A 70,126-nucleotide genomic window follows, 5' to 3' on the forward strand; every position below is an offset into this window, starting at 1 on the left:
TCTGAATAGTCTGAGTGACGGCTGGCTTCTGTCTCTCATGGCAACAAGTCATTATGAGTCACGGTTCTATAAAAAGGAGTCAAAAAAAAGGGTAGTTATAATAATAATAAAATAAAGTGTTTTGCTTCTCCTGAGTTTGGTTAATGAGCAGAGCAAGCGACACTTTGCTGGTACGGGAGGACGTGAGCAGCATCTTTCATCTGTGTCACCGGGGCCACGGGCGTTTCGTTTTCCTAAATGCCACATGCGTACGGGTTTGCATCACGTGACTGGCTCGTACCTGAGACGCGGGACCCCATCAGGACCGTTTAAAGGTCCATCTTTAACGTGTGAGCGGTGTAAGGTGCAGATGTGACCATACTCCACCGGCCTATACTCAACCATCATGCTGACAAGTGAGACTCTGTCACTGAGAAATATTTTTAGAATTAGAACTGCTGTGAGTGTGTGTGTGTGTGTGTGTGTGTGTGTCCTTGACAGCAAACGTCACTGTTCTCCTGCCTCCGTTGTGTGGAGGGTCAGCTCATTAGTGTCACCAGGAGCTGATGGACCACGGTGGACACCGCTGGCCAAAACCTCCTGTGGTGCAGGAAAACTTCACACGTTCAATGAAGGGTGTAAAGTAAGTTGGCCAAATTAACCAAACCACCGAGTTGATCTAAGATGCAATTTTACAGAAAATCCCTGCTGTGTTTTACCTAAAAACGTTTTCCTGAAACAGTGACAGTGAGGTGTGCAGAGAAAGAGACTCTGTTTTCCATCTGAAGACTTTTACTTGCAGGACATTGTTCGTTACTTTACAGAACCCAGTTCTTCTAGAACATCTCTAAACATCGACAGCTACATTATCACCACTTTCTCCTTTTAATCAGGATTATTGGTGTGTTTTACACTTTTAGCCAGCCCCTCCCTGAACAATGTCGCATCTCTGAGGAGAATAAATCATATGGACGTTTATTATATTTCATCCAGATTGAAAGTCATGGCATAGGCAACAGGGATGCAATGTCCTAATATTGATTACTGATTGACAAACGATGTGAAGGGGACCGTTAAAGTCATTTTCGCCACGCTTGTCTGCGCATGCGTAATAGCAGAAGTCACATTTTGGGCATGAACGGCAGGTGTCTTTCCAGACAGTGTGAAGAGTGACAGTCATGGCATAGGCGACAGCGATGAAATATCCTAATCTTGATTACTGATTGACGAATGGTATGAAGGGGACCGTTAAAGTCATTTTCGCGCATGCGTAATAGCAGAAGTCACATTTTGGGCATGAACGGCGGGGTGAAAGTCGGGCGTAAAACGGGGTGTGTGAACAGTTAACTTGCAGAGCGTGGGGTAATAAACCGCCGCGCACCACCACGCACGGCGACTGTCGCTTTAAACGCGCCCTGCGCGCAACAACTAAAAAAAAAAAAAAAAAGAACCGCGCACAGGGCGGAGACGCGCACCGCACCGCACCGCTCCTGCTCCCGCTCCCGCAGCCGCTCGCCGCGACATGGAGCAGAAGGACACGGAGATGAACGACAGGGGGGTCCCCTCCTCCGGCAGCGGAGTTGTCGTCCAGGTGCGCGAGAAGAAGGGACCGCTGCGCGCCGCCATCCCGTACATGCCGTTCCCGGTGGCGGTCGTCTGCCTGTTCCTCAACACCTTCGTGCCCGGCCTGGGTGAGTTCGGCTTTGTGGGTAATTGCGTGGTCGCGGACCGTTATAAACTTTATTATCTGGGGCGAAATAAACAGGGAAGGCGCCTTGTGAAACTTTAAAATAAAAAAACATTTTTTAAAAACCACCACTTCCAAGCCCGTTCCAAGCGCTCGTTCGTGGACTGGAACGTTAGAAATATTCCCGCGGCAGCTTGCGGAGACAGAAGCGTGGGCAGGCGGCGTGGCTGTTGTATTTGAGGTCATCCGTCCACCCACGTCTCCCCGTCCTCCTGCTTTTCTTTCGCCTAAAAAGGGACTCTCGCCAAAAGCAGTCGCAGAAAAGAGGAAGATGTGAATCGGTCCGCTTCCGTAACCATAAATATGAGCTAAAGGAAACCAAGAAAAAATCCATATTTAATCTTCGGGATTGGACCGATGGGTAATAAATGAAGGACTCGTCACTGTGTGTGACCGGGCAGGTGGCCTCTGGGGAAGGTCAGGACATGATGAGCCAGGGACGTGACACCTTATGAGCCGGGGTGTATCCGTGGGTCGTGGCCACGAAACTGAAGAACAAGGCGAACAGGAGTGTGACCTTCGTGGTGTGCGGGGTGCGTGGCTCCATGTCTGCGCCCCGTGGGCATCCCCGTGTGGGTGGTGCATTTCGCCTGAGCCGGTGTTACTGGGGTGCAGCGGGCCGTCCCAGGTGCAGATATTTTAATCTGTCATACGGTCTTCCGTATGACAGACAGCCGGAGATGCTTTTCATCCCTGCGAAGTTCTTCACACGCACCTTTATTCTCCACCGCTTTGACTTGTACAGTGGACCTATTGTGCCATTTCCTATTGGTGTTCCAGTTTCCATGACAGCAGATGCCACTGGAAGCCCCGGCGCTGCCTTCGGTGCATCTAAACAGGGCTGATAAGTCGCTTTTCGCCATGAAAAGCCCGGCGTTTCTTTGTCCAAATGAACCGCTTGATTCTGGGAACCTTTAATGGTAAAACTCGCTGTGCCTTTAACCATCTGCACGTGCCGGAGAACCGTCACCATGCCCGTGCTGCAGAGTCCCGAGAGCAGAGGCCGCAGCTGGGCCTCGTCCCACCAATTAAAAAATGGTGTTGTCTTATCAATTAATGCACCGGCCGGGAAAGACCGTCCAGTTTCGTCCGGACAGGGACCGTCCCTCATCCTTGACCCCCTTGTGATCCCAGGAATTTGGTCTTTCCTCAGTAGGATACTCGAGATGGACGAGGTGTGGTGGCTGGAGCGGAGCGTACTTTAGATGGAGCGACGTCCCCTCCTTTCTAATTAAAATAATAATAATTCGCAGACGTGAAAACGGCGCTGTACTGTTGGCAGCGGGATGATTAATGGCCCGGGCCGCCCGGCCTTCCTTCGAACTCTGCCAGCTGCTTTGCAGACGCAGCGCATCTCCATTACTGAAAATGAGCGAAGATTATCGCTGTGCAGAGTCGAACCAGAGTCGTCTGTTGCTCCGCCCGTTATTCTGGAATCAAATCTTCCAGAATCATCATATCGCTGCCGATTGGATTCTGTCACGATTATCTGCATGGCAGGAGGACGTAATTTGTGAAATGGCAGCCGTGTTCATGCATAACACAGTTAATCTGGCTGATGAAGTACGCAATAATAATAACAATATTGAATGTATTTGCTTTTGCTAGAAAGTATAATCCACTCCACAGAATGGGAAATTATCATTTATTTGTTGACAAAAATCCATGCAAAATATTCCAAATCTGACACATGGGTAATAAATTAGACGTGTTTGGCTGTTTGAGTTATCGGCGTGAACTTGTCCTCGAACCCTCCCAGCAGGTGGGCGACTGGCCTGAGTTTGAATCCCGGCTCCAGCTCTGTGTGGCCGAAGTTTACATGCTCTTGCTGTGCTGGAGTTTCCCCTGGGTTCTCCAGTTTCTTCCCACCACCCAAAGGCATCCAATCCAAAGGCATGGATTGGATAATATAACATCCCAGCAATGTTAAGCAATAACATAACATCCCAGCAATGTTAAGTAGTAATTTAACATCCCAGCAATGTTAAGTAGTAACATAACATCCCAGCAATGTTAAGTAATAATATAACATCCCAGCCATGTTAAGTAGTAATATAACATCCCAGCAATGTTAAGTAGTAATTTAACATCCCAGCAATGTTAAGTAGTAATATAACATCCCAGCAATGTTAAGCAATAATATAACATCCCAGCAATGTTAAGTAGTAATTTAACATCCCAGCAATGTTAAGTAGTAACATAACATCCCAGCCATGTTAAGTAGTAATATAACATCCCAGCAATGTTAAGTAATAATATAACATCCCAGCAATGTTAAGTAATAATATAACATCCCAGCAATGTTAAGTAGTAATATAACATCCCAGCAATGTTAAGTAATAATATAACATCCCAGCAATGTTAAGTAGTAATATAACATCCCAGCAATGTTAAGTAATAATATAACATCCCAGCAATGTTAAGTAGTAATATAACATCCCAGCAATGTTAAGTAGTAATATAACATCCCAGCAATGTTAAGTAGTAATATAACATCCCAGCAATGTTAAGTAGTAATATAACATCCCAGCAATGTTAAGTAATAATATAACATCCCAGCAATGTTAAGTAATAATATAACATCCCAGCAATGTTAAGTAATAATATAACATCCCAGCAATGTTAAGTAATAATATAACATCCCAGCAATGTTAAGTAGTAATTTAACATCCCAGCAATGTTAAGTAGTAATTTAACATCCCAGCAATGTTAACATCCCTGCTGAATTGGAACATGTCTTCTGTAAAAAAAATGGCCGCAACAATGCCCATAAATCTGTCAGCTTCTGCTCCCTTGGATCATCCCTGTTTTATGGGAATGCTCTCCTTGACCTTAAACAAGGCAGTCACATGACTACAACTGTCTGGAGAAAAACAAATATGTCGTACCGCGGCCGACTGCAATTGAGTCGTGTCAGTTGATCCAGCCGTAAAACAGACATTTATTGGCCCGCAAGACGATGCGGCGTGAAATCCGAGAGGGCGGGAACCATGCTGCCATGGCAATGGCACGTGATGGTTTCTTTTACGTGTCTAATGGCCTGCAGTTAGTGTTATGAAAACCTTTATCCTCCACGCAGCGTAACAACCAGCGTTTCTTGGTGCCGATGGCCGTGCCTGAATTACACTTCGGGATTGCAAATCAGGCTTTTCTAAACCCTTTTAGATGTTTTTTTGTTCCTAGTGTTAGGCGGCCCTCCCACGTACATTCATGAATGAAGAGTTCTAAAGCGCCGTGCGCTGTCTAACTCTCCCGCGGTCGTATTTGCATTACGAAACAGGGACTGTAGTGATGTTTGACCTTCCTGAAAAGAGTCGGGGGGTAAAAAGCCGCACGTTATGAGGCGCATTATCAAGGAGAGATGAGGAGAGGCCGAAAAATCGCTTTCTTTACAAGCGTTTAAAAAAAAGAAATTCCGAAACCTCCCACGTTTTTCCAGCGGGGAATTGAACGCGAACGCCGGAGAAAATTACAGTCATCGAGGAGCTGATGTGCAGGACGTGGACTCCTCCCCGAGGGGGAGGGGCAGCCGGTGGTGTATGCGCGTGATAGAGGGATGGTGGGAGGAGCTTAAGGACGCTGTTGACCCCTGACCTGACGGGTACCGGCGGAGTCCGTTCGAGCAGGATGAGTGCAGTTTGGTTTACTTTCCACTCCCCACTTCTCCCTGTTTATAAAAGAGGCCGTGGGGGGAGGACTCTCTCTCGTCCGGTTCATACCATTAACGTGGGATAAAACATTCTGACAGTGGGCGGAAGAAGAAGGCGGCGTAAAAGCATGACAGGCCACTTTCTAGATTAGAAACGTAGAAAAGGAAAGCCTGTGCGGATGCTGTGTGGTTAAGGACCTGGACAAGTGCCATCTCGGTAAATGTCACCCTCGGTCACCCAGCTGACACCCCCACATGAACGCCTTCCTTCTCGCAGCTGTTCCGAATCCTAACGGTCCCCTCGATTCTCCTTTCGGCGTAGCCCCGCCCACATCACGCTGTTCCTTTCCTTGACAGGCACGTTCGTGTCGGCGTTCACGGTGCTGTGCGGCGCGAGGACGGACCTGCCCGACCGGCACGTCTGCTGCGTGTTCTGGCTGAACGTGGCGGCCGCGTTCATTCAGATCCTGACCGCCATCGTGATGGTGGGCTGGATCATGAGTATATTCTGGGGGATGGACATGGTCATTCTCGCAAGTAAGTGTCACCCGGTCCCTTTAAGAAAAATGGCATGACAGAAGATATTCAGCATATATCTAATACTAATACATACTAATGATGGCTGAATGTATTTAGTCATTTATTCTGTTACCGTACATAGATTACTTTTAGATTTCATATAAACTCATTTTTTTGTGGTTTTTTTGCAATACTGTATAAAATACCAAAATGAATTTACCAGAAGCATATTATATTATATACATTTTTTTGTCATATATTAATCTGAGAAACTCCTGGACTTAAATATAAAATTTTATAAATTACAGAAGATGCATTCTTAATGTTAACCGCATTCTAAATTATAGACTGAGTTAGAGGAAGGATCACCGCCTAGCACCAACCCATCATGAACTGGACCTTAAATCATTTAATTAATAACAAAGTCACAGTTATTTAATTGCACATAAAGCATTTTACAAATTGATTCACGATGAAGGTCATGATATCTGTCGCTGTAGATAAAATCTATAACCCAAATGTGAAATTTTTCAAGCATTGAGCAAGACGCCCGTTTTTTGGTGACAGGTCGTGACCCGGTTTGGCCCATGTGTCTGCCTAATTGAACACGTTTAATATGGATCCTCGAATATGAGGAGACGGTGGTTGGTGGAGACCTCTGAGTGTTAACAATTATGCTGGTGGTGAATAGCCAAGGGGAAGCGGCTTGATATTAATTGCCGCTGTGTGGGTAGGTTGGGCCGCTCCCAGGGGACACTTTCTCTCGCCCGCTTTGGGTTTTATTCACATATTCCGTTTATTCATATTCCGCTGTTGCTGAAAATATATACCATGACCGCTCTGTTCCCGAGCGTATTACGTATTATCCACTGTTCACCTCCTCTTTTTTCTCCCCCCCGCCTTTCGCAATGGACCAACCCGGGCGCAAGTATCTGAAGGTAAGGGATCGTCCGTGACCTTTGACCGTCCGCCTCTCCCACGCATGCGAGTGGCGCTTCACAGCTTTGCCCCCGGCACGCCGTCTCCGCCATGCATCTCGGGCAAATGCGCCTCCCACCGCCGTCCATCTGTCAGTCTCGGGGTCCCCCTTCTTCTCCTCCCACCGTGGCCGGCGCCTCCCGTGACTCCCTTTACCTGGCGGGGGGATCCGGCCGCGTGGATTTGTCAGCGGTGGCCGCGTTTGTTGCTTCGCAGTAATTAGCCGCACTCGTCCGCTACGTCTAATGTCTTTTTTGGCACGCTGGCTTGTAATGAAGTCATCGTCCAGCTGCCAGCGAGCGCCGCGGCTAATCAGCCCCTCGGGTTTTACTGACTGCCAGATCCAGGCCAGTTCGGGGTGGCAGAGTCGGTTCACTGCACTGCTCTAGATGTGAAACAGAAAATGTCCCCGCAATGTCTCTGCCAAACCTCAGTGGGACATTTTTGACATGTACAGGAAATTGCAGATCTGGGAACGTCCCCGTTTGGTCCCCATAACATCTATAGAACATCTCAGTTGGTTATGTACCCATAATATTACGATACGTACATCGATGGGACTTTTCAGTAAAATAACAATAATGTGTCAGCAGAGGCCATCACTACCCAGCATGCACTTGTGAAGTGTGATGGGCTTGCTGAAGGACATTTACATTTACAGAATTTACCAGACGCCCTTATCCAGAGCAACTTACAATCAGCAGTTACAGGGACAGTCCTCCCTGGAGACACTCAGGGACAAGTGTCTTGCTCAGGACACGATGGTAGTAAGTGGGATTTGAACCCGGGTCTTCTGGTTCATAGGCAAGTGTGTTACCCACTAGGCTACTACCACCCTGATTGGGTTTGGTTTGCCACCTAATTGTCACATTTGGTTATTTGTCCTCCCCTCTGACGCCAGGTCACATTAATATTGCCATAAATTTCCTAAAAAACGAACCAGTTGTTACACTAAACATTACCGTAATGTCCCTCAGATTTTATTTTATTTGCTTACTTGTCACTATTCATGGCTGCTTGCATTGCGATCATTGCGATCGTCTAACCTTTGACCTCCTGACTTCATCCTAAAAGGCTACAGGGATCAAGGCACCCCCCATCAACTCTGAGGAGGAGCAAGACGGTCGCCGCCGATGTACAGTGTTGTTGGGAGCTGCCCGGGCGCTGGGGACCAGGAAACGGGAGACGAGCCTCGCCGACGCCACACCTCTGGTCCTTCACACCCCCATCTGCCGAGCGGCTGGCCCACCAAGCAACGCAGGGGCATTCGTGCCGATGACCCCCCCCTCCCTCCCAAACCCGGTGATCTCGTATTACATGGTGACTGTAAATGTGCTGAATTTCTCTCCTGCAAGGGCAATATTGTATTATACCGCCTTTTCCTCGCCTCTTTTCTTGATGAGAACCGTCTCGTATTTTTCTTACCGATCGGTCGCGAGTTGTACTTCAGTATGTGAACGTTTAGCCTCGCGGAACGTGGCGATTGCATGATTACCACTGTACATAAAAAAAAATATTCTGGCCCACTTAGCACGCGCTCCAAGTGAGAACACACGCAGTTTCTCCATGATTATTTATTCAGCATTGCTATTATTGTGGAACAATATTGTGTTCGGTGACTTTTACTGGGCCCGTTGCCATAGATACCACCCAGTTTAATCAAAGGTTTACTCGCAGTCATGGGATTAAATTATGTAATTAGCCAGAGTTATTTTACCTTGATTGAAATGAGGGGGACCTGGGGGGGTTTGGATCTGCTGCCGAAGGAACTTGTCTGAGACGAAACATTAGCTAATGTGGAGAAATATTCCCGACGGAACGGCTGCTGGGGCTGTGCCGTGCGCATTTTCTGCAGTATTCCCGATATAAAAGCTCCCGATAACATACAGTACAGGCCAAAAGTTTGGACACATCTTCTCATTCAACGTGTTTTCTTTATTTTCATGACCATTTACGTTGGTAGAATCTCACTGAAGGCACCAAAACTATGAATGAACACATGTGGAGTTCTGTACTTAACAAAAAAAAGGTGAAATAAGTGAAAACATGTTTTATATTCTAGTTTCTTTGCTCTGATTCCTGCTTTGCACACTCTTGGCATTCTCTCGATGAGCTTCAAGAGGTCGTCACCTGAAATGCTTCTCCAACAGTCTTGAAGGAGTTCCCAGAGGTGTTTAGCACTTGTTGGGGTCCAGCTCACCCCAAACCATCTGGACTTGGTTCAGGTCCGGTGACTGTGGAGGTCAGGTCTCCACTTTTTGTTAAGTACATAACTCCACATGTGTATAATTCATAGTTTTGATGCCTTCAGTGAGAATCTACCAACTTAAATGGTCATGAAAATAAAGTAAACACAGGTGTGTCCAGACTTTTGGCCTGTACTGTACGTTGCTACCTATTGCAATCTTTCAGTGTACCATTAATTGCACATTAATTAGAAGTGTCACAAATGTTAAATCATTGCCACATCAGGTTGGACATTTTCACACGGGGAAGAAAGAAAAATTTGCAGTTGTCCAAAAAAACTTTGCCTTAAACAATGCGGCATTGTTGTTGAGCGCCACCGCCCCTTTTGTGATAGAGTGGGCACACAACATGCCGGACGAAACAGGCATTTTTGACAGGATGATTAAAAAGGGATCAGATGCTTAAGGACTGCCAAATCGACACAGAACAGGAGAGAGGTGGCATCACGCTCAATAAAAATGGGACATTTGTAACACATTCGGCTTCTGCATTTGCCTTCTGTGTGTTTCAGCGGTGTTAAAAATAGAATAAATTTGCATCTGTAGCCCCAGTGTGGTCAGAGGTGGGACATTCTTCACTCCAGAACTTGTAGAGATACTCAATGCCACTTCTTTACTTGGGTTAAAATATGAAAAACGATGGCCTGTAAATCATACTAGCCTTACAAAGGACGAATTCAACTGTGTGTTGCCAGATTGGAAGGTTTCCTGTGTTTGATTCTACGTTTTGCGGGTAAAAAAAGTAAAAAAAGTCGGACGACACCGGTTTCCATGAATGAAAAGTTGAGCCCGATTACAGAATCCAACCCAACAAATACAGCTTTTTGAAAGCTCGCCTTTCTTTGCGCAATGCTACGAGCGCTACACTAAGAGGGAGGGGAAATGTGCAGGTTTGAAACATACTCGCCAGAGGCTAGCCTCTATTTCACCTCCTCAGCATCCGTTTTCACGTCTCTCTCGCGATGATTAAAACGCATCACCTGACGAAGGTGGCCGAGAATTGCAAATCAAATTAACGTTTCATTTATAAAATGTACTTTTAATAAAGCAAATTTACAACATGCAAAACACAGAGAGTTATACAGAAAGGATAGGTACTATAGACCGGAACTTTTTCATGCGCCGACGATCATTTACCGCCCGCCCCGTCCCGACCACACCTCAACTGAAATGCTAGAAATTGAGCCCGAACCCGACTGCTTGAGCCAAGATTTCTGGGTGGTTTCGTTAATATAATTGTAAAGGACTTGAAAGATGAAATAATATCTTTATTCATGGTGATGCTTGTAGACCTGAACACGTCTTACTTCTGCCGTGCATCATGTGCAACAACGGATACAACAACCGGATGGACTTTTACACCTGAAATCGGTCTAGACGGCATGCATGGTCTCTACTTCAGTGAAAGCGCCACGTTACTTTCTCCTCGAAAACTTTCCACGGCAAACGGCGGAAATCTGGTCAGATGCTAATGTTCCGAGTCTAATTTTTGCTCCACTTCAGGGTCTTCCAACCACGACCCAGATATAGAGGACAATTTTTTTCAGAGGTCAGACTTTACTGGGCCAGGAGACTAAAGTCTGGGCTGGACGCTGACGGGCGTGTCACTGGGGAATATAACAATGTTATATTTAGAAGGAAGAATTTTCGGGAAAAACAAAGGGAATATTCACTGTTCATATTTAATCTCATCACTAACATTGATTGTACTGCATTGTTTATTTCATCTGCATCTGTGTGTATAATACTGCAAATCATATTAGATCGATGTTATTATTTCCTTTGCTCCAGCCGTCTCCAGCCCCTGGTGTCTACTGTCCAGAATAAAAAGCCCATTGTGCTTTGTCCTCTTTGTTGCTCTTTAAAGAGACACAGACGCTCCCCATCTCAACAAACGTGGACGCTAGCCGCGCCCCGCAGCTCTCCATCTGGGTGGTAATGTAAAAGCAGCGGAGGTTCCCACGTCTTCATTTACGTCTTTTATACGTAAATGTCAGCCCTGCACCAACACCCACTGCGGCTGGTTTACACTCCGCCGCCTCGGCACTGCCGGTGGTCCAATAAACTGACGTCTTCTTCTTTGCCAGTTATTTCCAAGTAGAAATTGCACCGGAGCCGCGCGGTGAGATACGTTTTACATTTACGCCCCCCTGGAGACGCTCGGGGTTAAGTGTCTCGTTCAGGGACACAATGGTAGTAAGTGGGGTTTGAACCTGGGTCTCCTGGTTCTGAAGGCTACTAAAAGCCTAGATACAGTGAAACCGTTTTTTATGTTGCTGCACCGTGCAGGCTCCGCTCGGGGACGCCCGTCATGTGTGTCCCAGCCTGCGGCTGCTCTGTGTCCCACTGACACGGCCGAGTAAACAAAGTGTCCGGCTCCACCATCCAGGCCGCTTACTGGGAACCGGCTATTTCCAGCGCTCGGCTCAAATAACTTTGCCCGGGATTGTTTGGGCGCAAAAGTAACAACGTCTGCCGTGAGATATGGGTCCGCGGCAGAGGCCCGGAGTATCGGTAACGGCGTACGGGGAAGACCCACAATCTGATCCGCCCGCCTAAATATAGCCTGGGGACACAGACGAACGCTTCCAGGCACCCGGGGCCCGAACGCTCACGAGCCGGGCGGGCTCCAGCTCCCCTCGCCCTGGCCCCCGCTCAGGCTCCCGGCCAGCACAACCACTCGGGCCAAGCTTTACTAAATATGGAAGTCTTTATTTCTTTATAAAATCACTGTATAAGGCCATTTATATTCGCCGGCTGACTGGTTCCCTCTTCTGTTGATACTCCTGCGACCTTTTAAAGGGCGTGGGATTATTAAGTTATGGTGCTATGGCCTTGCAATACCACTAGGTGGCTGTACAGGAGGACTGAGAGCGCAAGAGAGGGAAAGCAAGAGAACTTTTTGCAACATTCACACAAAGCTGCATATTTAATAAATATTCGAATATGCTAATGGGGAAGTATAAAAGAGTTGGCTTTTATGACAGCACGGTCTCAAAACCTGACATGATCACAGCACGCGAGAGAGAATGTGCGAAAGACAGCGGTGACAACATGGCATTCTGACAAATTTTATAATAATAAAATAATAATAATGAATCCAGCCTTTTTAATGTGTTCTAGCTTTTAGTATTCTACAATAAGCACGGTGGGACAATGGTAACTGAGGTCCCCTCGATGAAGCCACCATCCCCACACACTGCTCCCCAGGCGCCAGTCATGGCTGCCCACTGCTCACCAAGGGTGATGGGACAAAAATGCAGAGGACACGCTTCAACGTGTCACCGTGTGCTGTGACGCACTGAATAACCTGTTGTTGATTTTTGTCATTGTTGAAAGTGGCGAATGAATAAAGAGCAGAAAAAAGGGACGTTTTGAGACATCGTTCAGATTTTATTGTACAGCCAAGCATGATACACTGCAGTATGCACACGGCGTGATTTACATAAGCAGATCTGAGCAACTATGACCCGGAGCCCAGTGCACCACCCATCTATATTTACAGTGAACCGCTACATGGAAGGTTTAAGCCAACTGCAGAAATGTTCAGGAAACAAAAAAAACAAACAACTAAAGAAAGAAGAGCGTGCAGCTACACTTAGTGTTCTTGTGCAAAATGGCACAAAACGAAATAAATATGACAAAGACTCGAGGGGTTAAGCGGTGCTGGGAGAGCCGCCATTTTTTCCCCGTCTAGTTTGTTCGATGTAATCGCGGCACCGGGGCAGCAGGGGGCAGCCTGACCGCACGCTTGTTGCTTTATTCACTGTGCCTGGACGCGCCTTCGCGGTAATCGACACCCTGTTTATTTTTGTCCTCGTTCGGTGAAGCCGCTGCATCGCCTGCTTCCACCAGGCAAGGTCAGAGGTCACAACTAAACAAGTGCCACGTTTATCTTTACTTATTGATGATTATCGGCATTTGGACTATTGCTCTGCAGCTAAAGCAAAAAAAACACTGATTAAACTAGAACTGGTGATCGGTAGGTTACCTTTTGACCTCGGCGGACTCTGTTTGTGGACAGGCTCGGCCTGTTCACTCTGTGGCACGTGTTCTGAATGTCTAGGAGCATGCAGGAATGGTGCGATTTGCATGGCAAATGTCCATGTAAAGCGGGGACCACGTGCCTCGCACCGGGCGCCGGAGACCCGGAGTCCTTAAGGGACGGGATATGGCGACTTTAGGGTGAACCACGGCATGCAAAGCCCCATGTTTAAACCGCCGTTGCATTACTTTACATGGTAAACACAATCAGGAAAATGTAAATGCGGCGCACGTCGCGTGGAAAACCGTGGCGGCCGCTGGAATTACATTTGAGGGCGTAATGGCTCTTTGAGTCTGAATGGACATGAGAAAGTTCAATAGTTCTTTCTTTTAAATCTCAGTAGTTCATTTCTTGACCCCTGCTGACCTTTTCGGGACCAGTCGCTTGATGCTACACTCTCATCCAGCTATGAAACTATGACCAAATCCGTACAATATCACGACATCACGGAGAACTTCCTACTGAGAAGTTATTCTACGTTAAGATATTAAAAGGTAAAAGGGGAAGTACATTATAAAACACGTTAGCCTACTTTTTGCCTGTATTGTATTGAACTTTGATACTTTAAGGCTATGTGACCTGTATTATGTATGGAAGGCAACGTTATCCGAATGAAGTGCCCCGCGCTGCTAGGTAGCAAGTATATAAAAAATGAATTAAGAACCTTTTTCTTTTTTTTTGGGCCCCTAATTTGGCCAGACCACCGTACTGCACAGCGCCTGTATGTAGTCGTCACGTTCCAACCCGCCGCCATTCTGCTATTTCTTGTTTCCTGGTCATGGCTAGCTTTTCTAAAATGGGCTGGGAGGTCCTGTAGTGCGCGCCGACACGCGTCCCCCGCTCAGAGGGGCTTCGATGACACCATTTGGTGGATAATGTCTATGAGGTGGTCCAGGCCGTACAGATAGCCGTCCTCGCGGTTGCCCTCCACCCAGGCCGCTCTGTGGTCCAGCGTCTGGCCCTCTGGCAGGGGCGTGGTCTTCCCAAAGTCTATCATCCACACTTTGGCCCGCTCCCGCTTGTCGTGGACGAATAGAAGGGAACTGCCGATTACCTAAAAATATCATATACATATAATAGTGAATGTAAAGAAGATTTTTTTTTAAAAAACGTGCCATAGCTGCACCAGGTAACTAAATAAACATGCTGCTCATAATCTGTGTAAATGGTTGCATTGACGTTTTGGCGCATTGTATTCATGCACGTCAGCCTTCCAGATAAGATTCGCGATGGAAAAACACGTCCACGGTCAGGGAAGGAAGCGCGTTGCTGCGCTTACTGAGGGTCGTGTACGGATGTGCCGCTTACCTCGTGCGTTTTAAAGAACGGCGACCCTTCCAGAGTCGCCCGGATGTCGTTTAGTCTGTTCAGATAGGAGTTCTGTAGGGGGGGGTAAAGGAGATGCCGGTGAAGCAACAGTCACTGTACGCGCGCGATAAACATGCAACGTCTTGTACAGTCCTGCGGGAAAAACTAACCAAAAAAAACAAGGTAATGAGGAAGTGCGTCCAACCGCAGGGTGTCTGAAGGCCAACGCCGGGCCGAAGATAAACACAGTCAAGGCCAACATCACGCTGGAAATGTCTGCCTCATAAGCATCAAGATAAAGGGCCGTCACCGAAGGCCTGGTGTTGTTCCGGTGGTTGCCCTTCCCCGGAGAGGGGCGTGTCGCGAGGCGATTCGATTATCAATGCGCCGATTGTCGGTCCAGTCTACGTTGCTTCATGTTACAGAGTTAAGGCCCCGTTCACACCGTCATCTGGACCTTTTTTCAAAAAGTCAAATAAACACTGCGTGCAACGTTTTTGATGTTCAGGTGGCGTTAATTTGGAACGTCCGTGTGGACGAGGCCGATCTACATGGAGCGGCGCTGTCACTACTTTATACATTTACATTTACAGCATTTACCAGGCGCCCTTATCCAGAGCGACTTACAATCAGTAGGTACAGGGACAGTCCCCCCCTGGAGACACTCAGGGTTAAGTGTCCTGCTCAGGGACACGATGGTAGTAAGTGGGGTTCGAAAATCACCAAGCAACGTCATTATGATGCACTGATGCATAATCGTCCACGTCTGCATCGCGATGCATCGATTACGACATTCATTTCAACACCCCTAAAGAGGAGGCCCTGAAAACAAAGGTCTCTGCGCTCACACTCACCAAGATGTTCACGTTTCCTTTGACGAAGTCGTGGAAGGCTTCTGTCACTTGCTGCCGGCTCTTGGTCTTTTTAAAGTCCCTGTTCACCGTGCCGTCTTCCTTCTGCGTGAGTACAGGGAGGAGCCGTTTTATGTGTGCACTGTGGAAGGTGGAGGTTCCAAACATTTTTTGAGGTCTGGTTGGAGATAAGACGTCTGGTTGGAATAAATGACACTTGCCATACCAGGTCCTTGCCACAAGTGTCAAGTGAATCATAAACCCTGGCCTCAAGAAAGTATTATTTAATAGTCTTACTTAATATTTAAAGTACTGTCTTTTATCAAAAGAACATAATTAAAAAAAATTATATCTGCCCTATGCTTCTGATTGGCTGAGATCCTGTATGGCACAAATCCATCCATCATACAAAAATGCCGCGTTCATCACAACCCGGAAACACAGGAAAAACCCTGACACGGTTTCACTGTCAAATACAGTATGTTAATGAGCGTGTTTCAACCCTCCTCCCATCCCCGATGATCTGTTATTATATTGGACGGTTGACGGATGTCTCATAGCTCGCACATGATGCCTGGAGGCGAGCGTGTCTGCCATGCAAGGAGCACAGGAGCGGCAACCAATCCTTGCTTCTTGCTTGCTTTAATGCAAGCAATGCAGTGGGTCATTTGCATAAATCAGCATGGAAACTAACGTTATTGTCTGCCGCTTAGATTTTTTTTTTTAATAGTCTGTCCCAGGGTGAATGGGAATCGTCTCTGTGGGCCATGAGAAATGGGGAAGAATAGTGAGTTTGAAAACCACTGCTCTAAAGGGACATGGTTCACTTGTCCTTTTAATCCCGTCACCTGTCTATGCATACACACACCGCGGCATCTTTGGATTGTCCGAAAAAGGTAATGTTTCCCATACAGTGCCATCACCCGGGGCAACCTCAGATGGTCTTTGCTATTGATGCAGGACATATCTATCCAGCTGGAGGGTTCATTAGCGGGAATTAAATCAGCCGGCGGTAATTTGTGTTTCTTTCCGTGATGCGTCACTTCGCCGATCTCGGTATGGCCGCTATGAACGAGGCTACCCCACCGACCCCCTTCCCCGTCACCAACCGATGTCGAGATCAATGGAAATGCCACGGGCAGGCCCCGACGTGACAAAAACACCCCGGTCGCGGGGAAATCCGGCTCGGTTGCCACGAGCAACCGGCCCATCCTGCAATCGGAGCCGGCCGCCCCGCTCCCTGGGCAAGCCGCGGCAAGGCTCCGCGAATTTTAGTTAACTCCGCGTTGCCAACAGGCCTCGATATTTTCGAGTAGAGGCAGGTCTCCTGCTGCTGAGCCTGTCGGTTTTGACATTTAAGGCGATTTGTCGTTTAAAGGTTAAAAAAAGCTGTAAATGGCGAACATTAACTTGCGGAAAAAAAGAACTGATCGGCATTTTATCTCCCATCTCTTCCAGTGAACCAACGAAATATTTATACGTTGCCCATGGTAACAGCGCTTTTGATTCTGTGGCGCTCGGTGTATTGCAGGAACTGTCAAGGTATGATAACTAGAGAAGATGAAAAATCCCTCACGGTACGGTTCAAAAGTCCGAATTTTAACATAAATCACTGTATTTTTTTAAATAATACAGAATAAATATGCTGTATAAGTGTTTTCCTGACTATGAACGTACATACATCCATGCACCGTTAATGGATTCCAGTGTGTCGATGCTCTATAACTGTGTTGCTGATTTATTTTTTGACATATTACTACGCCCAGAAGGTCAAAACCACCCTGCGTCAAAAATCCATGACAGGAAGCATGACAGGCACATTTACACAGGGACATTGACCCCCTCTCACTTTAATGCCCTCGATGCGAAAGCCGAGCGTCGCCGTCGAGCTGATGGTCTCCCGCCACTGCATGTAGCGCGGCTTGGTCACGGCCTTCTGCTCGTGCTCCTCCTCGGTGGGCGCGTCGCGGTCCACCTCGATCATTTTCAGGTACATGTCGTTACGCAAGCTGGGCTTCTTCCTAGCCTTGGTCAGCTCTTCTTCCAGGTATGTCCTGAGGTCAAGGAGAAAAGAGTAGGGGTCAGCTGCCAAGGCCTTGAAGGTCCCCTATCTTGAAAATGGGACTTTGTGAGATGATTGAACATTAATACGAGTTCCCTGAGCCTGTCTACGGTCCTGCAGTGGCTAGAAATGGCGATAGGTGTAAAGAGTGCTCAGAGAGCAGCAGCTCAGATGGTCCGACCTGGAATTTGTCCCCTTATGACGTCATAAGGGGAAATGTTACCTCCCGTTTCACTCTTTTTCGGCCCAGAGAAACTTCCTGTCTGCACTAAAGATTGTGGGACTGGCTGAAATTGGCTGTAATTCTGCACCATGGCAGAAGGAGACTTCAGATACAGTATTAGGGGACGCTAAGACTGATGTAAAAGCAAAAAATAAAAATTAATGTCAGGGGACCTTTAAGTCCTGCATTCTTTTGTTCGAGAACTTGCTGATATCCTGGCCGTCTGGACATCACAGTGATGTTCCAACTGGACTTACACGAGCGGACATCACCAGAGACAGCGGGGGAGAGAGATGGAGCCCAGACGGCCATCTGTCAAGGGCCTGCTGCAAACGTGGCAGCCTTTCAAGCACTGGTCGTCAGGACCAGTGCTTCGTCAGGTTCTCCAGGGGTCGACAGACGGACCGTTTGTCAGCGGGGCTGCAGGAAAATGACACCAGCTCCACTTTTCTGGAACTTTTGCTAAATCTAGACGGCCAATTGCGATGCTGGTCTCCTATAGAGCAACAAAGGGTAAAGGGTCCTGCTGGAGGGTCCAAATGGTAGATTCAAACGTTCTTTCTTTCTTTCTGAAATGAAAGAGCTGGTGAGTGAGATCAGCCAGCTGGCTGCCAGTGTGCAGGAAGAAGAGAAGAAATGGGAGAGAGAGAGAGAGAGCATAAGAGATGTGCATTGCGCTTGCCCTCTTTGTCCCGAGTGTTTAGGAGACTGTTAAAACAGGAAAGGGACCCGAAAAGACTTTCAAGGCTGCGGGGTGTGGCTGCCAGCGACCTGACAGTTTTTGAATGGAGAAGAAAGTAGTCCAGGAAGCCAAAGCCAACGGTCTGGTGGAGCAGCCAAGAGGACGCAGAAGAAATGAGAAGAAGCGAGATGGCGCAGGTGTACCTGATGCCCATCTTGCAGTCCATGACACAGGGCAGCTCAAACTCCGCCAGCAGGTCGTCCATCTGGTTGTACTTCTCCCCGTCCTTCTCCACGTCGCCGTGGTAGGCCGGCACGTAGGGCCGAAGCACGTCCTTCATCAGCCAGTCCAGGCAGCGCTGCTCGCAGTCACAGTGCTTCTTCAAGATGCGGCCGTTGGCCTCCGTCTTGAAGCTGCCTGCGGATGTGGACAGAAGTTGAGGCATCGGTCCCTCTGAGACAACCGTGAGCTCCTGCAGGGTCCCGTACGGGTCCATACATTCATCCATCATTCATCCAGCGGTAAAGTCATCAGTCAAGTATTAAAAATAGCTCTCGCGCTATGTCCGTAAAACAAGGTCCATTCTCTCCAAACGCCCAGCCAGGGACAGGTTTAAGGCCTACCTGCGTGTCCGGCCAGTTGGATCCAAGGGTACTTCTTCTTGAAGGACATCAGGAATGGGGACCACTGCACCATGTTCTTGATCTTCTTCCATGATTTGTGCTGAACGTAGACAAAAACAGCGGGGAGAAAACATTGAGCATCGGGACGCTGAGTCTTTTGCGCGTTTTGAATGTTCGTGACTGTTTGATCCTCCTGCGGTCACTTTGTCACACTCAATCAGTCACCTGGAACCATGTTTTTCGTGGCCATCGGCTTTACCTAAATACCAACCATGATTTGAAACCACCACGGGGCAGACAACACTGCTTTGCATGCTTATTTGCATGCTTCCATTGCCCATGCCACGTTGGTTTACTCAGGCGGCGTTCAGACGGCAATTACCTTATCTACGAATCTTCCCGCCCGCTAATTCCTGCCAGACAAATGTGTGCCGGGATTTTCAACAACGACATAAAAATGGTGGGAATTATAATAAATGATCAATACATACAAAGACATGAAAAATATCATGTCTGTGGTAGTAGCCTAGCGGGTAACATACTCGCCTATGAACCAGAAGACCCGGGTTCAAACCCCACTTACTACCATTGTGTCCCTGAGCAAGACACTTAACCCTGAGTGTCTCCAGGGGGGGACTGTCCCTGTAACTACTGATTGTAAGTCGCTCTGGATAAGGGCGTCTGGTAAACGCTGTAAATGTAAAAAGCTGTTTTATTGGGTTTGAGATACATATTTGGCCATAAGAATACTTTCATCTGCTTTTATTTTTCTGCCCCCTTCCACCGCCTGTGCTGGCCGCGCCTTTTTTTCCCCTCTGTTGTCCGGAGCGGATGTGGGGTTTCCCTTGGTGACCACAACACGCTCCAAAACGGGGGAAAGCCTCATTTTTCATGCACCAGCACGCCCGGCCAAGACCGCTCGACTCGAAAGGCCCCTGCAGGGGCGGCGGTTGCAGGGTGACCCTCTCAAACAACAGCCAGAACCATGGAAACGAGTGCAAAGGAAACGGACGAGACTAATGCAATGTCGTTAACGGTAAACAAGTCTCAGTTGTCAGTTGGCGTTAAAAAATTAATATTAACGTTTACAGCATTTACCAACATTTACGACCTTTATCCAGAGCATCTCAGGGTTAAGTGTCTTGCTCAGGGACACGATGGTAATAAGTGGGATTTGAACCTGGGTCTTCTGGTTCATAGGCGAGTGTGTTACCCGCTAGGCTACTAACACCCTATTAATATAGTGGGATGCACGTCAAACGTTCGATGCACCACAACGCAGTGGCGGTAATAAATGTTAACCTGGCCGGTGCACAGATTATCATTAGCCATTCAGCTGTTAGCATTTAGCCGGTAGGAGCTAGCGGCCAAGGCTAATGATAAAGGAATAACTCCCTCCCTTCTGCGGTGTTAATAGGCCGTGTTAATTTAACAGCGTGATACAAGAATCTGCGTCCAAAAGTCGTAAATTGTGGTACTGAAAACGATTTTGGGTCTCGGTTTGAAGTTGCGGCGTCGTGACGTGGTATTTCATGCATCACAAACTGAACATTTCTGTTCTGGGGTGACCAGAAAATCCGGCGGCGCTCAAGGCGTCTTCCTGTCTGCTTTTCTTTTTTTTTGCACTAAAAAAAATCATTAAAAGGCCCATAAAAGGCGTTGTTGGTGACCGCTGGGCTAGTCACGTGAGGTTAGGACCGTCCCCTCCATCTTCACATTACGACGGGTGCGAATGTCAGTGATGAAACGGCCCAGGGGGGTCCGTCTCGTAATGCCGATGCGTACGTGCCTTCCACCGATCGTTTCCCGACTCTTTCAGGAGTCCCGACCCCCTAATCGTCCCCCGGGGGCCCGTCCCTCCTCAGACGTGGTGGAAACTCAGCGAACCGGGCAGGGCGCCCGGGGGACAGCTGGAGGGCGGGCGAGCCCCGGACACCAGATACGCATCGCTGGCGACGGGCCTGAAAACGCAGGCTTCCCCCGACTGGCGGTTTATCCGACATCTTCCCCGCGCCGCTACGAGACGAGGAGCCGGAACCTTCCGCAGACACGCCCCGAAACCCGGGTACCTTTGTGCGCCGATATGTATGGCGTTCTGACAAAAAGCAGAGAGCGCGTTAAGATAGCGTCTAAAAGCCGATTAGAAGAACAAAAAAAAACGAATAAACGTGCCGTTCGAGGGAACGTTTCTTTCAGAGGAAAAACGCATCTGCGGAGCCAGAGAGGGCTGAGATGTTTTGGGAAAACAAACGGAACAAGTTTGGGTCGCGGAAAGCAAAGGTCGGGGCCGAAGTGACCGTGACCCGCTGTGAGAAATCGGCACCGAGGACACGAGAGTCCTTCCGGCCTTCAGCGCTTCACAAAAAGGTCACAAACAAAAGACCCCCCCCCCCCCCCCGCCTCCAAAAAAAAAAAAAAAAGCACAGACGGGAATTCAGGTTTCTGGTACCAATTAGAAACGGAGCGTGCCGCGGCAGATGTGAGCAGCCCGGCAGCATCTGAGGAGCATTACGGCCGCTCAGGCCGAGGAGCACGACCCCGTGGGCGAACGGAACGCGTTACCTGCAGCTCTTTCAGCCCCGAGTTGACGGACGTGATGAAGAAGCAAAGGACGGGGAGCAGGAAACTCCAGGCGCGGCCGAGAAGCCATAGCATGATGCCCGCTGTCAGCGCGCCGGGCCCGAGTGCGGCACCTAAGATCTCTGGACAAGGCAGGGCCACGGGATTCGCTCATTTGTTTCTATCCAAAACATTTATTTACACTCGAAATCAACCGATGCAAATGCCTGGCCGGGACCTTCGATGCTCGAGAGAGGAGCCATGTCGGCCGCGTCTGCGCCCAGCGCCATGCCGCGGCCATGCAAATACCGGGACTCCTCAACCTCACACAAATCACGGGGCACGAGATCCTGGTCACGTTTCTGGCGGCCCCGTCGTGTTGGCCAGGGATGGATCGAACCTGATCGGGTAGATCGCAGGCTACAAAACCAACGTCTCTGGACTTAATACGTTGACTTAATTCCGGCATGCAGTGCCAGAGGCGTTTACAGCATTTACCAGGCGCCCTTATCCAGAGCGACTTACAACCAGTACAGGGACAGTCCCCCCCTGGAGACACTCAGGGTTAAGTGTCTTGCTCAGGGACACGATGGTAGTAAGCTGCATGGTCTTCGCCCATGTAGCTTCGGCGTCTCGAAAGCCATTTACAGGAGGGGGTACGACATTGGCAGAATGGTAGCTGTCAATCATCTCAACAGGCTCCGCCCCCTTTTAAACTATGTTCGTAGAAGCATCATGAAAGTTCATCATCTGAGCGACAAAAGTAATTAGACGCTAACTAACAAGGTCTGGATGGCTCCTCTCCTGCACGCAGATAACCAGCAAACGCTTCTTGTTTCTATTTCTGCGTTTCTTTGCAGAAGTAAACATTACATAAAATGCGACAGTGGTGACCACGCCCTGCGCGCTATGGAAAACGAGCCCTCCAAGTTCGGCCGGGCTTATTAGTCGTTGCGAATATCAAATGTCTGTGCAGGCAAAGCCTGTTTGGCCTTGTTATTGCGCTCCCACGGCCATTTACATGCACTCGTCCATTTGCATGAGTGAGCAAGAGAGATTAAGCTGCATAAGAGGCAGGTTTGGTGCGAATCAAAAAAAAAAGAGTTCTCAGAGAACCTCAAAAGAATCACGTTATATGAAAGCGAGGCGGTGGGGAGAGTCCATTCAACGAGGAAAAACGACTCAGTTCTGTTGGACAATAGAGATTCTTAAAAAAAAAAAAAAAAAAAAACCCATTGTGCAAAACAGCGCTAACCTGGAAACCACAATACTTTCCTACTACGACCTCGGCCGCAGTGCACCATGGGAGGAAAAAGGAGAAAAAAATAAATGCTCTGCACTATTTCTTGCCACGCCCCGGGTTCCCCTCCGAGTAGCGGCCCGTCTACCGTCCCGCGATCGATCGCAGGGCACCGGGGCGCCAGAGTGCGAGACGTGACCGCTCCTGCCTTCACAGGAAGGGGCTCCGCCGCATTGTTCTGATAAAGGGACCGGGTTCTATATCGAGCGGGAGGAAAGGGATGCCGCTCGTCTGCAGCGACTCCTCGACCTCGCCGCCGCTGGTAGAAGTTTCCACTGAGCACAAAAGAGAGAGAGAGAGAGAGAAAAAAAGGGAGGAAGTGGTTTCAAGCCCTCGAGAGGAACCTCTCACTGCGAGACAGGAAAGTGATGGGGCTCGGCGGCAGTATTTTCCACATCTGCAACACGCACACACACAAACACAAATAGAAAACACAACGCTGCTCTTGACTGGCCAATGAGGGGCAGCGCTTTCGCCTTAAACCGCTACCGCCTTCGTTCTAGGGTCGGCTTGTCAGAGCGGCCATCTTCACCCCCGGGGTGAAGAGTCCTCCTCCTCGGAACAACTAGAAACCCGACATATTCTAGCACACCCACCACAACCAAGGAGGCCATGATGATTAGCGTGGTCTATTAGCGATGAAATGGCAGGCAGGCCTCCTTTTATTTCAATGTCATGGTCCTTTGTTGGAGATGACCCCAAGATAGACCTTTGCCAATGTAAGCCGCCGAGTCATCAAGTTCTCCTCATTGACGGCGACCACGCCGCCGCTGACCTCGCTCGGCTGCGGGTTCCGGGTCCGGATTGGCCCCCGACCCAGGTGGTCCTCGGCCTTGACCGGGCGTGCATGGTGTGGTTGGGGCCTTCTGCGGTGTCTATCACACGAGAGCTCGAGACACCATTTAACGTGAAGCTGTGTCATGAAGATCCAGCGTCATCAAAGTGCTGGAATGCTGCACAGTAGAGCTGTAAATATTGCCTCAACTTTGGGCCTATGGTACCTGTCCTATCCGTATGATTTGCCGCTTTGTTTCGGGTGGTTGGTAAAAGCGTTTTGCATGTTGATCATTTTTTTAAATGATTGTTTATTGTTTGTTTATTTATTCGCATTTTGTCGCATGCTGAGGAGGTGAAATTATGCTAAAACCCGATCATTTCCTCGCATATTTCGTTTCCTTCGTAGTCTAGCGGTCGTAATCTGCGAAGAAAGCCGGGCTTTTAAAAGCTGCACTTGCCGGGTTGCGTTGGTCGGGCCTAAAACGTTTACAGCTCCGCTGCACAGTGCCATGGCGACCTCTGAGACGTAAGGGCTGTTTTTAGCGAGGCATGTTCGGCTTCCTTCCGAGTCTGAAGATAAGACCAGCTGCATCCACGTGGCGCGTAAAACCGACAGACCAGACAGCACAATATGCAGATGGCATGAATGCCAGAACCTCGAGGGTCGGATGAGGAGAACCCGTGCGAAGTCATTTAGCCCCCAACACCACAGCCTTTCTGCAAATTTGACCAACAAGCACCCCGGTGTTACGGTTACACCACTGCACCAACCGAAATCAAGCTACTATTGGAATTGAGATTTTTTTGCCTTCAACAAAACCGTTTAAATGCAAAAAATTTTATTGGTTAAAATTCAGTTTAGAGGTCATTTAATCACAATTTCCAATAATCATATGTTTTTTGCACCTCCAGCACCATGATATGCTGTCGCACCGATCCACACCCACACATAGCCATTGTCCCATTTTAACCTGCAGCGTTTCCCCTACAATTATGCATGAAACGCATGAGCGTAACGGTCGGGTGACGTTGAAATTGATGAGGGGTGGCCTAGCGGTTTAGGAAGCGGCCCCGTAATCAGAAGGTTGCCGGTTTGAATCCCGATCCGCCGAGGTGCCACTGAGCAAAGCACCGTCCCCACACACTGCTCCCCGGGCGCCTGTCATGGCCGCCCACTGCTCACCAAGCGTGATGGGTTAAACGCAGAGGACACATTTCACTGTGTGCACCGTGTGCTGTGCTGCTGTGTATCACAAGTGACAATCACTTCACTTCCAAAGAAGATACTAGTGCTGGGTGGGCGCGAAGATGACGTCAACGTCGCATTCTTCTATCTAGAGGACCAGTAAGTTTTTTTTATGAATAAAAAGTAGAAGCGGGGAATAAAAACACCAAACTAGCGCACTTCCTGACTCATGCGTACGAAACGAGCGGCTGCGCCGGCGTAACACACGGCCCCAGCTGTTCAGGCCCTGACGTCAGCTGGTCTCTAAGCAACGGTCGACCACAGGGGTGTTTCATTTTCCACTGCTCTCGGGTCCCGGGCCGGGTGGGGGGGTTGTCTCGGGCTCGGCCGTTCGCCCCGCAGGTGGGGAAGGAGGCGGCTGGGAGCGACCGCCACGTGAGCTGGAACATTTTCGCACGGCGCATTTTCATTGAAAACGATCGGTATGCGTTGAAGCGTTGCAGAGGGAGAAGAAGACGTGTGGCGTAAACATGACTTTTTTTTCTTTTTTTTGGTTTTTTGCCCTCCCACTCTTCCTCCCCTCCTACACAAACCTCCCGGCTTCCTACGCCGAGTGGGACATGAGAATGCGAAGCGTGCCGCTCGTGTCTCAGCATGCACTTCGCCCGGCTGAGACGTTTGCACGCAGTTGGGAGACCGACGAAAACGCGGAACTCTGGGAAGGTTTTCTGGACCGAACTGATGTCCCGGCTGCTCCGCAGTTAGGACTGTCCACCTAAAACATAAAACGAACCTATAACCCTGCCGGTGTCTTTTTTCAGTCATTATAATTTGCACTTATTTTACCTTCCGACCGTGTTTCTTTTAAAATCTGACGGTTGTGGAGTTCACATAAAGCACACAAAACAGGAAATACAAGCTGTGGAAATGACACCCAATTATCCACTTAAGAAATAATGACCCTCTATGGAGGGCGGCCTGCTTCAGCCACGCAATGGCCATTGGAGACGCTGTTGCTATGGTTACAAACTATACAAATCCTACAACAGCGATCGGCAAATATCGGTTCATGCCGCGTTGAGGAAGCGACAGTGAACGAAAGGGACAGGAGAACTTTTTATGAACATGCGCAAGAGTTTGAATGTTAAGAAAACTTTCATTACATAATAAAAATAATCATTGAAATGTATTTATTTATTTATTTTTTTCATGTTATTAAAATGTTTTTTCGTATTTCCTCCAGACACAAAGCACGACGTTGTTGCGGGGTCAGTCCCGGGCAGAACATGCGTGCTTGTTGACAACATTTGACTTCCTTACAAGTGGCAACCACACGTTTGCACCAATATTACAGGCGACGCCGTGTGCTGACACACACACACACACACACACACACACACACACACAAACAAGGGCTCTTCTATCACCCGACGCAGGAAGAGGAGTCACCACTGAGAATACCACCCATCAGTAGGTAAAAGGATGCACAGCAAACGTTTAGCATCTCCCTCGGAGGACGCCGGTTTTAGTAACACAGCATTTACCAGGCGCCCCCCTTATCCAGCGCGAATTACGGTCAGTAGTTACAGGGACAGTCCCCCCCCTGGAGACACTCAGGGTTAAGTGTCTTGCTCAGGGACAAGATGGTAGTAAGTGGGGTTCGAACCTGGGTCTTCTGGTTCATAGGCGAGTGTGTTACCCACTAGGCTACTACCACCCTACAATCAGTAGTAACAGGGACAGTCCCCCCCTGGAGACACTCAGGGTTAAGTGTCTTGCTCAGGGACACGATGGTAGTAAGTGGGGTTTGAACCTGGGTCTTCTGGTTCATAGGCGAGTGTCTTACCCACTAGGCTACTACCACCCTACACATTTATCGTTCCATTATTAGACATGACAGTGGGCTTCTTGTCTCCGCATGGAGTAATGGGGGACACCGAGATCTTTCTGCGGGGACTGAGGAGTTTCTCCTTGCATGGTGGGGCGTGCATAAACCACATCCCTTAAAACCTCAGGCCAGGTAAGGTGAGAAGAAACCTTGAGCGGGCCTGTAAAGACGAACCTTCACTGGTCTCACAATGCGATTTGATAGCAATTATCAATGCCTCGATTATCGATGCATCACGGCGCTGTACTCAGATCAGGCCGCCACGGTCGCAACCGGCACTACTTTTCAACCCGAAAATCGCCAAGCAACGTCATTATGACATAACTGTGATGACAACGATAATAAATCTATGAATCCTGCGCTGCATCCATGCAGAATCGCCCACGCCTGCATCATGATGCGTCGAATATGAGACAGTGTGCAACATGACGACGTGCCCTGCGTGTTTTTCTCTTTACTAATGCTAACCTTTATGGAATTCATATGCTTTGGAAGAGTTAATAATGCAAAATTCATGACATCATAAACGTGCATAATCGCAATATTTAGAATTCATTTAGCCGAAACCCAGAATTCTCCATTTTCTGCGACAACGGCGTCATGCTGTTTGCACGCGGAGGACTTACTGGCCAGCGCGGCCACTCGTTCACCTGCCGATGGAGAAAGCCGCGCCACGCGATCGTGCTCTACATGACCGCATGAAAACACAGACGTAAAAAAAAAAACTAAAATGTCAAAAGGCTCCTCCACTACGCAGGTCGGGCCCGTGCAAATCGCGCTTATCGCTGTTTGGTTATCCCCGAGGGTGCTCCCTGAAAGAGCATCTGGGTAAATATTTATTTTAAAAAATTGCTGCAGGTCCCTGGGACGAAACACCTCGGGACAGAAGAAGATGAAGAAGAAGAAGAAAGTGAAGTGGATTGTCACTTGTGATACACAGCAGCACAGCACACGGTGCACACGGTGAAATGTGTCCTCTGCATTTAACCCATCACCCAGCAGCCATGACAGGCGCCCGGGGAGCAGTGTGTGGGGACGGTGCTTTGCTCAGTGGCACCTTGGCGGGTCGGGATTCGAACCGGCAACCTTCTGATTACGGGGCCGCTTCCTTAACCACTAGGCGACCCCTTTGTCAACTGGAACCCGGGGCTGAATGTCAACCGAGAGCTTACTGCCGCAAATGAGACTCGCACGGGGCAGGTTTGCCAAATTTATCCCGCTCGGAGCTCTGAACGCACCTTCTCTACGGAGGCTGGTTTTCAATCTGAACCGAATGCAGAAGAAACGTGTTCATGAGATGATCCGCTCCAAAAAAACACAAACAAGGGCTCTTCTATCACCCGACGCAGGAAGAGGAGTCACCACTGAGAATACCACCCATCAGTAGGTAAAAGGATGCACAGCAAACGTTTAGCATCTCCCTCGGAGGACGCCGGTTTTAGTAACACAGCATTTACCAGGCGCCCCCCTTATCCAGCGCGAATTACGGTCAGTAGTTACAGGGACAGTCCCCCCCCTGGAGACACTCAGGGTTAAGTGTCTTGCTCAGGGACAAGATGGTAGTAAGTGGGGTTCGAACCTGGGTCTTCTGGTTCATAGGCGAGTGTGTTACCCACTACGGGTCAAATGGTCAAAACGAGGAACTTACGGCTCTCTGGGTCTGAAGCGACAGCGGCGACAGTCCCTCCACCCGCTCCGGGTCGCTGGAGTTGTCGTCCTCCGACTCGTCCCAGGACGAGGAGAAGCCGGCGGAGGAGGCGGAGGACGAGGAGAGCTTCCTCGGCGTGGGGCTGGACCCGGGCTCGGGCGTCTCGCCGCCGACCTCCATGCCGTGGTCCGTGACGATGACGGCGGGGATGGAGGCTCCCGTCTCCGGGACTCCCGCCTTTGTCGCCGAGCTCTCGGTCCCGGCCAAGCTGCTGCCGACTCCGTGGAGAGTAATGGACCGCGTCCCCGCCACAGTCCGTTCCGTATTCAGGTCAGCTGCGCCGTCCCCCGCCGTCGCTCCTCTGCCATTGTGGAGCTGATGAGGGACACCGGGAGGGCGGTCCGTCCTCGGGGACGCCGGGACTCTCTCTGGGCTGGGCTTGTCCTCCGTGGAGGAGGGGCCGGCCTTCCGGGGAGCCCGGGGGCTCCGCTGGATCTCGGCGTTTTGCACCTGCGTGCGGAGGTCCGATATCTGCGCCTCGAACAGCCCCACCTTCTTGTTCACCTCCACGTTCTGCAGCTCGCGGTGGATCTGTCCGATCTGCGCCGTCCGCCGGGCGTCCCCGTCGGGTCCCTCCTCGTCGCCGGGGCCGCTCAGGCGCCGCACCCGGCTGCCCACGTTGACCCCCAGCGTGTCGGGGCTGCGGCAGGGGGAGCGGGACCTGGGGCCGCCGGAGCCGGGGAGCGGGGGGAAGACGAAGGCGGCGCCGGGGCTGCCGGGGCTCAGGCTCCCCGGGGTCACCAGGAGCGGGCAGTAGGTGGAGCGGTCCGGCACCGGCAGCACGGGACGCCCGGGCCTCCCGGTCCGAGGGCTGCTCTCGCCTTTCAGGTTGTTGCTGCTCATTATAATCAGAGTGTTCAGGGCACAAGCAGCCATAGTACCAGGCCGGCTGCACTCTGCTGGATCTGGGGTCCCGACACCATGTTATGGGCCGGTTGTCTTTTCACAGCCTAGAGGAAGTCGAGAAAAGAAGTTGCAAGTATAAAAGTATACTGTAAAATAAAAAATAAAAATGTAGTTAAAAGAAAATGTAGTCGTGTTTAATATGGTGACCATTCATTTCTTCGGAAAGGTGCTGGGAGGGTTATTATTTAAGTTATTTTAAAAAGAAATTGCTGGAGAGGACGCAATGACTTTTCACGCCCCTTCAGTTACAGTGTGCGCCGTTACGTTACACTGAAAGACAAACGATGTCAAAGGTCAACAACCTGCAATATGTTGTTCATACTACATTAATTCGAAAAAAGTCATATATCATATTGCAGATTGTCCGTCCTTGAACAATATACTGTGGGTAACAGTCTGATACAATATCCATACGTTTATTTTTTTATATTTTAATAAAGCACATATATGCTATTTTCCCAATTACTTAAAAATATATATACAGTACCGGCCAGAAGTTTGGACACCTTCTCATTCAACGTGTTTACTTTATCTTCATGACCATTTACGTTGGTAGATTCTCACTGAAGGCATCAAAACTATGAATGAACACATGTGGAGTTCTGTACTTAACCAAAAGCGGAGACCTGGCCTCCACAGTCACCGGACCTGAACCCAATCCAGATGGTTTGGGGTGAGCTGGACCAACAAGTGCTAAACACCTCTGGGAACTCCTTCAAGACTGTTGGAGAAGCATTTCAGGTGACGACCTCTTGAAGCTCATCGAGAGAATGCCAAGAGTGTGCAAAGCAGTAATCACAGCAAAGAAACTAGAATATAAAACATGTTTTCACTTATTTCACCTTTTTTTGTTAAGTACAGAACGCCACATGTGTTCATTCATAGTTTTGATGCCTTCAGTGAGAATCTACCAACGTAAATGCTCATGAAGATAAAGAAAAAACATGTTGAATGAGAAGGTGTCCAAACCACAGGCCTGTACTGTATATATAAATATGTAGTAATTTATGATCTAACAAAAGTTGAGAGGACCTTTTATTCTACAGTTACACTGATATCATGATGCTATTGTTGACAACTAAAGTGAGTATTGGCATCATTTTCATATCTTTGTTATAGAATCATACCGCAGGCCTGTCCGGGAGTCCCACCCATATTTCTTTCTCCCAACAGCAAGAAACGCAGATGAATTGCAATTACTGCTCGCGGTCCGAGTTAGTCCCACCCTGTGCAGCCTGCCGCTGCGGCCGCTGCTCTTCCCGAAGTATCGAAGATACGGTGACGCCTGCAATTTGCATGCTTTTCTTTGCATGCTTGATAAAAAAAGAAAAAAGAAACTCGTTTTTTTTTTTCCTGGCTGAAAAGCACTTCCAAGGCTCCCCCGAAACTTGGCCATGACCTTTTATGTCTTTGCCGCAGTGAGACAGTAAAAAAGGGAATTAACTGCATAAAGTCCTGGGGGGGGGTCGTCTCACATACCAAGCCATTCTGTACGAAGAATGTGGAGCGGCATGAAAAGAAAAGCCAGATTTTTTTTTTTTTTTGCGCTTTAGGGGAAAATCTAAGTGTGTTTAACAGCAGGGGGACAGGGGAGATGTCACACTGACTCATGTCTGATGGAGACACGTCTCCCGTTCTCCGGCTGCGAATGTCACGCTTAAAAGGCCGCATTCGGCTCAGTTGCACTCTGTGGCGCGATGTAAATCTTTCCCAAGTCGCCTTGTAGAACCGTTTCTGCGAGAGCAAGGCCCATAAACCCGCTCCGGCCCTCGCCCGGGTCTGCCGGGGTCCCCGGCGTCTTCAAAAAAAATGTAAAAAGCCACTTTGCCGAACGCCACACGTTTGCACAGGAATATCTCCAGTTGCCAGATTCCCCTCTCTCTCTGTCTCTGTCTCTGTCCCTCATGTCTATGGCGATGCTGTGAGGAGTTCAACAAAAGGGGGTGCAGGGAAAGCATGGGTGGAGAATGAAGAAAGCACGTGTGACTTGCTCAGCCCGCACCCTGATGCAACAAAACACAGCAGGGTAAAATAAAGAGAGAAAATCTAATAATAATCATCATAATAATAATGATCACTTTATAAAGACCTACTTCCGAAAGCAAGTTCAAGTTGAAAGTGCTTTAACTTCTAAACGTTGTAAATGCTTTTCGTCTTACGATGTTATGCAACGGTGATGCCGTCGTCCCTTCTCTCGTGTGAAGTGTCCGAGCGAGTCGCGCATCTCACCTGGCGCGCAGCGTCGCGGTCCCCGTCGCGGTCCCCGCCGCCGTCGAGCGTCCCGGAGCGGCGCGGACATGCGCGCGTCGTGCCGACGAATCGCCGCGAACTCGGGGCTGGAACTCGCGACCCCGCCTTCGGCCGCGCCAGAAGCAGGAAGGAAGTTGACGGTGACGGTGGAGTCGCGTCGCGGCGCGACGTGGGGCCGTCGTTTGTTTAGGCGGCTGGAAATGAACCGGCGATTAATCGACGACGGCGTTTCATTATATCTCCACATGGTGAAGGCGAGACTAAATGCAAAGTAATGTGGAGCAATAGATCGGCACAAATGTCTGAAATTTTCATTGCATAACGTCATTTTCCGCTTTATGATCATGTTGTAAGGCAATAATGACTTGTCAAGATTGCCACCAAAAGCACAGAAAAGAAACACTTGCGATGCCAAATGCATGTAATTGGTTAAAGAATCTCATAATAACATGCATGCAATCGATTATATGCACATAATGTATAATCGTGACGTGTATTTTTACAAACGTTGCATTTAGTGTACGTTGTAGTGGAAGAAAGAAAAAAATGCTTTGTAATATTACAATGTGCAGTATAGGGGTGGATGAACAGATCAACACAAACGTGCTAATTTCTTTCTATAACTTACTGCAAGACAGTGTTTTTTACGGGACCGACTTATCAGGGCGATAAGGGTCAATCAAATGCAATCTCATGGTTATAAATATTCATATGAGCTCACCGAGCCATTAATAAAGCTCAGGGAAGAGTGACACCTGGATGGAAAAATGCTGTGCTGGTGGCCTGTCTGATTTGAATGAGCCTGCCTGCAAGATAGGTGGTATGAAAATGAAATTTCCATCCCCTCTGATTGAAGCAGGGAGAGGAGCATGGTTTCCTCAAAGTTGACATGATTATTGGCCTCACAGCCGCAGCGTACGAACCGCTGGCGTGTGTCACCATAAAACAGGACACTTTATGGGATGGGTAAATCAACACAGAATCAGAGTGGTATGAATATTGACTCTCTTTAATTTGACTCGCTCAGTCTAAATATTAGCAGTGATGCCTCTGAGCAGGACAGTGTGCAAATAAATAAAAACAATAATAATAAAAACGTCTGTAAGTTTATATGCCAAGATGTCATCGGCAGGAGCCACATGCCATTTGTAGTACAGAGGAATATTTTCAAGGCTGAGAGTTAAAACAATACTGTGTAAAACACCACATGTTCAGATAATAATAAATACACTGGATTCTACCGAAGCTTGTTAACAAATAAAGTTTTGTGTTTGATTCACTTGTTAAATATTAAAAATGTGTCTAAAGAAAAAAAAAACATTTTAATGAGAAAACCTGTTTTTTATGGGAATCTTTTGAATTCTCCACTTTTTTGGCGCGCCTATTGCACCACCTGTTGTTAATAGCTAGTAGTGCTGATCCCGGGTCACTTTAATTTCATATCATTAAAAAAACAGAATGTGCACATATTAAAAAAAAAAAATTAAGTTTATTTCAAGTTTATAATAAGAAGCTGCATTCAATTTTTCTGAACAGTGACGTTGCCAGTGACGCACACATTTCACCCATTTCGGTGCGATCTTATTAACCCAAATCTGAAATTGAAAATATGCGTTGTTTGGATTGCTCAGGCTGAAATATTTGAAATATGTGTCTCCAGAATATCTTGTATTTATTTATTTAATATTTCTTTAAGAATAACATACACGAAATTAGTATGTTTAGTTACTTAGTATTATGTCGTGTTGTGTGGAACGTCATCTCTGTGCGCCATATAAATGGTTTATATGACCATATTTTTATTAACAGTTAATAGTTACAGTAATGGTAACAGCAGCATCGAAACAGCAAGCCGAGTTCCCAAAATGACTTCCCTTTTCCATGCCAGGCCACACTCGACTTTTCATTGGCCGAACGCTTGGAGACGATATCGGTACGTCCAATCAGCGCCGAGGGATTTGCCGCCGCCCTCGGCCAATCCAGCCAATGGGGAGCGTTTGAGGGCGGGTCCGGCAATCACAGGCTGAAGTTGGTAAACAGCCCCTGACCTCATGGTGCAGGACGGAGACTGAGGGAAACGGAGCGGCGTGCTGCAGCGAGTCCGGCCCTCTGCTAATTCCGCGGGTGAGAGAATAATAATAACAATTAAAAAAATAATCGTTGTTATAAATATATATATATATATATAAAAGGCGTCAATTTTCTGCGAACAGACGCGCTCACCCTGGCCTGGTGCTAGCCGGAGTTAGCCAGCTAGCAGCCCGTGTGGCGCACACAACCCTCGAGTCGGGCTTGGCAGTCACGCCGCGGGGCGACTTTTTATTTGCGGTCCGGTCGAGTCTGAAGTGGGCCGCGGCGGGTTCGCGGGCGACCCATTCATTGCGGGAACGCCGTGACGTTCGCCACGTAGGTCGCGCCACCCGCCTCAAAGCAGGAAAAAGAGTAATCCAATCCCGATCCGATAAATCAATGCGTCTTATCGAATAATCAGCGCGGCGTTTCGTCACGCGCATATCCGTTCGTTCTCCGTCTGGACGTTTTTGCAATTGCTCCTCGCTCAAGTTGTATTTTTCTGTGATTTGCAGGAAGGGCAAAGTGTGCTCGTAATGCCCTTGACACCTTTTTTCTGCAGTTTTTTTTTGGTGTGCGTGTGAGCTGTAATAACAGCCCCCACCGATATGGACAGATATGGAACCACGTGTCTTAATCTGTTGATTCTCTCTAAACAGGAAAGGGAAGGAAGGGAGGGGGCGTTTCGTTGCGCCGTTTCCTATGATTGGCTTATTGCCCCATAACTGTTTTTGACCCCGCCTGCACGGAGGCGTGTGTAAATTGTACATTTACAGCATTTACCAGACGCCCTTATCCAGAGCGACTTACAATCAGTAAAGACAGGGACAGCCCGAGACACTCAGGGTTTAGTGTCTTGCTCAGGGACACAATGGTAGTAAGTGGGGTTTGAACCTGGGTCTTCTGGTTCATAGGCGAGTGTGTTACCTGCTAGGCTACTACCACCCTGCGCCCCACCCTCAGCCATCAACGCTGACGCATGACCCCCCCAACCCCGGCGGGCCACCGACCTTTCGGAGACGTCCGGCTCGCCTCCTTTCTGGAGACTGAGGAGCAAAATAAAGAGAGTGTGCATCATGTGGTCACCTTGGAAACAAGAAACACAAACACGCCTTGGTTGCGTAATTATTTGAAAAATCAGATGTGTGCGTAATTTTTTCTCCATGTTGATGCAGCATAAGGCCGTAGCACTGAAGTTCGCACCCTGCGATGGTGCCCTTCAGGTTGTGCGGCTGCCACGCCCCTCTGCAAATGAAGACATTAACGTAGTTTGGCGAGCATGCAGTTTCTCTCGATGCGGTGACGATGGCAGCCAAGTCGTTTTTTTTATTTTTATTGCTTGGCGGCGTGAAGTTCTGCTAAAGAGGAAAAGCATTGTTAAAGTAGCGCTGGCTGATATGACCTAATAATGAGCTCCATTAAACAAAATGCCAAAACTGAATAAAATGAAACCAGTACAGCTTCATTTATTGCCATAAACTCATATAACAAATCTGTGGATAATTCGTAGTGAAGCAATACGCTCATGCGAGGTCTGCATGAACACGGCCTCCCTTATTCAGGTCACGTGACGCGAACGCGTCAGTGATCTGGCAACGCCCAACTGGGATGACGTACGCACAGAAACGCGCTCCGCTGGCCGCCCGCTCCGCGTTCTCATTCGTCCTGAGGCAGCAGAGGTTGTCCGTGCCGGAGCTGGAGGATACAGAAGGTGGGATTATTCCTGTCCAAGCCTGCAAATCGGCTAGGGAGATTTGTCTGGACCAGGGAAGTCTCTCTCTCTCTCCTTCTCTCTCTCTCTCTGTGTGTGTGTGTGTGTGTGTGTGCGCGCGCGTGCGTTCACTTCTCCGTCTGCAATAAAAAGAAAGTTGTCGGCATGTTCCGATATAATGAATATATATCATGCTGGGACTGGGAAAATGTCTTCTTTGTTTGTACGTCATACTAAGTTAATTTCCTCAGTGCCTCGGTTCTCCAACTGTGGTACTCGTCCCTCTAATGGCCGGTGGTCTCTGACATTTATTATTGTCATAATAAGCTTTGTAGCCGAAACTTAAGACACATCTATTTCTGGTGACATTTGGCATTTAAAGGTGTCATATTTCAGTTTTATTTATTTAATCTAAAGTCGGTTTCTATTTAGCCCCCTTAATTCTGTGAAGCACTTTGGTCAAGCTAGGTTGTTAAAACGTGCAATATAAATAATAATGTTTGACTGATATTCACAGATGATGTTATTTTTAATTTCCTCACCTGCCATTTTGACAATTGGTGGTAAATTAATACGTTTCAGAAACTCTCAAATGATTATAAAATGTACTATACAGAATTGCTTCCTACAACGCGTCTTCACTTGCGCGTTCAGTGCTTGGTTTGCGGCCGAAGAATTTCCGCTTTGTGATCACTTTTTTGATCCTGAGCGAGGAACGGGCCCGAGGAGCTCCGTTCGCATCACGTCCGAATTGTTGGAATAACGTACGCACGCTTTTCTTTTACTGTTCTGTGCAGGTCGGAGTGAATGGCGAGTTCGTGATGGCCAACACACACTTTGCAGGGAAATCTCGTAAACAATAATGCAAGGAAGTTGCCGGGGGTAGTGGGCGGGGCAGTGGGCGTGGCTTGTGAGTAGTTTTCTGGACGTCTCGCCGCTCGCCAGGAAAACACGCTTGACCTTTGCGGGAATGTCTTGGCAGGGGCGAGGCGTGACAGCAGCTGTGTCGGTCTGGCCATTGCCAGGGCTCACTTTAGATCCGTGGTGACCCTGCCGCTGCAGCGGCTTCAGGCCGTCGGCATCCGTGTTTCCGAGGCCGGGTCGCTTCGTGCGTGCCCCGTCCCCGACCTCTGACCTTTACCTCACTCGTCTCTTCCCCACAGGTGAGAAGCAGAGCTGTCATGGCAGCCGATGTGAAGATGCTGATGCGAGGGTTGGCCAAGCTGAGCCAGGCCATGGTCCAGACTCAGGCCAGCGCCCTGCGCGGCGGCGGTGGGGCTCAGGGCGTGGCCCAGGCCATGCAGATGACCGCCGAGCAGGGCCTCAGTGCTGCCATGCAGAAGATGCAGGTGGGTCAAAATACAAAACCGCCATTCAAAAACATAGCTGCATGATTATCGTCGGGGACGTTTTGGCTTTGGACATCGTGGTTTACCAGGAAAGTGGGGTCATCCACAGGCCAAAATGCCGTTCTGAGATTCCTGTGTGGTCCGTGATAAGACCAGGTTTGAAGCGTGGCCTTCGTGCACGCATGCAGCTCCCCAAACTGCGTTGTGCTCTATCATTCATGCTCGTTTATGCATTTAAAACATGCGTACGACGTGAATGTGGACATTTTCCGTACCGTTTTACAGTTATATAAGCACCATAAACTCGTACTGACCCCAGATACAGGTTTGAACCCGCGCCAGTGTTGGAAGCCGTCTGCATCGCATGCCGAAGATGAGTGTTGTTGCTCTCGCTCCTGTTTGCTGTGTTTCTTCTGGTAGCAGCAACACACTCGCCTCTGAACCAGAAGAGCCCGAAGTCGCAGGTTCAAACCCCACTTACCGTGTCTGAAAAGTGACATTTTATTCTCTCTTGATGTCACAAGCCTTTGTCTTCATGTTTTCTGTGGGTTTGGGGTGTCCGGTTGCACCTGCTGTTTGTGCCTGGTGACCCCGACAGCAGATTAGTTCGCTCTCCATTCAGATCTCCTCATGGGACATTTCAGGGGGGTTCCATCGATGGTTGCTCAGGCTTCAGACGCGATTAAAGGGCCAGCATGAGTATCAGCACCATGCACATGCATGAATATTAACTTTTTGTTGTGTTTTTTTTGGGGGGGTGTGCTTGATTTCTAGGAGTTTGGTGGCCAGCAGCAGAACGCCCAGGACTTTGACGTTGAAATGGACTCTAAGTACGACTTCACTGGCACGGACGCGAGCCTCGAGGACTCCGAGCACGGTGGCGTGGACCCCAAGGCCGAAGAGTCTCTGGGGCATGCTGGGATGGGTGTGGGTGGGGCCGGGACCCAGCCTCCCGGGAGGTCCCGGCTGTTCGAAGGCTACCGAGACCCCGGCAGGCAGTTCTCTTGGCCGGTCCGTTCCTATCACCAGGACCATTCCTCTGTGGGTGGGCTCACCGCAGAGGACATCCAGAAAGCCAGGGAGGCCAAAAGGACAGAGTCCAAACCGCACAAACAAATGGTACGTCCCTCCCTCCATGACTAACCAGATATTAATGGAGCTTCCTTCTTTAGCCTTCGAACAAACGGTCCAAATCTGTTCCTCCTGCAGCTACATGTGTGCAGGTCTCTCTTTAGAATCTTGTCATCAACGTCCTTAAATGTCCTATAGGGCGGAAATGAAGTCTCCTTATGCCACAGAATGAAGTCTACAAGTCATGCAACATTAACGTATTCCCGTCCGACCTGTGGTGCAGCGGGCGTGATCCACCTTTTCTGTGTTCCAGCTCAGTGAGAGGGCGAGAGAGCGGAAAGTTCCTGTCACGCGCCTGGGAAGACTGGCAAATTTCGGAGGTAAGTTGCGGAACTTAAGCAAAAAAAAACACGAACAATAAGATTTTCTTTTCACAATCGTCCTGTAAAAAATAAACAAAGCATTGTTTCAGCCAAAGTTCTTTCATTATTAAAATGTATACAATTAGGGGGGGGGGGGGAATGGAAAGTTTTACCATTTAAAATAAACGTTTAGGTTGTTTCTGCCATTACTGAAATATGGGTTTTTGGTTTTGAACTCGATCTCGTTAATATTATGCATCGAACTGTTGAATTGTGGTTTAGGGCGTCGTTCGGTTTTCTACGTTTTGTCTTCAGCGGGGGGGTCGAAAACGTTTTTCGGGGGTCTGCTGCGCCACGGCCTTTACTTTTGCGTGCAGGTCTGGCTCCGGCCACGCGTCCGAGGGAGCTAATCCGCGGCCCGGCCTGTTCGCTACGATTGAGGCCTCGCCGCTAATCCGCGCGTCAGATTACGCGGGCCGTCTTAAACTTCTCGGAACAACGTGAGTCACCGGTTCGCCCATCTCGCGGCGGCTCTTTATTTACGCGCAGAGAGAGAGAGAGAGCGCCGTAGCCGCGGCCTCGTGTAAAGGTCCGTTGGCTGGATGGTGGGCGGTCCTGGGAGAACTGGGGATGAGGTTTTCCTCGGGGAAGCAAGTCTGTTATTTTCTCCTTTCGAATCCCATTCTGGACTCCAATTCATGCAACCTCAGCTTCAGTATCTAGAATTATTATTTGACTGCGTTGCACTATATTGTATATTTCAAATGGCTTTATACTAATGCAGATTATGTTCGATCTTGATAATGGCTTCCATGTTGTTTGGGGTCACTGGAGAGTAATGGGTCAAAGGGCTGGAAATTCTTAAACACTTTGTTTGTCTTCGAGGTCCACGCCATAAGGTGCCCCCATTTCAGGGCTATAGTGTGCGATAAATTTGTCATTTTAGTCACGTCCATCTTCATTTTAGTCTTTAGTCTGGCCAAGTCTGATCATTTTAGTCAATGAAAATTGTATTTTATTATGTTTGTAATTGAGTTTAACCCAGTTAATTTAGTACAAGTACCCAGTCGAATAGACAAAAACAACATTTTTCTTTTAGCCCAGCCATCTGCTCACCCACGAGAAGTGTCCAGAAATCGTATTAATTCCGCCATTGTGGGTTGCGGAAGTGATGTCATCTGTGCAGCCAGGAACAGAAACCGCAATGTATATCGTGTATAATTAGTGTGTTGTAAACCATATTTAGCATCGTTTTTATTCATCAACAATATTCCGTATATAATCTGTTAATAATCTATTTCTTTATAGTTATTGTCACCTGACCAGCACTTACATCTCGCCTTCATCACGTCACATCTTCAGTTAGTTACCTTTCTTGTAGAATTGTGCTTCAAATAAAGAACTTTGTTAACCAGATTCTTAGTTAATCATTTACAAGTCAATATTGCCTAAATGCACAACGATTTAAAAAGAGGGAAAAGTGATGAAGTGAAGTGATTGTCATTTGCAGCACAGCACACGGTGCACACAGTGAAATTTGTCCTCTGCATTTAACCCAGCACCCTGAGTGAGCAGTGGGCAGCCATGACAGGCGCCCGGGGAGCAGTGTGTGGGGACGGATCAGGATTCGAACCGGCAACCTTCTGATTTACGGGGCCGCTTCCTTCACCGCTAGGCGACCGCTGTAGGCGAAACTGTAAACTTCTGCCCCGCATTCAAATAAACACTGACATGCGAGTATGAACGTGCAGGATTGGGACAGGACGTAATAAGACAGAACAAGTGTTCCGTCACCGGATCTGCGTCCTCCGCCGATGTTCTGGAAGCTCGCCGCCCGGCCCCGACATGTCAACCCCCCCCCTCCCTCGCCACGTGTCCCTGTAACCCGAGTGGGTGGCTGCGCGGCGCGCCCGCTTTTGTCCATACTTGGCCGTGCGGCCGCGGGCGAGATCGGCGGCGAAGGTCAGACGCTGGGCAGGTGCGAGGTGTTCCGATAGCGGCTCGGCGGCGGGGCAACGTTTGTTTTAATTACACGGGTCGTGACGGCCCCTGCGGCTCACTTTGCTCTCATATGTCGACATTCTCTAGTTTTTTATTATTATTATTATTATTATTGAATTTCCAAAAAAGGAAAACTTAAGTTCAACTGTACAAATGACAATGAACGCTTTGACTCTGCATTAGTGCCAAAAGTGCCTGGGCTCTGATGAAGTGTTAAGTTAATGATCTATGCCTGTGTGAGCTGGTAATTCTCTGTTTATGACCAGCAGCCCCTCTGGTCGTTCAGTTATTGCCTCAGACTGACCCACAATCCTCCAGCACTGGGGCCGAAATGATGTTTTTTTGGCTCGCGTTGAAAGACATGAATAAACAAAATCGCTTGTGCGGCTGTAATAAAGACCGGAGGGTTACGTAAGTGCCGCTCTTACGTAATACTGTGGTGGCGGAAGAACCAGCGCTGCCCTGGTGTCGTTTTTTTTTTTTTTTTTTCCCCTTCCTCAGCAGAAGACAAATCATGTCTAGGTTGCTGTTTTTTGTTTATCATCTTATCCTCCGTAATAATAATTGTATTTTTTTTTTTTTTTTTGAGATCTTGAGTTCAGTGTCTATTCCATGTAGAATTTATGGCACGTGTTTGTGTAGATATGAACTGACGTGACCGCTCTGCTGTCCTGTATTTTTGTGTGTGTGTGTGTTAGGAACATTAACTCTTTACCTCCGCAGGCCTTGCTGTGGGTCTTGGTATCGGTGCGCTGGCTGAAGTGGCCAAGAAGAGTCTGAGGCCTGAAGACAAAAACGGTAAAAATGGTAGGACTGTTCTTTTTTTATGTGTGTGTGTGTGTGGTGTGTGTGTGTGTGTGCAGATATGAGTACAGGTTGTACTGGTTGCAGATTGTGCATTTATGGAGTGGTTCTGTTAAACTCTCCAACACTTCATTATGCTGGCGGTAGAAACATAGAACCGCGGAGGTTTGGACATGTATACTCTAAATATGAGATACATACGGAAAAATGACAGAATTCATTGAATGCTTTCCGCAAGACTGGATAAAACATTGCGCTGGAACTCTAATGGCCGTATTATGCATTTACAGTGAATTATGAGTGAGCTGGAACATTTTTGGGGACGCTGTGTCCCTACAGCCCCTCATGCTATACAGTTTTACTGAAAGCACGACCCCTTAGAAGGCATAATCTCTGTTTGAGATTATCATTTTATACATACATACATACATACATATATATTACACACACACACATACATACATTAATGATAAACGTGTAATGAGTAGTGGATGTTGGACTGTGAGAATAATGGTATTGTACAATATACAGATACTGCGCAGAATTTCAATGGAGAACCTTAATTGAAACTTAATTTTCGTTCATTTTCACTTGTATATTATTTGTTTAAATATTAATGGAAGAAAGTGTACCTTATTTGATACTTGAAAAATTTAAAAGGGAAAAATGGGTGGTAGTAGCCTAGCGGGTAACCAGGAGACCCAGGTTCAAACCCCACTTACTACCATTGAATCCCTGAGCAAGACACTTAACCCTGAGTGTCCCTGTAAATATTGATTGTAAGGGCGTCTGGTAAATGCTGTAAATGTAAATGAGTTTGGGTCACATGGTGAAGGTTGGCATGAATGTGGTGATCGACGTAGATAAGATAACGGAAATGTTCCTTCCACTTCAGGAGAGAAGAAATCAGTTCTGGACTCCAGCCCCTTCTTGTCCGAGGCTAATGCCGAGCGGATCGTCAGAACCCTCTGCAAGGTGCGTGGAGCCGCCCTCAAGCTGGGACAGATGCTCAGCATTCAAGGTAAGAGACGCCCGATACCCTTCTGCCAGGCTGACTCGGCTTGTTTTACCCAGCATTCCCCCTTTCGAAGCCACACTGTCACTGCAACATTTAATATTCTAATTTCAACAGTGTTGTTTTATTGTGTTTTTTAATTATTAATGTTTGGACACCTTCTCATTCAATGTGTTTTCTTTATCTTCATGACCATTTACGTTGGTAGATTCTCACTGAAGGCACCAAAACTATGAATGAACACATGTGGAGTTCTGTACTTAACAAAAAAAGGTGAAATAAGTGAAAACATGTTTTATATTCTAGTTTCTTTGCTCTGATTACTGCTTTACACACTCTTGGCATTCTCTCGATGAGCTTCAAGAGGTCGTCACCTGAAATGCTTCTCCAACAGTCTTGAAGGAGTTCCCAGAGGTGTTTAGCACTTGTTGGTCCAGCTCACCCCAAACCATCTGGATTGGGTTCAGGTCGGGTGACTGTGGAGGTCAGGTCTCCATGTTGTGTTAAGTACATAACTCCACATGTGTTCATTCATAGTTTTGATGCCTTCAGTGAGAATCTACCAACGTAAATGTCATGAAAATAAAGAAAACACGTTGAATGAGAAGGTGTGTCCAGACTTTTGGCCCGTACTGTATGTCGGTTATGAATGTCACCCATCAAGGTAATCGTTCTCAGTGCTGGACAAAGGTACTCATATTTTATATTCCTTCATGTTTTCTTATTTCAGAGTGCATGTCAATGCAGAAAGGGGCATGCACAGGATTAAAGTTATAAATGCGCTCATAACCTTCATTTTGAGAGTGTAAAGCTGCTGGATCACAGCACTAAAACGTTATTTGAGTTGGAGAATTTAAATGGCATTAAAATGGTTGTAAATGAAACCGTCTCAAGTGGCTTTGAACTTGATCTATTGTCGGGGGGAACGTGGTCGGAATGTGAAGTGGGGCGGGGCGCATCTGCCTCCGAGTCGTCGTTTCTGGCCTCGCTCGCGGCGTTTATTATTAAATGCCCTGTGAGTCCGTGAACTTTTGTCGGAACATTTTCGCCACCGAAACGTAGAAATTATTATTATTATTTTTTTTTTCATCCACATCGTGGATTTCGAAATTCGATGGATTTCGTCACATTGATATGTTTCAGGAGGCGGAGGGCCGGGGTAAATACGCGTCGGATATGGGTGTTCGCATGGCCGGCGTGACCCCTGGATGAATTTGTGTTATCGACGGGGTCGTATGTAGTTCGCCTTTGGATAATGCCTCTGTTGGGGTCTCCAGTTCGCGTTGTGCAATCGTCAGCATGACAAAGCACAACGGAGTCCCCCCCCCCGTCCCCCGTCAGACCACGCCTGCCATGCGGGATGCACTGGAGGGACAACCACAGATGTGGCCCTGAACAGCGCTCCAAATAAGATACCGTGACCTTTTCCTTCAAATGTGTGACGGGATTACCGGGTGCCATGCCTGTCGTAGCACGCTTTATCTTTAGTGTGCAGGAAACGGCAATTTCAGCGGTCTCCGCCCATATTTATGCCGTATATATACAATATGTACGATGACATACAAGGAAAAAGGACCTGGATATGCAACTTTCCATCGAGGATCATTGCAGCACAGACCCAGACGTCGTCATGAAAACCCGTGTGTTAAAAGTGTAAGTGAAGGGTTTTTGTGGGCAGAATTCCGCTGAAACGAGTTGATTAGCAGGACGTTAACCGGACAGCGGGGTGCTTATGGGGCCGGACGCTGCCGGTCGCTCACATTCATTGTCCGTCGTCCCTCCTGTCAGCAGGTTCTGATTTCCTTTCCAGCGAAAGGGGTCGCTTTGGGCCGCCACAGTCCCCGTCCAGAGATGACCTTGTTTTTCCTCATTACTACTCGTCTGATAAACTAACCTTGTTCTTATCAAACACAATAAATTAACAATAAACTGTTAACAATCTGCTATTATTGCTGATTCTGTTGAAAAATATCGTAGTAAACTGTCCCAAAGTTCAATAGACTTATGGTAAATGTATTTTATTTATTGGTCTCGTTCCAGATGATGCCTTCATCAACCCTCAGCTGGCTAAGATCTTCGAGCGCGTGCGGCAGAGTGCGGACTTCATGCCCATCAAGCAAATGATGGTACGTCTGGCCCCGGCTCTGCTGGCTCTGCAGCAGCTTCACGTGGCGGGTGGGTTTTAATTCTTCTGTTTTTTCATAGAAAGCCCTGTACAGCGACCTCGGACCCAACTGGAGGGACAAGTTGGAGTCTTTCGAGGAGCGTCCCTTTGCTGCAGCCTCCATTGGACAGGTGCATTTAGCCAGGATGAAGGACGGCAGGGAGGTGGCCATGAAGATTCAGGTTAGTCGATATCTCTGCAGTCTAGACTATTTGTTACATGTTTAATGTCCACAAACCCGTTTATTGGTCTTTTTATTTAACTGCAAACCTTCTTTATTTTAAAATAATCTACTTTTTTTTTGTAAATAAATTATATGCAACGTTAAACACTTATATTCACTTATAATGCAGTGGTTCTATATTCTGTTGAATATACTGTGTAAAAGTCCTGCATTTATCGCTCACTGGTCATACACGCGAATAAAGTAAACCAACAGGATGGAACTACCGTAAAATAAAGATATCCAGAACGTGGTGTTACGAGCAATAAACTCGCGTAAGCGTAATCGGTTATACCATAATGACGTTGCTTGGATGCTTTGACAAACTGTCTCCGTCCACCTGATGCCACAAGCGCCAGAAAAACAGCTGGTTCAGACGTCCTTAACGCTCATCTCACCGAAGCATTCAAAAAAACATAATGTGATGTAACGCACATTCACATTTACGGCATTTATCAGACGTCCTTATCCAGACTTACAATCAGTAGTTACGGGGACAGTCTTTACTTTATTTAGCAGACGCTTTTATCCAAAGCGACTTACAAGAGGAAGACACCAGCAATTCTCGTTCGATTTCTATAGAATATTGAGTTTACAAACTAAGAGCCCTGATAAGGTCCAGTCCCCCCTGGAGACACTCAGGGTTAAGTGTCCTGCTCAGGGACACGATGGTATTAAGTGGGGTTTGAACCTGGGTCTTCTGGTTCACAGGCGAGTGTGTTACCCGCTATGCTACTACCACCACCAAATTACTACTACCAAATTGCGGCAGGTCTCCTCCGCTACTTCTCGCCCGCGTTCACGTTTTGTCTCTCTGTCTGTCGCTTGGTGTTCCAGTACCCTGGAGTGGCCCAGAGCATCAACAGTGACGTGAACAACCTGATGACCGTCCTCAGCATGAGCAACGCGCTGCCCGAAGGTGACCGCCTCACCCCGATTTCACCCTCGCGCGACCTGCAGCCGCTCTCCGTCCAGTCGCGCGTAAACCAAGCTCCTTCTGTTCTAAATGAGTCCAGCCGGATTCTGAGCCGTGTGACCTGTGGCATGCCACACGACACAAACATCCGAGTTTTCGTGACCTTTTTTGACCCCTTTTTCCTCAGTGAGGTGCAGAGATGTGTGTCGGGGTTAAAACACAGCTTTAATTTGTCCCATTATCAAACTAACATGGATTATTAAAAAATCAGGTAATTAAGCAAATATAGGAAAAAATCCTGGCCCATCCAGAGGTTTAATCCTTTTTTTTTAATTTTTTTTTTTATTAATCCTTTTCCTTTTTCTTGTTGTATAATAAAATTTTCAAAAATTCACAAATCGTCAGAATTAAAAGCAGGAAATTTGTGTCTACAAAAATACGGGTATAGTTCTATACAGATGCATAATGCCTTTTAATTTCTGTAAGTATTTCACGAGATGCTGCCAGTAACATGCTGAACCAGGACTGTAGGACTTTGAGCCTATTTTCTGTCAGTCTGGATTTAGCGCGCTCTCGTTTATCAGCACCTCGTCCTCGAAATGGAGATTCGCTGCCAAGCGCTCGCATGGCGCGCAGACCCTTCTCGACAATGACATTTCACTCTTCATCCAGCGAAAGTTCACCTTAAAATACCAGCCGTGCTGCTAAATTGGACCGGTGGGCGGAGCCTGGGGCCGGCGGCCGGTTTCACAGGAAGCCGAGCTCCGATCAAACAGTGCCATGTGGCACTGTGAATCGGGATTTTAAAAAAATCAAGTAATTGCACGAGAAGTTCAAACATAACCAAGTAACAGTAGAACTGAAAACAGAAAACAAATGCTTTAAAAATACTATTATGCATAAAAATATCAATAAACACTAGGGGAATTTTGACACTCCCAGCTGTGTATTCTACAGGGTGGGCCTTTTTTATGGATACACCTTAATAAAATGGGAATGGTTGGTGATATTAACGTCCTGTTTGTGGCACATTAGTATATGTGAGGGGGCAAACTTTTCAAGATGGGTGGTGACCATAGTGGCCATCTTGGATCCAAGTTTTGTTTTTTTTCAATAGGAAGAGGGTCATGTGACATCAAATTTATTGGTAATTTCACAAGAAGAACAGTGGTGTGCTTGGTTTTAACGTAACTTTATTCTTTCATGAGTTATTTACAAGTTTCTGACCACTTATAAAATGTGTTCAATGTCACCAACCATTCCCATTTTATTAAGGTGTATCCATATAAATGACCCACACTGTACATTACACTGGGCTTTAGTTGTTATGAAATGGCGACTGTAACACCATCACCTTCCTGCATGTCTGCCGCAGGCCTGTTCCCGGAGCATCTGATCGAAGTGATGCGGCGAGAGCTGGCGCTGGAGTGCGATTACATAAGGGAGGCGCAGTGCTGCAAGAAATTCAGGTGAGGGCCGGCGCACGGCACCGCGGGAGAAGGTGCCGGGCGCGGGTAAACATTACGCCGTCCCGAGCGACCTCGGCGCGAAGGAAGCCAGCGCTCTCGAGTTTCGGTGACCCTGCGCCAACGCCCGCTATGTGCACGTTGCCAGGTTTTAAATATAGCCGCTCTGGAACCCCGACCACCCCGTCGCCACGTCTTGGGCTTGTGAACGTTTAGGAATGTTGAATGTGACCTTTTATCTCTGACTGGCTCGAAAGTTCACTTTTCAGGAACGTTTCAAAGTCAAACGATGTACTTTCACTGTTCTGCATAAAGAAAATAAATATGGAGGGAAAGAAAGCTGAAACTTCAAATCCTGGTAGTTTTGTGTTCACTTTTATTGGTTCATTGTATACTCGCAATATTTGCAATACTGTGGTCTGTAACGGTCGCTAAAGCAAAACATTTTTCAATTTATGAATTTGAATTTAAAAAAATAATTTCCGTTTTTTCAGTTTTGTTTTTATGTGTTTTTTTTTTTTTTTTTTTTTTTGGCTCTTGAACTTTTCGCGCTAGACACGTATGCGTCTTTAATGTTGAGCATACATGAGTCTTTACTCGAGTCTTTTTCTTGTCAGAGACGTGGTTAATTTGTCCAGCGCGTCCACAGTATGGTGTGCTGTTACTCGCAGCCAGCAAGAGCTGCTCGGTTTACCAACGTGCTGGTTCACTGTGACCTCTGACCTGCGGTTTTGCCACTTCGCAGGGAGCTGCTGAAGGACCACCCGTTCTTCTACGTGCCGAACGTGATCGACGAGCTCAGCAGCCAGCACGTCCTCACCACCGAGCTGGTGCCCGGCTTCCCCCTCGACAAGGCTGACGAGCTGACCCAGGACCTCAAGAACGAGGTAAGCGTCACCTCACCGCCTCTCAAATGAAGGGAACCGTGGGCATACCTTTACCAAAAATAGACATGCTCGCCGCCCAGGCTTTCAACGGCCCCGGGCCGCCACCTGGTGGTCAGACGTAAATCACATGCGCACGTCGCCTGGTTCCTCAGATCTGTGAGAACATCCTGGTCCTGTGTCTGAGGGAGCTGTTCGAGTTTCGGTACATGCAGACGGATCCCAACTGGTCCAACTTCTTCTACGATCCGCAGACACACCGGGTGAGACTCCGGACCCTCCCGACCAGTACATTACGGTCATGAGCACGTCATTAAAATTAATGTTCTTCTGTCACGTCCCGGGATCGCTAGATAAATACCGCCGGTTTCCATTTCTCTCTCTAGGTGGCGCTATTGGACTTTGGTGCCACACGTGGGTTTGATGAGAGCTTCACCGATGTTTATATCGAGGTGAAATAAGTTTTTTTTTTTAATTGCGTAGTTAGCCTCAGGTCGTAACTACACTGTAATTATGGATTATAACCCGCGTTACAGGTTATTAAAGCTGCCGCAGATGGAGACAGGGAAGGAGTGTTAAAGAAATCCATTGAAATGAAGTTCCTCACTGGCTACGAATCAAAGGTGAGAAGCGCCGATGGTTATTATGCCCGAAAACGACTGCCGGGATTTCATCGTGGCCACACTTGGACGTTTTATTACAGTTTATGGCATTATGACTTGTATAACATGACATTAAATGTGATTGTGTACAGGCAGGGTGATTCCGATATTAAAATATTCTGTCCAAGGAGGGAGAAATTATTGCAACGTTAAATCTGGCAGTAATTGGCGTGACATTTGTGCTCTTTCCCCAGATGATGGAGAATGCGCACGTTGACGCGGTCATGATCCTCGGCGAGGCCTTCGCGTCAGAAGAGCCCTTCGACTTCGGCTCGCAGAGCACGACGGAGCGCATCCACAACCTGATCCCGGTGATGCTGAAGCAGCGCCTGACCCCGCCCCCCGAGGAGACCTACTCCCTCCACCGCAAGATGGGCGGCTCGTTCCTCATCTGCTCCCGCCTCAACGCCCGGATCAGCTGCGAGAACATGTTCCAGCAGGCCTACGGCGACTACTGGGCCCGGCGCCGCACAGGACCAAGCCAGTGACCCCGGGCGGCCGCTGCCAACGGGCCAGTGAAGCCAGTGAGGGTGTAGGCGTCGCCCAACCTGCTGAAGCCCTGCTATGCAATGAATGTATACAGATGGCACTTTTTTTTTTCCTCTTTATCTTGTGTGCTGCTCGATTCTCGGGTACGTTATGGTAAAGTAGACATTTTAACTCCAGAGGTACTTGGAAGACAAGCCATGGTGATTTATCTTCGGACGTGGAGTATTTGTGATGGACTTGGCGGTCGTGTGTGTGTGTGTGTGTGTGTGTGTAGGGGGCTCGAGATCATGAGTCTTTTAAAACAGTCCCGTCACGTGATATTTGCGCACAAAATCAGTGTTTCCAGAATAAGGACCACCCTCTATGGTAGAGAAAGACGGTCAAATTTCAGTCCAGGTTTTTTTTTTTTTTGTTTGTTTTATGTCTCTTGCTGTAATCTAGACCAGGGTTCTTCAGATCTGGACCTCAAGTCCAAATGCAGTTTTCAGTTCTTCCACAAAAAAAAAAAAAAAAAAAATTATGGGTTTTTATTTTATTATTATAATTTTTTTTGTCCAGAGAGAAAGACCCTGGCCTGGCGCGTTGGGAAAATTGTAACGGGCGCTGCACAGCGGAGTCGGGCCTCATTTACGTTCCGTCCCTGAGGATTTCCCGTTATTAGAAACTGGACACTACTGTACCGCGTATCAGCAACGAGTGGTTTTGCTTCGTTTCCATTACGTTACTGGTGATTTACGGATTTGGAAGCTTGTGTATTCTAACTTGTGATAAAGTGTTAATGCGATATTTTTCTTTTTCTTCCTTCGAGCGGGAGAAATATGAAATGTGCCTATTGGTATGTACTGTCGTCGCCCCTGGAGCTGAACTTTATTCACGTAGTGTCAGGTGGAGTTGGGGTCAAGACAAAAACGAGTTTTTAATTTTCCTATCAATTGCATTCTTATAAAACATTGTGATAAAAAAAAAAAAAAGATTAACATTAAACCTGTCAATCAGAACTCCTGTCGTTGTTGAATTAAATCGGAACGCATTACCATCCTGCACTAGCATCCACCAAATTGTGTAACATTCATGCAAATTTCCCCCCAACACTTTGGCCAATCGGTCGGATTTATGCTCATGTGAGAAACAACGATTGGCTGCCGCACCCACATACTCGAGAGTAGCTGCATTCTTAATGCGTTAAGTTAAATATTAACGTGTTAATTCTGATGCCCCTTATAATAATGCAGTAAACCAAATATTTCAAAATCTGTGAATTTCACAGTTAATATATACAGTGCACTATATGAAGTTAAACGAGTAATGAGCAAAAAACAAATTGGGTGGTTAAGGAGGCCAATTACATTTACGGCATTATCCAGAGCGATTTACAGGGACAGTCCCCCTGGTGACACGCAGGGTAAATGACAATAATAGTAAGTGGGGTTTGAACCTGTGCTCTTCTGGCCCTTAGCATCTTACCCACTACCCTTACCCTTCTACCGCCTAATGGATGGCAACCAATCGGTTGTATGTGAGCAGCTGCGGAACTCAGGTAGGTGATCTGCTCCATCGTGGTGGATCCTTCTGTCCAGGATTTCACGTGGCCTCTTCTTACAAGCCAGTAATTGGCCCTAGCGGTTAAGGAAGCGGCCCCGTAATCACGAGGTTCGAATCCAGATCCGCCAAGGTGCCACTGAGCAAAGCACCGTCCCCACACACTGCTCCCCGGGCGCCTGTCACGGCCGCCCACTGCTCACTCAGGGTGATGGTTAAATACAGAGGACACGTTTCACCGTGTGCTGTGCTGCAGTATATCACAATGACAATCACTTCACTTTCAGAGAATTACGTGGGTTTTTCCCATCCATGTAATGCCCAGAATGTTCATGTCTTCCTTGGATTAAATTTTTGGGATCGACCGTGATGTTCTGCTTAACGGTCCAGACCCGCGCTGCCGGTGTTAAACACAGGCCCGGACTCGCAAATGTGACATTTGGTCTTTGCGTTCACATGAAAATTGTCCACACGGAGGAACCGACTCCCGTGATATTTAATGCTAATAAATGGAAGAAAAAAAAAACAAAAAAAACACTCCTTTATAAATGTAAACCATTTATTTTTTTATACTTTTTCCCAAACTAAATCCAACTAAACCCACTACACAGGGAATATAACTGTACAGGGAGGGAAGAGAAATAAAAATAAATTAAAAAATCAGGTTAAAAAAAAAAAAAAAAAACAATTTTAAACCGAAGTAAATGGGCGGGGTTTTATATTTATATATATATATAAACAGTCAATTCTCTCCGCTTTAGTAAACCTCGGAAAAGCCCCAATTCGGATCCGATTCCGATCCACTGCCCCCCCCCCCAGACTGGGACCGCACTGTTAGAGGAGGGGAGAAATGTTTAAAAGGCAAAACAGTCCAGCACCAGACGTAAGAAGGGGCCTGTGGTCCTCACTGGTGGTCTAGTTTTTTTTTTTTTTTTTTTTAATGAAATGAAGTTTTTTTTTTCTCAACACCCCCCCACCAAAAAAAAAAAAAAAAAGTTTAAACGGACCGGGTGACTCGATAAAAGGCATGAGAACGTGCCTAATAAATTACGAATACAGCGAACGATGGGTAAGACGCAGCTGGCGGGAGGAGCTCCAGGCGGGATATGGCACCGCTAGCAAGTCCAGCTTCAGGCCCGTCGGCGCTCCGCGAGAGAGACGCTCGCCGACATGTCCCGGAAGGGCTCGCAGCAATTACAGGGGGCGGGGAAAGGGGGCGGGTCTGTGCAAAGGACACGTACTCAGGAAACATCTGGGCAGAAAAACAAAAACAAACGAAAGTAGTAATTTAGACAAATATTACCACCACTACGAAGATTAAAAATAAGAACCACGCCGGGATACGTACAGCTGGCCGGCTGCTCCCCGAACCGCCGCAGTAACTGATCATGGGTGAACTTCACGAAAGCGTCGTATTGTTCTGGGGGGGGGGAGGAGAAAAGAAGAGGAATTTCCCGTTAAAAGTCCCAACGGAGCCGAACGCGGGTTGAGGCGGCGGAGGGCCCGACCTGCCAGCTTCGTAGTCAGGATTTCGTCGTACTCCTCTCGCACCTTCTCCTCGCGCTCCTTCAGAAGGCGCTCACAGATCATGCCCACCTGCCTCAAGGTGAACAGGGGCTGCTCCCTCCTAGTAGGGGACGCGCCACCAGACGTGCCTGCGGACAGGAACAAAAAGGGAATTTCACGAAGCACGAACCAGAACGCGATTCGTTGCCAAAACGTTCGCGGACTATCTTTGTCTCGTTCACGAAATAACTGTACACAAGACGTGGAACCTATGGGGCCATTTTCGGCCCTCAGGACCTCTCGGCACAGCTTCCCTCCTCCACACAGAGCAGACAGACGAAGACGGCGCTACCTGGCAGAGGGGAGCCGCCCAGCATGGAGGGCGGATGCTGGGACTCCAGGGAGCAGCAGCCGTCCGTCTGCTGGAAGCTGCTCTCCAGGTGCCGGCGCTTCTGCATCCGCTTGTACTCCTGCTTGATGTTGTGCAGGATTTGTTCTGGTGGGAGAAGAGATGAAAAAATATTATATATATATATATAAATTTGTGACCAACCAGACCAACAGTCCCCTATTATGAAAATGTGACTTTGTGAGATGATTTAACATTAATACGAGTTCCCCGAGCCTGTCTATGGTCCTGCAGCGTGAAGAGAGTTTAGGTCGTTCTGCTTCACCGTTCAGAGAGCGGTATGGAATTTTCCCCTATATGACGTCATAAGGGGAAAGGTTACTTCTCGTTTCTCGTGCTTTTTCTGCCCAGAGAACTTCCCACACCTCCCCTAAAACATCATCTCCACCGACCGTCATGGCTTCCAATCGTGTGAACCGTTGCAGTCACTTGGACGTAAAAACGAGCACAAATTAATTTTTTAGCTCCATCATGTGAGACTCTGGAGATCCAGTGGGTTCATTTTATTTTTTCTGGAAGAACGTCCACACGACTTCCATGTCTGTAACAAACATCGTGGTGAATGATGTTGGTGAGATCATTTCCGGGAATGCCTGCTCAACTCCTATAGGACACTCTCCTCCTGGCCCCGCCCTCTCCCCCTCCTCATTAGCATTTAAAGCTACAGACACCGAAACGGCGCATCCTGGGAAATCTCATTGTGGGACTGGAATTCTGCACAACAAGACTTGAGATACAGAATTAGGGGACCAACAGGACCGATAAAAAAAGCTAAATAAAAACCCAACACCAGAATATTGTCGACGTGGGAACTGTGGTCTTGTTGGCTAGTCGGCGTTTTCCTGCGCCGATTTCAACACGTTCAAACACCGAAACGACGCCGCGTCTACACAAGAAACCGCAGCGGCTCCGGCCGCCGTTCTGAACGGGTTCGGCGTCCCGCCCGGTCCGCTCGGCCCGGCACTGACGTTTCCTGGCGAGGAAACATGCGCCATTGTCGGCGTTAGCGTGCTAGCAGCGGCGCGTCGCTCACCCGCGGTGAGCCGGGACGACACCTCGCCGAAGGGCGACGGCTCCATGCGCAGGTACTTCTGCGGGGACGAGGCGGCGGAGGCCGACGGCGACATCGGCGCGCAGCGTCTCCGTTTGGGGGAGGCCGGGCTCATCAGCGGGTCGAAATCCAGGGTCCGCTTCAGCGTCGCCCCACAGGCCATTTTCGGGGAGCGTCGGTCTTCTTCTCCTACAACCCTCCACGGAAAGCGGGCGTCCCTGCTCCTCCGGCGGCTGCAAACGCGGACCCCGAGGCGGCCGAGTGTCCGGGCTACTAGTCACGCCGGTTCTCGTCCCTCCTGGACGCCGCAGACTCGCAGATTGGTTCGGATGAGAAGGGCTGCGCCGTCGCTTCCGCGGCGCTCGTAAAATATGGCGAGCAAAACAGCGTCCCCTCACCCCGGACGCGCGCTGTGGCGCATGCGCGGGGTGCCGCGGTGGTAGGTGGGATTTGGAGTTTATCGGGGGCGGGGTTTGACACAGAGACGTACGGAGGTGCGCGCGGAAGAAGACTACATTACCCAAGCGAGGCCGCGTCGGGTCCTGCTTCTCGGACGGACCCCGCGATTGGTGCGTTCGGAACGTAAAGGGCTTTTTTTTATTTAAAAAGCCGATTGCGCACTTACTAAACATATATACTTCACGTAGTTAACGCAAAAAAACTACTATTGAAAACTGAGTTAATGCGAGTGATCGGGGAGCAGTGATCAAGAGGACCTCGGTGGCACCTCGGCGGGATTTGAACCCTCAACCCATCGGTTACTATTCTGCTTCCTTATTCCCTAGCATGATGAAAACGGATAATTAACAGTCTTCGTATTTATAACTCCAAGCTCTTTCAATGTGCTTGTGTCCGTGGTTTTTAAAATTATTATTATAAATTAAAAGCATGAATAGACGAACAAGACACGTCAGATAGACGTTTACGAGAACGAAAAATGAAAACAAATAAATACAATGTTGAATTCATAACTACAGAAAATCGTTAAACGTTCCCGTTACCAAATGAAAAAGGAAGAAAATATATATTAAAACTTTTCACTGTAGCACCTCAGAACTATCGCCATTACAATACAGTGCCGTTAACTATTGCACACAGGATGCAGTTTTCTTTTCTAATATGAACGTCATCTACGATCAATACTGCGGTCAGGGGAGAATATTGATAACGGGTTGAGAATATTGACAGCGCGAGGAGCGCCGGTCTGTTCCGGCCGGTACCGCTGGGGGGAGCCCGAGTGCCACCAGCGGCGTCGGTTCCAGTAAAATTCCTCAAGGGGGCGCCAAACCTCCAGAAATAGTCTATTGGCACCCTAACCCTTATTATTATTAATTGGAATACATGTAGTGTTTTGTAATAGTTTACTTTTCAATTGAAAATGCAAATAAAAACATTACACAGTTTAGGTTAACTGGCAGTTACTTTATTCAAAAGCTTGAAAACAGACTACATGGCAAATACAGAAAACACAAGCGTCCAGTTATTGAACTTTTACTTGTTCTGTTGTTATTTTTTTTTTTTTTTTGACAGACTGCTCATTTGCTACCTTGGTACAGAAGCCACTTGACATTTCATTTTTGTACTCCAAATATTAAAACAAGAAGAATACGGGGAAAAAAAGAAAGAAAAAGAATTCGGAATTATTTCGGAAATTTTTTAACATCAAGTATCAACGTCCACAACGCCGACGAGATAACGGAGAACAGTCAGAATCATTATGGCCCGACATTGGAGGGATTCAACTTTGAAGCTGTATATTTAAAAAGGAACTGAACACAATTCGGCCTTCTGGGGGGACAATAGTCATCGATCCGGAATGCATGAATCCCGGGAGACCTGCTGCAGGGAAGCCTGAAAGCCCCAAAGACGAGATGAGTTCATGCCGCTTCCTGTACACCAGTGCGTCCGGCACACTGCACACGAACAATCGGAGACGGTTTTCCACATTGCCCCCCCCGCTAATGTACGTGATGTTCCTCATCCTGGTGGCAGTAGACTCGACATGGACAGAATTACGTCGTCGTCGTTATTGCACACTTATATTTACATGAATTTCCTCGTGTTAATTAACTGCGTGACGTGTGGATCCCTTTTCGTATTCCAAAATAAAGGTGTGCTTTCGCTCTGTTTCTATGTCCAGTTCTATGCCGGCCTGCAAATGGCGTTTTTTGCAGTTTTTTTACGGAACGCGGCGCATGTCCACGTGGGGAGGAGGGATGGGGGGTGATTACATGTCGACACGACGCAGGAAAACGTTCAGTAGCCCCTTGTTCCCGTGAGAAGAAGAAAACGAGATCGTTCGCTCGAAGAACCTGATATTTGATCGTTTCTTTCGAAGTAGAAAAGTCTCGGGGGCGGGAGGTCACACGGCCTCGGCGGACGTCTCCGTGGAGACGGACATGGTCGCTTTGGCTATCTTCACAGTGGTCTTGACGCAGCTCTCGGCGGCCCGGCTGGCGGCGATGGCGGCGTGCCGGTTCTGGCAGTCCGACTCCAGGCTGTTGTCCAGCTGCTGGGCGCTGCTCCGGCACGCCCGGCAGGCGCCCAGGAAGGCGCGGCGCAGGTCCTTGCTCCTCAGGGCGTAGATGACGGGGTTGACGGTGGAGTTGAGCAGGCAGAGCATGCTGCAGAAGGCGAACACCGTCTTGATGCCGTCGTCCATCTTCCAGAAGAGGTCGTACGCCATGATGGCCAGCAGGGGGCCCCAGCAGATGACCAGCACCGCCAGGATGAGCACCAGCGTCTTGGCCAGGCGGATGTCCATGCGCGCCTGCTCGGGCCGGGCGGCCTGCACCTTGGTGCCGTCGGCCGCGTGGACCACCAGGCTCTTCTGCGAGGTGCGGCTCAGCATGCGCACGGCGTGGTGGTGCGCCTTCCACAGGATGTACATGTAGGCGTAGACGATGAAGAGGACCAGCGCGCTGGTCACGCCGATCCAGAACATCAGGTAGTTCTCGTCGATCAGCGGGAAGATGTCCGAGCAGGCCGAGTTGAGGCGCTTGCAGTTCCAGCCCAGCAGGGGCAGCACGGCGATGGCGATGGAGATGGCCCACATCATGCAGAAGGCGATGACGGCCTTGGTGCGCGTGACGATGCGCCGGTAGGCCAGCGGCCGGTGGATGGAGATGTAGCGGTCGATGGCGGTGAGGAACAGGCTCCCCACCGAGGCGGTGAAGGACGCCGTCACCCCGCCCAGCTTGAAGAGGAACACGTTGGGGCCGTCCTTGCGGTGGAACACGTGGAAGTCCAGGAAGCTGTAGACGAAGATCACGCTGCCCAGCAGGTCGGCCACGGCCAGGCTGCCGATGAAGTGGTAGGACGGGCGGCAGCGCAGCGTGCGCGACTGCAGGATCACGCACAGCACCACCAGGTTCTCCAGCACGGTGAAGGTGCCCAGCGTCAGGGACATGACGGCCACGGCCAGCTGCTGGCTGGGCGTCAGGATCATGAAGCACTCCATGTCCATGAAGTTCTCGCCGCACTGGATGTTCCTCCCTTCGTCCCCCGGGGAGCTGCGGTTGCCGAACAGGTCCGAGGCGTTGGTGGGGTAGAAGGGCAGGCCCCGGAGGATCAGCTCCTCGTCCGGCGGCACCTTGTCGGGGAAGGAGTTGCTGCGGAACGCCGAGAGCGGCTTCTGCAGGGAGAACCCGCCCTTGGCGAAGTCCGCGTCCATGCCGGGGTCGTCATAGCTGGCGTCGTTGGAGCCCAGGTACCGCAGCCCCGAGGTCATCGTCCGGAAGGTGGTGTCGGCCACGCCGTCCAGAACCGACTTCATGGCTGCTGCTTCGCGGACAGCCTGCCAAATGACCGGGAAAAGTGCCATGAATTCTCCCACAGTGGTCCCGGTCCCACTGCTCTGAACAGCCGAGCAGCAGATATCATGATGAAATGCAAAAATGCCGCTTTAACCGGGATTTCATCATAAGAGCTGCTGCCCAGGGTCGTTATTGTTATATATACATTTTTTTCATGTATATTCATCCATTTGTATATATATTCAATTCAAATTTTATTTGTCACGTACGCAGTCGTACACGGTATGATATGCAGTGAAATGCTTTAGCGGCTGCTATAGACCTCAATATTGCAAACATTGCAAGTATACAGTGAACCAATATGCAAATATTGCAAACGTAACCGAATATTACACTTTTACGTCTTTAACATAAAATATGTGTATGAATTGCATATCTGCATCTATACCACAATATATAGTATGGATCAGTTCAGCAATGCATGACTTCATGTTAACTGAGCGAATTTAATGTTCGCGTCTCTACTATTGAATATTCGTGCCGACGTGCGTGTGACCACAAGAGGGCACAAAATGAGCGAGAAGAAGAAGTAAAAAATCGGAAGAAATGTGAAAAACGAGTCGTGTAAAGAGAAGTGCAGATGTCTTTCTTTTTTTTTTTAAAGTGTTTATTCCTATATTCTGCACATGATACGGCAACCGTTGCATCGGAGCGCCGAACTCGCCTTTGTTCGTGACCAACCAACAAAAAGAAACGCAGATGCAATAATAATGTAATAAATGCACCAAACCATTAAAATGCACCAAACCTCGCGGGTAATAAGACGGCAGGCAGGTGTCGTGATATGAAATATGAAAATATGAGAATGTGTTTACCTTCACATCGTCGTCGGCGCGGTTTTATACTTTCTATATAATTATATGGTATGAATGTATATAGTCCGGTCGCATGTCCGTCGTACCGGCTGCTCGCCGCCGCCGCCGCCGCTGCCGGAGCGTCTCACATGCACGCGCATATATTTATGAGGCGGCGGGCGCGCGCAGACTCGGGAGGCGGGGCCAGCGGCGACGGGCCACGCCCCGTTTAATTAAGACGACGCACGCTGTTAATTACACGACTGCGTTTTTTTTTTTTTGTGGTCTGGCGATGACAAATTTGGTCCGAATACGGGGGCGGGAATGGGCGTGGCCTACTTAATTCGATTTGCTGCAGTAATAATGCAAATGAATCGAAGTTCAATTTCACAAGATGCGCACAATCTGTTATCTACGATGGTTTAAAAGTCCATGTTAAGAACTAACTCAAATGGTTCTCTCATATTGTTAGATAAGGTCTTAATTTACTCAAGGCATGCTTGAAAGGTTAGTTTTTTAATGAATTTCATTTATCTTATAGCCCTTGTCATGTGTGTGTATATACACACACACACACACAGTTAATTAAAAATATGTGTGTGTGTGTATTTATATATATACATCCACTTATTTTTAATGAAATGCATGTTAACACGCACAACTATTATCTAAGATGCTTTGAATGGTACATTTGTTCATCATTAATTTGTACAGTTATATATTTAATGAATGTCAAAAGAACTATGTTCTTATTGTCATGCGCTGCCAGTTTTCTTTTTCATTCGGTTGCATTTTCTTCTTATGAAATGCATATTAATGCGTTGATGTGTTAATTAGGACTTGCATTGTGCCTGTTCTCAGCAAAAGAATTGGCCTGGATTGCGCATATTGTTTGATGATTTTAGATGATAATTTAACATCTATGATTAATTAAAACCAACATTAGCTGATAATCACGGATGTCAGTTATCATCATTATTATGATGTTGCCAGGTGTTTTAATACTGGTGCAAATTAGTCAGTGCAAGGTTAATATTTTAATATAAAAAATGCAAATATACCACAGAGGGAGTCGTTCCGTGTGCTATCTCAGCATCAGTCATTTTTCAGCGGCGCTCTCCTCATTTTAGATCCCACCGGTGAGCGATTTCCATCCCAGACCTGATTTCTGTACACGCGCGGCCGGAATACAAATGGCCTCCAATATGCAGGGAGAGGGCGCGGGAGAGATGCAGAATTATTCAAATGCGCGGGAAAGCGTTGCTGCTGCGGCCCCGCCGTTAACCTCGGCCGGGGCGGCCGGGCCCCGCCACTTAGGCTCGAGTTACTCGGTGCCGGGCGGGGTGATAAATGCTGATTGTGGCTGAAGTCTGGGTCATTATACCATGCTCCGAGTTGGCCCGCGCCGCAAATGACCCGGAGGATGTCAGGGCCACTTAGGCCGCGCACAACCTTTACCTTTCAATTTGTGTTCACTAGCGAGGGCGCTCTACCGTCTCAAAAAACACGCCGTCTTAGCCGCATGAAACAATTCAAAGTCAAATGATCACATTATAAACAGCATGTCATTGGGACTGAGTCTTAATTCAGCAGAGTGAAAGTGAAGTGACACGGTGAAACGTATTTAACCGTCACCCTGACTGAGCAGTGGGCGGCCATGACAGGCGCCCGGGGAGCAGTGTGTGGGGACGGTGCTTTGCTCAGTGGCACCTTGGCAGACCAGGATTCGAACCGGCAACCTTCTGATTACGGGGCCGCTTCCTTAACCGCTAGGCCACCGCTGCACCAGAGGGCCACGTATGGGGGGCATGTGGGTTTATTTAATTTGAATCATCAAAAACTCGAACCGTCAACCGCTCTAGTTCTGTAGAGATTGTGCGTCATAAATAGTGATTATTTCTCTGAGATAAGAACACCCACCGCGCTCCGACGTTCACCGGCCTGCTGTTGTTGCTGGGTGGCGGGTTTGGATGCGCTTCATTTTTGTGCATTAATGACCCCTGTGACCCGTTCATTCATTTTCTGAATAAAGAGCCTCTGTGATAGACGAGCTTCAGTCAGCCAGAGACCCTCATTTTGTGCATCCATCCATCCATTCAGCAGAATATATGCAGGGTCTTATGTAACTTTCTCCACTGTCGCGGCATGCAAAATGCTGTGCTGAGAGGACAAAAACAAGACATATATCATACACACACACCCACACACACATATGTATATATATATATATACATATACATATATATATATATCCTGACCCCCCAGATGGCATTGGGGTCGAGGTCTTGTTCGTCACAGCGTCACCTCACCAGCCGTGCAGTGAACGTAGAGCAACATATCCCAGTGTGGCCGGGTCAAAGTTCACGTGCATTAACGTCCCCCGCGGTGCTGCACGACTCCATGAAGTCCATCCAGTGGACTTTCGCCATCGTCTGCAGCGTTTCGGGGCTGGATTCCGTACCTCACAGAGCAACCAAACATGAATAATTGAGGGGAGAATCCGTCTGCAGATCCCCACAGTGGACACCCTCACTAACGTGCTAATCTAGTCATATCGCTTTGTCCTGGTTTTCGGGGTGTCGTTCTCTCTGAGACGTGGCTTGGACTGCTAGGTGTGATGCAATCGTAGACGTCTGTGACCTCGCAATCAGATGGACACAAGTGCAGCTTGCCACCATCTGGGCATCAGTTTCTGCAGCGTCGCTCGGCCGAGCCACGGTGGCAGCAGAGGCGATAACGTGGCCTTCAAAATACCGCACGTCTCCGGCGAGCAGCGGGGTGAGAGGTCTGGGCCACCGATTCCTCAGAGGCCCCGTCCCCCCTGTGGACGTCTGCCTGGAAAAAGCAACCGGGATTTCCGTGTTAAAAAGGCCACCTATCCAGATATAGACCGACTAGAATCACAAAGCACAGCGATGACTTAACGTGCACGTTGGTCAAGTACGAGTTGTGAGCCAACTGGCAATGACGCATTCGGCAGAGAAGAGAGGCGTTTTAAGCGGGGACAGTCAGACGGACTGAGACGAACAGACAGACTACTCATACGCGTCCAGCCCGAGATCTGATTCTGACAAATTGCAGCTTTCCACATCCTATCGGCGTCGGAGTACCAGCATGTCCCTGTTTCACGTGGGACACGGATGATGGGGTGGAGCGAAGGTTTCATATTTACGGAAATAATCACACACCTTGAGTTCTGGTTCTGGTTCTTCAAGATTTACAGAAACAGGAAAATCGGTGTGTCGTCACTTTGGTGACATTTTTATAAACCAAGTTTGAAAGGGGGAGGAGTCTGTGGATTTGACTGACAGCTCTGACACAGCCTACTTCCTCAGTCTGGACGATTCGAGACAAGACTCAACATCTAGTGGAAGTTCATCCCACCACCGAGTCTACAAAATGACCAAAACCATCTCGAAAGTGTCGAAATGCCACAACCGCATAACGTATTTAAACATAACAGGGCTCCTCGGTCTGGTTGAAGATGGTGAAAGGGAAAACACGGCCTGAGCTTCCTAAGCTCAGGTAGGTAGTGGTAGTAGCCTAGTGGGTAAGACACTCGCCTGTGAACCAGAAGACCCAGGTTCAAATCCCGCTTACTACCATCGTGTCCCTGAGCAAGACACTTAACCCTGAGTGTCTCCAGGGGGGGACTGTCCCTGTTAATACTGATTGTAAGTCGCTCTGGATAAGGGCTGTAAATGTAAATCCGGCATCATGCGGTGATGGCAGAAGTGAATATCCGAGCCTGGCGTCGTCGTTTTTTTTTCTTCATCACATTTCTCTGGATAAATGTGTCCGGCGGACAGCTTGAGGACGGTCCTCGGCATGCCAGCATTTTCCGAATGCGTCTCTCCCCCCGTCTGGACTTTCAATTAGAAAGACAGATGCTGCAAAAAGCGCTGAGAGGCAGAAATCCCACATTCAGCCAGCAGAAGAGAACAAGAATGCACACTGTTCAATTTCCCGCGCATAATGTTCCCCAAAAGCCTGTGCCATGCTAATGTTGCACGTTAGCTGGAACGTCCCCCGCTGGTTCCTGAGAAGATGCGCCGCGGCCGGCCCTCTGCGGAGTCGGGACGAACGTGTCTGGGCCCCTGACGGCCTCCCATCTGCTCCCATCTCTCCTCTCCGCAGCCGTGACGGCGGAGCGCCGAGGCGGCCGCTCGTCACCCACTCGCTCGTGCCTCGGTGTGCGTGCGGCGGCGCCGTTCGTCCCGGGGTCAAGGTCAAGTCCGCTCCACGACCGCCATGATGACTGACCGCCGGGGATCTTCACTGGTCTCACGAGTCGGCGTCACGATGCACTAATGTGCAGAAAAAAAACTCAGTAAAAATGTACTGTCGATTCCAATATCAGTTACGAGAGACACATCAAGCTTGCAAGAAGATCTAAAAAAGCAAGAGCACAGTCTGGATATCAGATGAACGGAAAAAACTAAAGATGTGGACAAGCCGGTTTGGAATAAGTGCAAATTTAGTGAAGCATTTGAAACAACATCACTTCTGAATTATACGCGGAGGTTCGAGAGGGGAGTCAAGTTGTTGTTCAACCGTTATATGAACATTTTGGTAGGGGTAACACACTCGCATGTGAACCAGAAGACCCGGGTTCAAACCCCACTTACTACCATCGTGTCCTTGAGCAGGACACTTAACCCTGAGTGTCTCCAGGGGGGGACTGTCCCTGTAACTACTGACTGTAAGTCGCTCTGGATAAGGGCGTCTGATAAATGCTGTAAATGTAAATTAAAATTTTAATTACTGTTGAAGTAAGTTCATTATAAGAATGGTTGTGTCGTGTCATGTGACTTTCACTGCATGAGAAGCGAGGAGAACTTGTTTAGTTTGGCTCGAAAACGTTTAAATATATTTATTTCATTTATTTATTTATTAACCAGAAAATCACCCAGCCACGTCATCATCATATAATCAATTATGCTCCGCACTGCACCCATGCAGAATCGACCAAGCCGTAATGACCACACATCATGAAGATCATGGAATTTAAACTGTTCTTGTTCTCTTGTGTGTTGACTGGTTTGGACTGGGAGTCACCATGTGGACGGCACAGCTGAGCATCATATCCATCCACAGCATCCGCCACGAGGGTTCTACCCACTTGGCTTCAATTCTTTTGACATAAGCAGTAGAAAGATCAGATATTAGTGTTAAAGCATGGGGTGTGCGGGCTGAAATACGTCCTGGTTGTTTTAATTACCCAGGGCTCAACGGTGCAGAGACGTAAAGGAAACGCACCAATCGGAGAAGGGAAATAAATGGACATAATACACATCTAATGAAGCACTCCGATCATAATTGAGAACTGGCGGGAAAACGGCTCTACCAGAACGGTGCAGAGATCAGGACGTTCCGCCGGAATTAATGACATGACACGGCGACTCTATAAGAAGCCAGAAATGGTGAAGCGCCTGGTCACATTCACAAAAGTGAAGATCCATAATTAACTGATCAGAACGTTTGAATTAAAGCGCCGGATAACCTGCATGTGGGTGTTGGTGGTGGGCGTGGTCACGAGTGTAGAGAATGGAGGGAAACGGAGGGGGGAGAGGAGATGGACGCTGCTCTACACCCGGGCGTGTCACGTATTGACGGGAGGGGGGTTAAATCGTCCAGAATGAGGAGGGGGGGGGGGGGGCAGCTGTCAATCATGCCTTGAACTCGAATCACCACACAACAAACAAAAAGGTTCTTCATACAGCATACAGATTACGAACAAGCAGTCACGTCTTACATTTGTGTAAAGTAAAACTTTAATCTATCCACCCAGGGTTTCTGCAGAATCTTAAAACACACATTTAATAATCTAGTTAAAAAAAACAAAACAGCGTTTAAAAAAATGTTTTAAAAAAAATTATGTTCTGTGTTAAATTAAGGTTCAGGTCTGACCTAAAGACAACCCCAGCTGTTAACTGTACAAATGTAATTATAATTTCAAAATCTGGTCACCCAGACGTGCCACCGGAGTCACCAAAGTCATCACTACAAGTCTGTTTCTTCCACACCCGGCAACAGCATTTATAATTAAATACAGAAGCTCAGCTAAACCCCAGCAGCTATTCATAACATGCTCCAGAGCCGAGTAGACCGTGGTGCGTGGTCCATCTAACTGAGAGGTTATTAATGACTCCTCCAATGGCTGCTTAAGGGACCTTTACAAATTACAGAGACGCGGGTCTCCCGCCGGCTACGTTCTTGCTTTTTTAAAGAAAATAAGCAACATAAAACAAAAGTAGGGCCAGACACGGTGCTGCTTTCATCTTCACAACGTCTTGGTTTCTGAGGGACGTGCTGAGTATCCCTTGATGCTCCTAAGGCCCCGGGACGTGTATTAATGCCTTTAAACATCACGGCCCTGCGGGCGCTGCGTCCTGCGGGATTGTGGGTCGGGGGGCCTGTTTGATGTGGCGGCGGCCAGCGCAGCGGGTCGAAATCCGTACTCAGGGGGACGAAGCTGAGGCACCTGCGGTGGGCGATACCGCGCAGCTTCGACTCGTAAATCATGGACTTTTCTCCCTGTTTTAAAAAAGCTCACGACTGCAGCTGCAACGTTCCCAGTGGAGGCAGATTTCAATTCCAGGTGATAATGAATGATTCCAAAAAAAAAAAAAAAAAAATGAAATTATGTTTCTTCTGAAATGACTGTTTTCCCCTCAGCATTTTCGGTAGAAAGCTGCTGAATACAAATGCGCAGTAATCTGCTCCCATTTCCCATCAGCCATGCGAGCTGGAAACGAACATGCAGAACAGTTAACAGAGTCGTTTATCAGAGAGACTCTCACAGCGTGCTGAACGATGACCTGAGCATTAACACGCTAATCTACCTACTACATACACACTACAGCGCCGCGATGATCTCTCCTTTCATTTACCAGACACCCTTATCCAGAGCGACTTACAGTCAGTAGTTACAGGGACAGTCCCCCCCCCTGGAGACACTCAGGGTTAAGTGTCTTGCTCAGGGACACGATGGTAGTAAGTGGGGTTTGAACCTGGGTCTTCTGGTTCATAGGCGAGTGTGTTACCCACTAGGCTACTACCAGGCTACTACCTACCTTTCGTCTGCATTAATATCCCTCTCACAATCACAGTTCATCAAGGATTTCATTTTCAAGAATTAACATGTTAATCAGTGCAATGCATTACAAATATTGAACGAATTTACACCATTAATAATGCGGCAGCATTTGATTACTGTTGGATTGCACGTAACCAACATGGTTAATTAACCAGCAATAAACACAATAATTTCTTTGCAAAGTGTGTGATCAATTAGTTACAGTTTTTAATTGATTTATTGGTTTTATTTTCAACAAGAGTTGTCTTCCAAAAGCATCCATTTTAACTAATATTGTTCATATATATTGTCCACTTTTCACACATGATCATGAGAGAAACCTGATCATCTGCTGAAAAGTTTAAAGGTCACCAAAAAGTGTCACGATGGTAGGACATGTCATAGGATTTACTCATTATGGACCGTGGTGAGTGCCAGGACGCTGCTGGATACCACAAGCGTCCACACCTCCACCACTATTGTGCAGTGACTCTGTGAGGGAGTGGACACTGGCATGGACACAATGAGGATACATTTATACACTAAACAACAAGTGGACACAATCAGGACATCAGGAACACCAAACTCTGGACCGGAACCGGAGAAACCTTCTGACAATGACTATAATCTACAAGGTTTATACCACCTTAAAAACATGTAATTATACAGCGCTAACAGGTTTCACTTCACAGCAGGGGATCTTCATTCCAAGAAGAACATTTTACAAGTTTAAAGTGTTTCCTAAATTCTTTGCAGAGTTCTAGAGCTCTAGATCTATTCAGACCGTCTCCACTGTGTTTCTGGATAAACGATTAATGCAAGGTGGGAACACAGGCCTGTAGAACAGTACCATCACAAAGCATGTAGCTATTTGTACCAGGAGCAGCATTCCAGTTGGGACTGGAGTTCATTTATAATTCCATGGGAAGAATCTTAAATCTTAAATTTAAGTCCAGAGCCGGTGGAGAAACAGATTCAGCTGATTCAAGGCCAATAAACAATCCAAAATTTCCCTTCCAGCATCCAGCCCCTCACACATAAGCACAGATTCAGCGTTTATTTGAAGACCCGCAGCCCTGTGATTGGCTTTAAAATGTGCGAGAAGATCAGCTGGGAAGAAACTGACACGAAATAAGAAGATTTGCTCTCAGTTTTTGAACAAACGCGTCGGTGAGCCAGTCTGACCTCATCTAGCGGGACGTGGCCGCGGCTCTGCTGGCGACGAATGAAAGCGGCACCTCAGTTAAGCCTGGCGTTTGTGATACCAGGGGAGTACTGCGGAGCCAGAACAGAGTGGAGAACATTGACCTCTTCACACCGCATCTGTCTCGGAAGCAACAGCGGGAGGAAATATTCAGCCGACGGCGGAAGCGCCACGACAAGATGAAAAAGCTCCTTTTGCACACGTTCAACATCTACCAAATACACGTCACGGTACAAATTAAATCATAATTATGTGCACATTTATTAGCTTTTTTTCAAAACCCGGCAACAAAATGTTCCAATTAGCTTGGATTATTGTTGTAGATTGATTGTGTTTCATTATTAATGGGCAGTGGGGACCAGTGAGACCAATTTTTTGTGGTCTCAGTCCCATCTTGCGGGTTCAAATCCCGAATGAAGGTACCGTCCCCACACACTGCTCCCGGGGTGCCCGTCATGGTGCCCAATGCTCACCAAGGGTGACGGTTAAAGACGGAGGACACGTTTCACCGTGAACAATCACTTTCACTTTAGTGAACCTAAATAGAATATCATGACTTTCATTTTTCTTTCAGAATTTAATCCAAAACCCTTCAATCCCGACCAGCCTTGGGTGTCTGAATGAAGTTGGACATTTCCATATCGTCAATAGTTAATATTCTAATCATCTGAGATACTGGAGTATTCTGCTTTTATCCATGATCCACGTGTCATATATCATTATGACATTTTATTTCGGTCGACGTAAAAATGGACAAACCTAATTTTGCTTCTTGTGTTGACGCTCAGGTGATCGGGGGCAAAACATCGAGGCCAAAAAGAAAGAGAAATGTGGACATTTTAACTGTGTTACCAGAGAGAAAATCTGGCGCTTGTGAAACAGGTGAATTTGTCACCGCATGCATGATGGAGGGTGAATAACTGAATAAGTTCATAAGCGTGACCTCAAAATTGCCAGTAAAACGCAAACCTTTTGGAACCTTTGGAAATGATTGAATTGTCATTAAAAACCTCGGATTGCTCGCTTTGCCGCAGCCGCTGTGGAGTGATGCAGCGCTGGCGTGTGAATAATCCAGTTAGCCCTTCCTGTCAACCACACGCGGCCTGTTAGCGCGGATCACCGCCTCCCGGAGAACCGTCATGGGCCCCCCCCCCCCCAACAAACATTACGGCACCCAGGCGCAGATGGAGAGGAGAGAGATCCCGCCAAAGGTCTGCATCACATCGCCACGGCACGGCACAGTAGCTCGTTTCCAGCAATTCGGCGCAGGCGTCACGTGTCAAGGACGTGACGGGAGTAAAAGTGGAGGTTGCACAGATATCAATTTTCTGTACTTGTGAGGACCTTGTTATAAAACAGAAGCGTATGAATTCTAAATACATATTTACAGAACTTAACTAAACCTCACTGCCAGAAACAAGGGGATTACCCCTCTTACCCAGGTTGCCTTACAGTCAGGTGTGACAGGGACAGTCCCCCTGGGGACGCTCGGGGTTAAGTGTCTTGCTCAGGGACACGATGGTTGTAGGTGGGGTTTGAACCGTTGTGGTCTTGTGGTTCATAGGCGAGTGTGTTACTACCACCCTTATTTAAACGATTCGTTTATTAACTCCCACACTTAGTCTTTCTAGATGGCTGCAACATTGCAGTCCTCCACATACACCAAAAAATCTGCAGCCTTCAGTCAAAACTCGTTCCCGTCAAACACCAGCAGTGCCCAGCAATGAAAATTTAAACACTTCTGCAGTATTGACTCAGTTAGGCATCAAATGTGAATCCTTGCAGCCTTCCGGAGGTGGAGGACAGGTCAAAATGAAGCAGATATATACAATTTTAAATCGACTGGAATGAATCATCTCTGGCGAGCCAGCAGCTTCTTTTGAAGCTCCGTCTTCTGCAGTCGCCGTCCACCTCAACCTTATCCGACTGCAAAGCTGGACCTGCTCCCAACATGGCATCCATTTTCCTCTTATAGCAAAACTAAAACAGGCTAATCAAATATTTGATTGATTCACTAAAGGAGAAAAACAATGCCAGTAAAACCATTAAGGGTTGTACTTTGTGTTTATTTATTTATTCATGACTTAAAAGACACTGCGACGTACTACAGCATTATGGCTGCTGGAGTACATCATAGTCCTTCATCACTCCTGCCCCCTCTCCCAAACACACACTTTACCTTGCGGGGTTCCACAGGGTGCACCTGTGTCAGGTTTCAACAAACGTCCCCACCAGGTTAATAACAGACTCTTATCTCCAGTCAGAGTGCATCTTGCCAATTTGAAGTGAGCTCCCTTCTTGTCCCATGGCCCTTATTGGAACATTAGGGGTATATTTAGAAGATGCCACCTTGTGACATCAGACTTCACTTCAACTGGTACTACTGCTAATGATAACGATACTAGATGTGCTTTCCATGATGTTCTGTTGGCTGATTTGACTTCATCTTCCACTGTATTAGTGATGGAGTTGAAATGGGGAAAATTTTGCATCAGAGTCACTTGTGGTTTTAACGCAATAGAGTGAAACAATCAGGTGGGTACGCAACGAAAATGTCAACTGTTAACGACGAAACCTTCAACTTGAAGACCCAATCAGAAAAGTCCACTGATAATTATTATTATGATAACATTATCAAAAGCCTGACGAACGTCCCACAAACGAGTCCATTATAACATTGTCCGAAGTACATTCCCTGAGGATGCATTTTATGAACAATTTATTAAGACCTTATTAGACGTCAATGATGTCCCAGTAACACCTGGCAGAGAACACTGTGATGAATCTTGGACGTCACAAATGTCCGGTTGCTGCGCAATTCTCTTGAAAAATGCGTCATCACACAACCCACAGCCGTCAGCCCCATCTATTGTCATTACTCCCAAGTCACATATTCGCATCGTGTTTAGTTAGAAGGTCCAGAATGTTCTCACTTGTTCCGTCACTGGAGCGGGAAACATTTTCGAGAAAATTAATATGTGCATCACAAACTGTCCTCCCAGGCGCAGTGCATTTGTCAGCGTGCGTCTCCCATCTGTCCCCGTGGCACCGAAGCCCGCGCCCGTCACCGCGTCCCTCTCTTCTGTTGGAAATGTCAGGCCTGCTGCGCAGCAGAATCCACCAGCACTGTGACCGACCGGCGATAAACATCTAATCTCTTTTTCATGTTAACGACACCCGGCGACGCCAAATTCCAGCGGCTCGTACGGAACCGCCACGCAGATGAATCACCAGATGGGGCCTGAAACTGTGCGACTATAGAAACGTCCGGAAATAAAGAGCTTTTCTCCATCGCTTGACTGGGTAAAGGAAGTTAGGAAAAGGTTGTGGGCTCGGGTTCAGTATGGGGTTAAGTGTGGTGTGTGAGTGGGGTCAACTCAGAAAAGCATCAGGGGTAACAACAAGACATTTGATTTTTCCGTGGCCGCATTAACACCGTGGCATTTTAAGCATACACTTCAATTAAGATGTTCATTCATTCATTAACATGTAATTAACATGATGAGCTGCCCACGAGATGATCAGGTCAACCAAATCTCACCAAACAAGGACATTTCTGAGGTGGTCCAGAAATTCTCACTTCCAATTTTTAAACCCCCCCCCCCCCCCAGACACGGCGTAGCTCCTCCACCATGAAATTGAATCGGTCGCCGGCGACGATATGTGAAATATTCCCTGTCGGTTCCCAGTCGCAGGATGTTCCATCGCGTGATGATGGAGAGACGCGGCTCCACGGGGGCTTCTGGTGAGCACCAGCTCTCCGGCGGACGCGCAGCCCGACTCGGCCCACGCATCACATCTGCTCACGGAGCTGGAAGCCAGCCGCATGTGTAGAAAAACACACGCGCACAAATAGACACTATGCAAAAATTCCACACGTAAACACACACAATTACACAGACTTCACACTCACAGGGCAGACACTGATGCACAAATAAACACATCTACAAACAGAAATGGCACTGTACGAACACGGATAATTACACAAATACACACAATAAAGAGAAGACGACAATCGATATTCACAATTATACAAACATCACATAGACAGACGCAA

At 48.0% G+C, this 70,126-nt stretch overlaps 5 protein-coding genes across 8 annotated transcripts; 2 read left to right on the plus strand and 3 right to left on the minus strand.

The window, feature by feature from the left end:
* The first annotated feature begins 1,273 nt into the window (after positions 1-1,273).
* stum (stum, mechanosensory transduction mediator homolog) lies at positions 1,274-8,816 on the plus strand. Its single transcript, XM_028953250.1, has 4 exons — positions 1,274-1,670; positions 5,733-5,912; positions 6,824-6,832; positions 7,947-8,816. The coding sequence occupies exons 1-4, from the start codon at positions 1,502-1,504 to the stop codon at positions 7,979-7,981; spliced, it is 393 nt and encodes a 130-aa protein (XP_028809083.1). The 5' UTR covers positions 1,274-1,501; the 3' UTR covers positions 7,982-8,816.
* A 3,670-nt stretch (positions 8,817-12,486) lies between these two features.
* On the minus strand, positions 12,487-31,720 carry itpkb (inositol-trisphosphate 3-kinase B). Of its 2 annotated transcripts, none has more exons than XM_028953299.1 (8): positions 31,466-31,720; positions 28,271-29,280; positions 18,913-19,012; positions 18,493-18,706; positions 17,172-17,376; positions 15,326-15,427; positions 14,472-14,543; positions 12,487-14,217 (listed from the first exon to the last, which is right to left on the minus strand). In XM_028953299.1, exons 2-8 carry the CDS (start codon positions 29,204-29,206, stop codon positions 14,005-14,007), a joined length of 1,842 nt encoding a protein of 613 aa, XP_028809132.1. In that variant the 5' UTR covers positions 29,207-29,280; positions 31,466-31,720; the 3' UTR covers positions 12,487-14,004. The 2 variants fall into 2 exon arrangements, with proteins under 2 accessions (XP_028809132.1, XP_028809133.1); XM_028953300.1 differs by having other exon boundaries at positions 31,396-31,720.
* A 1,775-nt stretch (positions 31,721-33,495) lies between these two features.
* coq8aa (coenzyme Q8A, genome duplicate a) lies at positions 33,496-49,671 on the plus strand. Of its 3 annotated transcripts, none has more exons than XM_028953245.1 (15): positions 33,496-33,610; positions 36,431-36,616; positions 37,391-37,735; positions 38,001-38,067; positions 40,774-40,857; positions 41,750-41,875; positions 43,910-43,995; positions 44,075-44,215; positions 45,094-45,175; positions 46,548-46,641; positions 47,384-47,525; positions 47,678-47,785; positions 47,909-47,974; positions 48,059-48,145; positions 48,379-49,671. In XM_028953245.1, exons 2-15 carry the CDS (start codon positions 36,449-36,451, stop codon positions 48,670-48,672), a joined length of 1,890 nt encoding a protein of 629 aa, XP_028809078.1. In that variant the 5' UTR covers positions 33,496-33,610; positions 36,431-36,448; the 3' UTR covers positions 48,673-49,671. The 3 variants fall into 3 exon arrangements, with proteins under 3 accessions (XP_028809078.1, XP_028809077.1, XP_028809076.1); XM_028953244.1 differs by lacking the exon at positions 33,496-33,610 and adding an exon at positions 34,865-35,323 and having other exon boundaries at positions 40,774-40,848; XM_028953243.1 differs by lacking the exon at positions 33,496-33,610 and adding an exon at positions 34,908-35,323.
* Positions 49,672-50,753: 1,082 nt separating this feature from the next.
* akirin2 (akirin 2) lies at positions 50,754-53,585 on the minus strand. Its single transcript, XM_028953215.1, has 5 exons — positions 53,161-53,585; positions 52,071-52,214; positions 51,721-51,867; positions 51,561-51,632; positions 50,754-51,464 (listed from the first exon to the last, which is right to left on the minus strand). Exons 1-5 carry the CDS (start codon positions 53,339-53,341, stop codon positions 51,454-51,456), a joined length of 555 nt encoding a protein of 184 aa, XP_028809048.1. The 5' UTR covers positions 53,342-53,585; the 3' UTR covers positions 50,754-51,453.
* A 994-nt stretch (positions 53,586-54,579) lies between these two features.
* On the minus strand, positions 54,580-57,938 carry cnr1 (cannabinoid receptor 1). Its single transcript, XM_028953214.1, has 2 exons — positions 57,809-57,938; positions 54,580-56,974 (listed from the first exon to the last, which is right to left on the minus strand). Exon 2 carries the CDS (start codon positions 56,951-56,953, stop codon positions 55,541-55,543), a length of 1,413 nt encoding a protein of 470 aa, XP_028809047.1. The 5' UTR covers positions 56,954-56,974; positions 57,809-57,938; the 3' UTR covers positions 54,580-55,540.
* Positions 57,939-70,126: the final 12,188 nt, after the last annotated feature.

Source organism: Denticeps clupeoides, chromosome 14 (assembly GCF_900700375.1).
Source record: "Denticeps clupeoides chromosome 14, fDenClu1.1, whole genome shotgun sequence".
NCBI classification, from domain to species: Eukaryota; Metazoa; Chordata; class Actinopteri; order Clupeiformes; family Denticipitidae; genus Denticeps; species Denticeps clupeoides.

Bases quoted from the DNA above. Each gene is read 5' to 3' on its own strand.
- stum (XM_028953250.1), top strand. From the start codon at position 1,502: ATGGAGCAGAAGGACACGGAGATGAACGACAGGGGGGTCCCCTCCTCC. The intron at 1,671-5,732 runs GTGAGTTCGGCT...TTTCCTTGACAG, and splicing joins CACCTTCGTGCCCGGCCTGG to GCACGTTCGTGTCGGCGTTC.
- itpkb (XM_028953299.1), bottom strand. From the start codon at position 29,206: ATGGCTGCTTGTGCCCTGAACACTCTGATTATAATGAGCAGCAACAAC. The intron at 19,013-28,270 runs GTAAGTTCCTCG...GTCTACGTTCAG, and splicing joins CGCTTCAGACCCAGAGAGCC to CACAAATCATGGAAGAAGAT. The intron at 18,707-18,912 runs GTAGGCCTTAAA...CCACATCCGCAG, and splicing joins CCAACTGGCCGGACACGCAG to GCAGCTTCAAGACGGAGGCC.
- coq8aa (XM_028953243.1), top strand. From the start codon at position 35,165: ATGACGTACGCACAGAAACGCGCTCCGCTGGCCGCCCGCTCCGCGTTC. The intron at 35,324-36,430 runs GGAAGTCTCTCT...TCTTCCCCACAG, and splicing joins GGGAGATTTGTCTGGACCAG to GTGAGAAGCAGAGCTGTCAT. The intron at 45,176-46,547 runs GTGACCGCCTCA...TGTCTGCCGCAG, and splicing joins GAGCAACGCGCTGCCCGAAG to GCCTGTTCCCGGAGCATCTG.
- akirin2 (XM_028953215.1), bottom strand. From the start codon at position 53,341: ATGGCCTGTGGGGCGACGCTGAAGCGGACCCTGGATTTCGACCCGCTG. The intron at 51,868-52,070 runs GTAGCGCCGTCT...TCCTGTCCGCAG, and splicing joins GGGCGGCTCCCCTCTGCCAG to GCACGTCTGGTGGCGCGTCC. The intron at 51,633-51,720 runs GTCGGGCCCTCC...CCCCCCCCCCAG, and splicing joins CCTGACTACGAAGCTGGCAG to AACAATACGACGCTTTCGTG.
- cnr1 (XM_028953214.1), bottom strand. From the start codon at position 56,953: ATGAAGTCGGTTCTGGACGGCGTGGCCGACACCACCTTCCGGACGATG.